The sequence below is a fragment of the Haemaphysalis longicornis genome, unplaced genomic scaffold (genome assembly GCF_048455015.1).
Source record: "Haemaphysalis longicornis isolate Haplotype H1 unplaced genomic scaffold, Haemaphysalis longicornis Haplotype H1 scaffold_1, whole genome shotgun sequence".
NCBI lineage: Eukaryota > Metazoa > Arthropoda > Arachnida > Ixodida > Ixodidae > Haemaphysalis > Haemaphysalis longicornis.
In genome coordinates this window covers 168,588,050-168,660,138 of record NW_027526203.1, presented here as the reverse complement: position 1 = coordinate 168,660,138, position 72,089 = coordinate 168,588,050, and the positions used below count along the sequence as shown (strand labels likewise).

Below are 72,089 nucleotides of genomic sequence, written 5' to 3'. Positions count from 1 at the left end.
CTTTCGCCTCTGCCTCTTTCGCAAAATTTACTACCATAATTCTCACCTATGCAATCAGTTAATTACTGCTCCTTCCTATATTTCTTCTCGTATTGACCACCGACACAAAGTAGGAATTAATATCTTGTAACACCAACGCTTTCTTTCAGTCATTTATTCCTCGTACGTCACAACACTGGAACCGCCCTCCCGGACTGACCGCCGCAATCGATTACAACCATCAGTTTCGTGCAGCCCTAGCTAACATTGTATGATTAGGGCCCATCTAAGTTTGTACTTATCTGCCTTCTACTTTTGTTGCTGCTTACTAGTCTTATGCATAACATTGTAACCCACTCCCCTCTTGAATGCCTCTCAGCATTGAGAAATAAATAAATAAATAAATAAATAAATAAATAAATAAATGAATAAATAAATAAATAAATAAATAAATAAATAAATAAATAAATAAATAAATAAATAAATAAATAAATAAATAAATAAATAAATAAACAAACAAACAAACAAATAAACAAATAAATAAACAAATAAATAAATAAATAAATAAATAAATAAATAAATAAATAAATAAATAAATAAATAAATAAATAAATAAATAAAATCATTGCGGTGAGCAGGCTTTGTTGAAATTAAGCGTGAAAAAACTCCCCAGCATTTTAACAAGTTGTAGAAAAGCAGCCAGAGGGAATCATTCAAACTAGCGCACTCACTCTCCTGGATGCATCTCTTCATGCATTGTTCACTGTTTTTGTGAGCGACTGGGGAGCATAGGCTACGCCCTATCCCCATAGCATAGGCTACGGGGGAATCGTTCCGGCGGAAATAAATAAGTACTGACGGACGGCGGTTGCACTTCCTGCCTAGTTTCAGTAAGATATTTTCTCATGCTTCCTAGCAAAACGAAAAGTATCAAACAAGACATATAACCATGAGCTTAGCCCCGTGAGCAATAACAAGAGGCGGCTTGAAAAAACCGCCCCAGATAGGAACATTTTCTTCGTAATCATCGCATTCGGTGATTCACGCACATCGACGAGCCCCAGGGTTCAACGGCCCAAGAGTCGTAGGGGGCGCGTGCTTTGTGCGGATTATTAAAGAGAGCACAAGAAAAACATTGCTTCTAGAAGGAACTTCCGTAGATCTGGACACTGGAACAAAAGATCCCGTTCAGGCGACTAACCAGCATGTACATCTTCGCCTTTATTTAAGGTAACAAGACGGCTGCCACCACGAGACTGTTAGCATCTAAAACGCTTTGGTTGCCGCTAACCCGCTATTGGCCACTTGGACCTGCAGTCTCATTGCACTCCTGCTTCATGCTCAAACGAACGACAGGGAAGACTTACGGCCTCGTCGGTGCTAAGTGCTCTGCAGTAGCATATGCTGTCATAGAGATCCTCGGGAACCACTTCATGTGCACCCAGATTTTGAGCGAGCACACGGGGGCTATTCCCGAAGTTTGAAGAAAGCGCGAGTAACAGATCAGACAAGTGAAATGCATATAGTTCGAACAAACGGATAATTTGCAGTCCTGGTTCATTAAAGACATTTATTGTATCACTCCATGGCTCCGCCATCGTGTCAGTTCATCCGGCAATCATTTAAACCCAAGCCACCTTAAAGAGGCCCGGTTGAGACGCAATTGTGCAGTTGAGACGCGACCAATCGATGATTATATACACGACCAAACATGCGTCGGAAGCCGGAGCTTCAACATAATACTTTGGTGCAATTTACTCCATACACGTCCAATTTCAACAAAGCCTGCTCACCGCAATGTTTATATAATTATTTTTTTCTCCGTAACTTCCATTTCTCTCCGCACATTGCGGGCGTGAGCTTCTTACAAACCGCTTGAGTATGCCACCGCAATAATGCTAACAAGGCCATATTTGGCGCTTTGTAACTACAAAAGAACCAAAATAGTGCATTATATTTTTGATGTAGGTGATAAAGAGAAACCTTGGCTTGAATTTGTGAAAGTGTGAAAAAAAAAGAAAAATCGAAGATGGCCTTTTTTTTTTTAATTATCATTCAAAATACACCAAAATGCGCTACCTAGCTTGCAGTTTAGTGCTTTTTTGAAATTGAACCTTCTTGACCACATAAACTAAAATTGGCGCGAAGATTGAACAAGAATAGAGAAATAGTACTAAAAAATATGAATTACCTAGCTTGTTTAGATGCAGAGCAAAAAGGCCCAACATTTGGGCAATTTTCAAAAATTTTTCCGATTGGGGAATTTTTATTTTAAAAACTTCGCTCTGCACGCCAAACACGAATACGCTAAATCATTCGATAGTATGCAAAGTCTTCACATAAACAGAACTAGGGCGATAGCTGCAATAATTTTTGTTTTACAGTGGTAGAAGTTTCAAATGTTCCACGAGCTGCTCAACGCGCCAGTGACCCAGCCTGCTTTGGGAATTTTTTTTTGAGGAAGGAAAAATTTGTTTCCACAAAATAACGTCAGATGTGATTGCCTCTGTGCACATGGAGCTGTATATAAAATTTCCGCCGAGATTAAAGATGTTGACCGGACACGCCTGTCCCACCTCTCGTGAAAACACCTTTTCCAGACTCGCTCCGCGGCCCAGTGCGCAATGTTATGCATTTAATCTAAACAAGAAGAACACTCGGGGAAAGCGGTGGAAATCAAGGAGCTTTTATTGCAAATCTCGTTAGCGTGGTGAACGCGGGAAAATATAGCTGCTGTCGAAAAATTGGGCGAAGTAACGATATGAGCAATTGTGCTAACAACTTAACTCCTCTCACGAGGCAAACGCCGGTTTCGTTAAAATGTTGTTTTTTTGTGGTGATTTAATAAAAATACTTTTGCTCTATTATCGCCTTCGCTGCGAATGCATGGGGTATCGAAATGTTCTTCCATCATGTGGTCTTTGGAGTCGCTCAGTTACTTGGTACAGGTATTTCGGTCAGTGCTACCATCTTTAGCCCGGGGTGACCATGATTTGGGCAATGGCCCCCTGCGATGTTCTCGGGGCCTGTGTGTATACACCGCCGTGTCTGCCCCGACTATATTGCATCTCCAATTACGTATCTTACTGGGAATAAACTATATCACGTATTGCCTTGTGCCGCTAGTTGCAGGGAACGTCCCAGCCAACTTGTCCGGGTTAGAAAAGGTGATGCGTTCGTCACACTTCGTCGGAAGCACTTGGAAGGCATATGAGTTAAGCTTGTACCAATCATCTACACAGCAAAAAACAGAAATGGAGAAAGCGACGGCAAGGTGGGCAAATGATGAAAATACATTGATAAATAGTCTAATCAAAATGTTCAATGATATATCCCAGCTCTGAGAAGGACAAAAGTTCTTAACATGTCAATCTTTCTGTTTCTCGTATGGTGATATACGCTTTGATCCTGATCAAATTCATTTAAATGCTGCTGTTTTGCAAAATGCACAATTTATTTCATCTCTCCTCATGTTTAATTCTCCCTCAGTGCAAGAGGGTGGGCTCAGGTTCACACAACTTTCGCACATAAGACACGTAAAAGTGTTTGCCCATATGGCGCATAAATTGATTATCGACAGGTATATTCAACAGGTATATTTACTGAATCGTACTCAGTTTGTTGAATGTCAGTCTGTTCGATCTAATTATGTAAATGTCCTGTCCGGAGTTCCTCATGTATTCGTGCTGGGCCCCTTATTATTTTTGTTATTTATAAATGTCATTGCATATGGTATTGATGAAACCGTTATTTCTGCCATCTTTTTGTTTTTTTGTTTTTCTTCTATCATCTTGCGTAGCAAGCCAGCGCGACGGCTCGGCTAGCATCGCTGGTCTTCATTAAAGTTATTTTCTCTCTCTCTCTCTCTCTCTCTCTCTCTCTCTCTCTCTCTCTCTCTCTCTCTCTCTCTCTCTCTCTCTCTCTCTCTCTCTCTCTCTCTCTCTCTCTCTCTCTCTCTCTCTCTCTCTCTCTCTCTCTCTCTCGTTACAGTGGAGCGGTTCGCCGACGATTGTGTCAAGTTCAAGTGCAGAGCACTTTAGGGGCGCGTCTTGTCGTCGTAGCTTGTTGTCACGAGCTACGACGACAAGCGACTGCCGGAATCAGGCGGCGCAGCGAGATAACGGACCCAAGTAGAGCCCGTGAAAGAGGCTTCGAAAAACGAGTGGTTCGTATACTTATAACCGTTCGAAACTCCTGAATCACTGGCGCTTGTCATACATCTCCCGTTTTTAGCGCAAAGAAAACTGCAGGTACAGTCGCGCTCACTATGACCTACACCGCTCATTAGTATTCACAGCTTTATATAACCTTTGTCTGGCTCCCGGGGTTAAAGACCAAGTGCGCATTAGGAGAACAACGTCCTAATGAGTCAAGCCTTATCCTAACGTATATGCCCATAGTCATTGTTTTGACGATATAATCGTCTGAGCGGTGTAGGTCATAGTGAGCGCGACTGTACAGTTCAGGCAAAATCTGTTGTATAACCAGCAGCCCTCGCGTTCATTTAGTTAGAATACAGTGGCTAGAATAGTTAGGAACGCCCACTGGGTTGGTTTTTACGATAGGAAAAAGTGGCCGCCAAAAACGACGCGTTCCAAACTGCGCAGTAAGGCGCCGGCACGTGCGACATGAAAGCAAGCAAAAAGGGCCCATCTCCCCGCGAGGGGGACTCGAGTAAATGCGTCGCATAGGGGGTGGGTGTATTGCGTTAAAGTTTAGTGTTTGGGGAGTTGGTGGTAGTGAATGCGTTGTATCAGCAGCTTCTTGACGTAGTTTGAATGAGTCAAGGATATAAGGCGCGTTCGTAGCCTTTCATTCTGTGTCGGTTTTGTGGCGCAGTGGGAAGAGCACCATGTACCTCGCGTTCCGCCCACAGGTAGTGAATGCGTTGTATCGGCAGCTTCTTGACGTAGTTTGAATGAGTCAAGGATATAAGGCGCGTTCGTAGCCTTCCATTCTGTGTCGGCTTTGTGGCGCAGTGGGTAGAGCACCATGTACCTTGCGTTCCGCCCGCAGGGTCGTGGGGTCGAAGCCAGGCGCCGGTAAGTATTATTTTTTTATATAGTGTAGGGGGAGGGGTGCGGACCTGTTGTTGAGAGCGAGGAGGGTAGCGTGATGCGGGAGAGGAGGAGTGGGGGAGAGGGCGTGCCTGTGCGCTGAGCTGTTGCGGACGGACATCGGACGCTACATGTGAGTTAAAGAAATGCTCTGCATTTAAAAGAGAACAGAACTCCCGCTCGCGCTGTTCCAGGCAGGGGGCGCGCGAGTGCTGAAGGCGCGAAATTTGAATTGCATTGGACAAACCTCTGTTAAATTCACCAATCGAGCAGTGAGACAGGGAGGCGAAGAGCGTGATGGGTGGTAGCAGTGAGCGGATAGCGGCGCCACAGCCCATTATGGCGAAACACTGCTCTGCACTTCCGACAGCTTTCACGTTGTGTGGAACGGCTTTATTTTTTATTCGGTTACTTAATGTCACTTGATCACTTCATTGATTAACTGATCACTTGATTGATTGATTGGTTGACTGATCGATCGATTGATTGATCGATTGATTGATTGATTGATTGATTGATTGATTGATTGATTGATTGATTGATTGATTGATTGATTGATTGATTGATTGATTGATTGATTGATTGATTGATTGATTGTGGTGTTTAACGGGCTGAACCTACACCTCGGCTGTGAGGCGCCCGTAGTGGAGGGCTCCGAATTAATTTTAACCCCCTGGGGATCTTTAACGCGCACCGAAATCTCGACACACGGGCCTTTTCGCCTCCATCAGAAAAGCAGCCACTGCGGCCGGATCAAACCCGCGTCCTTGGGCTTAGCAGTACGTCTTAGCAGAACGCCTTAGCCACTCAGCCACTGCGGCGGGTTTAACGAGGTCTCTTGTAAGGTGGTGTTGAAGGAGAACATTTGCAAACTTGCGGATTGGTGCGATCGGGGAAAAATGTCGATCAATTTTACTAATACCGCATCTATGACTATAACAACAAAGCGAAATCATTACCTTATGCGTACAAGATTGAGAACAAATTTTTCGTGGTCGGCTGTTTCCCTTGACTGCCTTCCCGATGTCGGGCTTCTCACGCTCTCGCAATCTTAAATAGGATGCCCAAATCGAAAATGTCTGCGCTAAAGCTGTCAGGAAGATTTTTGAGTCGAAAATCGAAGGCGTCATATACGGAGGCCCAACTTGAAGGCTATCGTACCCTAATTAGGCCAGTCCTCGAGTAGGCCTCCATTGGGGCTCTTCGATTTACCGTCTCGGACTCACCGCGGATAGCCCGCGGGTAGTCCGAGGATTCCCCGAAGCCATAGGAATGCATGAGAAAATCGAATGCCGGACTGCTTCTCGGGGAGTCCGCGGTGAGTCCGAGACTGTAAATCGAAGAGCCCCATTGTTTTGGACCCTTGGTATTCTAATGCTATTGCCCGAGTTGAGCGGATACAATGATTGGCGGCAAGATTCAAAATGTATGACTACCGTTCCTCGTCATCTGTAATAAACATGTTGGAGCAGCTACAAATGGAACCGCTCCACCTGCAGGTCGACAGGCTGCGAGGCTATTTTTTTACCTTCTGTATAACAGTAAAAGCGGCTTATGTAGAGATATGCGTATACATTCCGCACCACTTAGATGAAATAACTCTGGAACTGAACGTCTTTCCTTAAGTAGAACTAAGCGTTGCCAGATGTCATATATTCCTGACACAACTGAAGAATGGAACACGTTACCGGAATTTATTTTTCAGTGTAATAATGTTAACTGTTTAGAAAATTTGTTACTAACATAACTACAATAACCCCTCTCCTGCTAGGGCAGCAGGGTTTCCTGCTGTATTTGTAAATAAATAAATAAATAAATAAATAAATAAATAAATAAATAAATAAATAAATAAATAAATAAATAAATAAATAAATAAATAAATAAATAAATAAATAAATAAATAAATAAATAAATAAATAAATAAAATGTCTCAGCATCATCTCGGTTCAGAGTGCCGGCCGATCCTTTCATGTAGGCTGTAACTCGAACTGTTCCAGGGTCCTTTAAGAGCGCACACACACAAGCAATCCCACGACCTATCCGTTGCCGACGCTTTTGTTTTCACATCTGGCCTATACAGGTGGTGTCGCGTCCCTGTCATCGATTTCGCGATGAAAGCCTGAACCTGACGCCTCTTCTACAATACATGTACAGTACGTTTGTCCTCTGTGAGACTGGCCGGCCTGCTTAACGGTCCAGTCCATCACGGGCGTGTAGGCATGGTTGCCAAGTGCTGAACGTGTGTTAACGGGTCGGCGATAACACACAACTGCTGTATAGCAGTTGTGTACAACACACAACTGCCATATGCGGACACGGCGTGTTTGCAATGCGTTTCCAGTTTTTGCAATCGAATCAAAACGAATTTTCTACTACGCAGGCGGCAATGAGAAATCTTGCGCAGCGGGCTTCCTACCAGTTGACCCCGGATGTCGAGGCTAGGCGGATGCGGCTGAGCAGTTTGGGCCGTTGCCGTCATGGTAGCAGGCCTCCCACCCGGAAAAGCCCCAGGATTCGAGCTGTACTGCGCTACGCTCGGTGGATGGCTGGAGTCCAGAGCAGTCAAGAATAGTGTCTGCTGCAATGCTAAAAAAGAAGAACGAATCAAATTAATTGTTAATTCAGCTAATAAATACTGCAGACAATCATGTGATTGCGCAAACGACGGCAGAGTTTCTTGGAAGTCTGTCGTTTTTGGTGCGAGAGAAAAAGTTGATAGACGATATGGTGGCGCCAACCACGAATATCAGGAGAACGGAGCGTACTATTATGAGCAATATGAAAGGGAACGCAGGAACGCGTGGCAAACAGCCTCGAAACAGACTCGGAGTGATACGCGGATGGCGCTGTGAAAAAAAAATTCACCATCTTGCCGTAGGGGAACCCTGAGTTGATGCAAAGCATATCGGAGGTTCCGAAACGTTCACGAGATTGGGTATCCAAATAAGGGAAAATGACGGAACTCCGGACGGCGCAGCGTGACTCAACCGAAGCAGCAACTGAGGGAGCGGCGCGCGTATCGGGTTTATTACATAAAGCTGATGAAGTGGAGAGGAGGAGACGCGCATGCGCGCTTATCGCGCAGCTGCGGTGATGAGTAGCGCTCGCGTTATCGCACAGCTGGCGTGGAGAGAGGGAGAGGAGGAGAAGCGCGCGCGCTATCGCACAGCTGGTGGAGAGAGGGGGAGAGGTGCGGACGGACGACGGACGACGGAGCCGAGAGCAAGAGATGCTTTGCATCTAAAACACAGGGGAAAAGTGGGCGCTCTTCCACTAACTGTTGTCACTCTCACCACGCTGGAATTTCTACAAAGCAGCAGCCTATGTCATTTCGCCGGTAATATGGTATCGTCCGCCAGCAGATAAGACGCACGGCGGGATGGGGACAGTTGTTAGAACGGCGTCCCCCTTTCCACTTTGTTTCCGACGGCGGCCGCTGCGTATTACTGATAGCTGGGTCTGAGGGTGTTTTTTACGGGTTCCTGTGTTCCCTTTCATGTTGCTCATAATAGTACATTCCGCTTATAGAGGGTTGTCCAACAACCCAGAGGGTATGCGCTGCTCTCCAGGTATTCAGCACTTGAGCGGCTTCGAAGTATATATATACACAGACCGGATTTTATACGGGTGCAGATTTCTTATGGTCTACCCTCCTAGTGAATTATGCTTAGTGCATAACCCAGTATATACCAAGCTTATAAAGCATTGTACAATACATTGCTACGCGTATGTCATTTTTCTATGCCAACAGCACCAACTATAGGATATGTTCCAGCTTAGGCCTAACCTTTCGTTTTGTGGTTTTATATGATCCGGTCCCCGCAGCTTGACGTACAACGATTACTTTTCTCATCGGGCACTGGTTGACGACGTTAGACATGAAAGCGTAATGTTAGGCCTAACATCCTGTGTTTACGCTTTACTTGAGGGAACGTTCAAGCACACTACGCTCATGACCACTACCATGACCACTACGGAGGGGAAACAACCCCGCCGGTAGCGTAGTGGTCATCGCACCAGACGCGTATTCTTGAGGTCGTGGGTTCGGATCCCACCCGGCGGGCATTTTTTAGATGCGAAGCAGCTTATGGTAGGGTCTGTTCCCTCTGCCATTGTGTGGGCGCCGTTGTGCGGCGTCCACACCCCCCCTGCGCATGCCTGGCCAGGCACCGCTGATTATGATTGTGGCAGGATGCCCCTAGGGATTGGCCAACCAAAGAATCCATCACGAGATAGCTTCGCGTTCAACCACCGTCGTCATCTTCCCGTAGGGGAACCCTGAGTGCCACACCCCCACTGCGCATGCCTGGCCAGGTACCGCTGATGATGATTGTGGCAGGATGCCCCTAGGGATTGGCCAACCAAAGAATCCATCACGAGATAGCTTCGCGTTCAACCACCGTCGTCATCTTCCCGTAGGGGAACCCTGAGTAGTATGCGAGGCATTCCTCCTCTCCTCTCCGACGCTCCTCTCTTCTCCGGCATTCCTCCTCTCCTCTCTGAAGCTCCTCTCCCCTCCGGGATTGCGCAGCGAATGGCAACACCTGCGGCTTCACGTGCGATAATGCGAAGAAGCTAAGGGTTAGAGACGCGACGGTAGCCGCTGCATACTCCGCTGGGGGCGCCACTGTAGCTGCGCGGTATAAATGACGCGCGCGCGCTCCGCTCCCCTCATTCTCCTCCCGCAACGCCGCGATCGAACTGAAAACTAATGGGAACTTGAGTCGACCCCACGGCTGCTTCACATACTACTCAGGGTTCCACTCCGGGAAGATGGTGAAATTTTTTCTCCACTTTGTGTTTTTCCAAAATCTTTATCTGTTTCAATGACCTGCCACATTCTCCCCTTTGCCTTCCGAGGTTTTCTTGACTGCCAACCATTATTTCTGTATGTATGTATGTATGTATGTATGTATGTATGTATGTATGTATGTATGTATGTATGTATGTATGTATGTATGTATGTATGTATGTATGTATGTATGTATGTATTGTTGCGACCGAGTGGGGGCACCCGATCCGAGCTCCGTGGCCTCCGACATACGAGTGGTAGCGTGTATGATGCCAGCGGCCAGCCGCTGTTGCAGCCGTGAAGAAGTCCAAAAGCCGTAGGCTAACGTAACTGTTTACTTCATAGCGAGAGGTGAGCCGAAGCCAAAGAAAACAATGCCCCGACGGGCGAGATTACAATACAGGACTCGAGCAGAGCGACAGCATGGATTCGCTGCTCAAACAGGAATGAGTTACAGCGTTTGGGCGGCTTCTATTTATACCCAAAAGCCGTAACGGTCAAAACGCCAACAAGCGGCAACACGCCACGAACGTCAAAGACACACACAACGCTCTTTCCAGAGTTCGTGACAGTCGGTAGCCTCGGCGCACGTTGAGTCCGAGAGAGGGGAGAGAGGAGGACTCCGCTGCTATCGACGGGGCCTCTATGCCCTTGAAACGCGTTGAGACGTGCCTCGCCGGGCCGGCAACCGTCGAAGTTTGAAACGCGTTGAAAGCGAGGCGTCTGGCCCGGCTTGTCGAAACTTGAATGAACATGCTGGCGCCTGACGGCTGAAAGGCGCACGCAGTGGCTTCGCCGCACAGCCGAGGAGTGATGCGGGAAAGTACGGCGGCGCTGGCCGATTCGTAACAGCTTCTCCGCCGGGGGTCCGAGATCCCGATGGATAAGGGTCTTCAACCGTTGTCCGGAGGGATGCTTTCGAAGTGAATTGCTCGGCAGACGCTCGACTCCAGGCCTGGGCTGCACGACACCGTGCTAGAGCTTCACAGGGCCGGTCACTGGACGAGTAGTGGTTCCCAAGAACGTCTCTGGCCTTGGTCAGGCAAGCAACACAACAACGCAAGAAGACACAACCGCATCGCCGGCAAGTGCGAAGACAAATCCACACTGAAGCTCTACCAGGCTTTTAGTTGCGATAAAATACGCTAATAACTAACAACACTAGTTATATTCTAGCCCAGCAGTACTTTAGACAAGTGAACAAACTTGAAAGGTGACATTTCGCGTGATTGGAAATGTCCCACGAAAAGAAACGTTATCGTAAAGGGCGAAACCTGCTTCAGGAAAAACAATGCAATAGAGAAAGTCAGGCGTCTACAGGCCACTTCTCGCGCAGAGAGCTGCGATTTGAGCTCTCGTCACTGCCCCGAGCTTTTCCCTTTTTTTACCGCACTTTAGGTGTGGCTGCTCTCTGAAAGCGACTGCGACCGCGTGAGAGGACACCGGCCGTTCCCTTCGAGAACAGTTGAGCGCGCGGAGGAGCGAGCGGGATTTTCCACCGTTCATACGTTTGGCGCGCACTCCTTCTCGGAGGCGGCATTCCCTTGGCGCGATGCGAGCTCACGGCTTTACCCCTTGGCGTGCCCGCACTGAAACGCGCCACAAGTACGCGCGGAAGTTTTCCCTCTACCCTTCTTACGAACGCTTTCGGCAAGCAAACGCCGGAACGCGTTTACGTTCTCTCCTCTAGGCTGGTCGGTTTTCGACTTCGGCTCAGCCACAGGCGACACCGGAACCTCAACTAGCACAGCCGATGTTGGCCTATCATCGGGAGCATCAGCTGGGAGTGAAACGGGCACGACGAGCTCCTTAGACATCTTGTAGTTCCCCACAGTCACACCTCGTCGTCCCTCGCGCTTTCATCGACAGCCTCGGCGCGCGAAGACCGAAGCGTGTTCCTGTTCTCCTTTCTCACTGCCAGAACTACACTACACCCAGGCTGCCCTGTCTCAAAAGACGGCTCAGCCGCCCGTGACACCTGAATCTCTACGAGCTCGGCTGGCCGTTGCTCGAGGTTGGTTACCTGAGCTGGTGGCAGGACGGAATCGGCTTGCTCAGTGGCGAGATCGTCATGACTCCCAACTGAACCCTGCAAACCGTTGGCCGCCTCGACTGCAGGCTTTCCCACCACGACGCTCGTTTCTGCACTACCGTCCGAAGGAACAACCTCCGTTTCAGCGGACTCGTGCGGCATCTCGGTAACCTCATGGTTTACGCACTCCAGCGAAACCTCGCTATCTCGCGAAATGTTCAAGTCTGTAGCCGTTCCCAAGGCCTCCCGCGAATTTGAACCATCCGAACACTCTGCCGAGATCTCCAAAACAAACGCCGACACATTATCGCACTCAGTGGACACGCACTGCCCTCTGCCGACAGTCTGAGCTAATGCGCCTTCGTTATCTCTCTCAGCCACCTCACCGCGCTGCTGGGCCGCAACGGTCGCCTCCGACTCGCGCTCCCGAGCGTCTGCTACTGGCAGAGCTGGCACGGTGCTTTCCTCGACAACGAGGTCTTTTTCGATCAACAATTCGAACTCAGGCTTCACTTCTTCCTGCTCGAGTTGAATTTCATGCTCTAGGTGCTTGTTCTCCCGTTGGAGTCTTTCTCTTTCGAGCTTCTTTCTTTCCCTTCGGATTCGCTCGATATCGTGGGCGTACCATCGCACCTTTTCCTCGTGTTTCAGTTCCAGATTGCGTATTCTTTCCTTGCGTTCCTGTTCTTGTTTCTGCCTTTCGAGCTCCTCTACTCGCTTTCTTTCCTCGCGTTCCTCTTCGCGCTTTCTTTCCTCGCGTTCCTGTTCTCGCTTTTTCTCCTCGCGTTCCTCACGCTGGCGCTCAGCCTCTGCAGCCTGGCGTTTAGCGGTCTCCTTGCCATTGATCAGCTAAATGCACTCAGACAGCTCGTCATCATCTGCCCCTACAGCGAGTATATCCTGTATCAGCACTGGCTTTCTCAGCGCGTCCGTAACATCCAAGCGCAACTCTTTTGCAAGCTCCAACAACTGCGGTTTTTTCAACGCCTTCAAATTCATGGCCGGTCTAGAGTACTGCTTTCCCACTGCTCCAAAAATGTTTTGCGCGAATAACCCACGTGACAAAAACACACGCCCTACCAGCTATCCTCAGAAGCCTGGTAAAACTCAGTGAAGAAAAGTCCCGCACTCACCCTTGACCTGCGAAGTCCGAAGCCGCCTTGACGTTGTGGGGTTGAATGGGGTTAAAGTAAATTGGTTTACTTTTCCCTGCAATAGCAAAACCGGCGACGAGAGAGACTAACCAGTCTTTGTCTTCTCGTTTCGCCCCGCTAGCAAGCTATCTCCCACCCCGCGGCTGCGCGCTGTGCCGCGCCAGCCGCGGCGGGCCGTGGCTCACCGGAACAAAGGAAGCGACAAGTGTTTTCGCTCATTGACATTTATTACTGAACAACAAACAAACATCCAAAGAGCATGCAGGCTAGCTGGTTGACGGCGAGGATCTAGTTCCTCGCCCGGGCAATTTAAGGGAATCGAGAGGTTCGACTCACCGCGACAACAGTCATCGCCGGGGCGCCGCCTCAGCGCGCTCGCGTTTGCCTCGCTGGGACACCGATGGCAGCCATTGTCGCCCTCCTTTTTGCCCGATCCTCGAAGGAAGGAGGTCGCTAGGCCCGTCCTCTCGCCTCGCTTCCCGAGCTCCAACTCCCCCCGCGCAGCTTGCCTCCCGCGCGTGCTCGCCGGCTTAAAGACACTCCTACGGCGAGGAGGTAGATCCCCCTCGCCGACATCTTGCCGAGCAAGTTCCCGCGAGGAGCAAGCGGTGTGGCGAAGCCGAACCAAAGGGAACGCGCTAAGGTCGCGTTCCCACATCCCTCCAACCTTAAACGTTTCCGTACGGTGGAAAGAATAGCACACGGGGACATCTAAACGCAATGTTCGTAACACTATACAGAACATGAAGGTTCGCCCCCGCGTAGTAGCTGTCCTCGCACTCGCCGTCATCAAACATGCATCGTCAGCCGCATGCACAATCTTACGCTCAGGTGTCGCAGGTAACACCGAGGTTGTTCGAACACGCATGTCATGCACAGATGCAGTCTTGTCGTCGACAGCGGTGTCCGAGGCTGCTTTCGTCAAGACCCGCTGAGAAGGCATCAACTGGCCCAATGCAACGGGGGCCGCAGAGTTCTCAGCCATAGTTTCGACGTAGCGCAGCACAGCTCAGGCCAACACGAGCATCGTTGCTCGTACTGCCGCTCTTGTCAGTCGGTGGTGATTATCAGCAGGTCCCGTCCGGCCCTGGCCGAAGACAGCAGGCCAGGGTGTGGAAGCGTAGTGCTGAAGCCAGCCCGAGCAAGTGTAGCGACGGCGCTGATAGATGACGTCCGTACAGCTGCTGCTGTCAGCCCGGACGCACCAAGGACGTATCAGCAGGTCCAGGAGCCCCGCGACCGCAAAGTGCGGCCCAGCACCGAAGTGACGCCAAGCCATGAAGCACACGACGGCGCCGCCCGCACCAACACGCCCTCCCTCATGGAGGTAAACAGCAGCCGCAGGGAGCTCCCACGGCGCCGCGTCTAGGCCGCCTCCAAGTAGCTGCCACGCCAGGGCAGCCGCCAGTGGTCCCCAGCTCTCGAACGCTCGCCGACCCGGAGCAGCAGGTGGCATCACAGACATCGCGTAGCAAGCAAGCCTGGGTGACTCAACTCGCATTGCGTATCACATCGGCATTCCCGCAAGCCATGAAGTCAGGCAAGGAAGAAATGCTATTCCTCAGCATCGGCCGCGTGGCACGACGCTAAACAATTGCGGCTGTCAAAAGACGGTTTCCGACAGCGCACAAAAACTCACTTTCTCGAGGCGAAGGAGATCTTCCCCTGCTACGTGCAGAACCACTTAAAACAAGCATTCCGACGACACGCACCCCGCCATTCAGTGGAGAAGAGGGGCCGTTTCCCGTCCGTCTGCTCCCGAGCTACGTCCTCCTCGGTCGTGCCCTCTCCCACGCGGTGCCGGCTCCGAAAAGCCTTCGGGCAATACGCATCTTTGACAACGACCGGCAACCCAGAGGCTTGCTCTACTGCCCCATTCGCACAGCCGTGAAGGAGACATCGGCTTTGTCGTCGGCCCTACCCGCTCGCTGCAACACAAACAGCTTAATGAGCGGCGGCGCCCATCGCGTCTCGCGATGTCGGAACGCCCGGTGCCGAGCCGCAATACCAGACAGCCCATACGGCACCCGTGGCCCCTGGCCACACGGCTCGAAGAGCCACGACTCCCGGAGTCGATAAAAGAGACAGCAGAGAAAAAGAAAATCGGGCCAAACAACGCAGCTTCCGTACTCGCTCACTTCGGGCTTGCAATTACAGCGCGGGCCTTATGCCCTAGCGCGTCATGGGTGCTGGACTTCAGAATTTCAGTGCCTCATCAATTTGCCGCGGCAGAAACGTCCCGCCTAAACGGCGCACTGAGAAAACTCGGCGCTCACATGTTCCAGCACAATGTAGCAACGTTCACTCCGCTCTCAAGAAAGTACGCCTGCCTCCGCTAGCGATCTGATTCACGCTAGCAGTAACACTTGACAGGTTCGGACAAAGAACTTTTCTCACACCGAACAGACATGTTCCATGTTCCGAGAGCCAGCCCCACGTTGGGCGCCAAGATATGGGATCGCCTTATTCGCTCAGCCTGATAAGCGGGCTTCGCCTAGCGGCTCCCGCGCGAAAAACTTAGCGATCCCAACCCGCGGCGCGCTTGACAGCGGCCACGGCGGGTTCGGGCGAAAACGGAGACCTGAACTCTATCAAACACATTTATTAAACTAAAAGGTACAAGAAAATATACACTGGCTAATCTTATTAGGCTAATATAAAAAGGAGAGAAAAGGTCGGTCAGGCTTACCCGGGCTGGGGGCGCTCCAATGGAGAACAAAGACCCTGGTCGACGGAGCGGGGGTGGCCTACGTCCGTTTTCTTCCGTGGTCAGGACCCGAGAGAGCGTTCCCTCGGGTTTTTTGGCGGAAAACAGAAGACGACACCACCCCCCACTTCCTCCGCTCCCTCGACAGACAGCAGCGCACCCCGCGGGCTACGCGGCGCACGGGAAAACGAAACAGCCGTGTCTCGCCTCCCGCCGCTCAGGCGCGCCGCGACACCCGTCGCGAGAGCGGGACCTCCTTGGAGGAATGCGGGAATAATTCAGCATTCCCACAACGTCCGTGGTGTTGGGTCTCGCACCGCTGGCTCCAGGTGTTAAGAAGTTGCCATCCGACCGCTGCCAACCAGTTGTTACGACCGTGTCATCTCAGCGCTGACACCAGTTGTTGCGACCGAGTGGGGGCACCGGAGTAGTAGGTAAAAAAAGGACAGGGCATTACCACAACTTCGTGATTCCTCGAACAACGACGAGAAAAATAAATCGTTCATTCAAGAACTGGCCCAAAGCATTGAAAGTGTTTTTGGTGCCCACCACAACGATAGAAAACGTACATCCGGTGTACGTCCTCGGAGAAGCAAAAAAAAAAAAAAAAAAACAAAGGCAGGAACTTCTAAAGCCTACCACAATGGCTCAATTTTCGGTTACTGCAACGGCACAGAAAACTCTGATCTCCATTTCAAGGAGACATTTCGGGAAAATGTAAAGGTTCCTGATGCATATTTTGTTAGAGCGAAAATAAGGCTAGGACGCAAAATAATGCGGATGGGACAGGCGCTACACATCGACTAATGTTTTAGAAAACAAAACAATAGAAAGCAGAAAAAAATTGGGGCAGCTTGCACTGGTGGTGTAAGGCTGGAGAAGCAGCAGTACTGGCGGCCTAGCTCTCCTTTCGTCGTACACCCGGCTGTTGCATCATCATCATCATCATCATCATCATCATCATCCACAGCAACAACAGCCCACTAGGTCCACATGCGGACGAAGGCTTCTCCATCGACCTGCAGCCGCTCCTGTCTCGCGCCTCTCAAGTCCATTCTTTGCGTCTGAATTTTCCTACTTAGTCCCTATACATTAGTAATTGGCCTTCCTCTTTTTCTAGACCTGTCTCTGGGTGTCCACTCTGTCACCTAGGTAGACCACCGATTGCCATTTCGCCTAATTACGTGGACATCCCAAGTCCATTTCTTTTCCTTTATTTGATAGTTTGTTCTCTGATCCAGGAAACTCGTTTGCTGCATCTAAGTGTTACTCCGACCACTATTCGTTCCATGGCCCATTGAGACGACCTAAGTTTGCGTTCTAGTTGTTTTGTATCCCGCAAAGTTCCTGCTCCGCATGTCATCACCTCACATTTATTTCCAAACTTGCCGCTGAAGGTTCTCCATGGCTGGCGTGCCCGGATCGGTTCGTCCGCAGGCTTTCACATCTCTCCCAAAGTGGACCGCGTTAGCACGCGCGAGAACCCGCGGCCAAGTACAAAGCCTACGCATGCGCTACGAACCCAAAGGAAATGCTGTGCCCCCGGAATGCGATGATAGCTCAACTGGATAGGCGCCGGTTTCATAACGCGAAGGACCCAGGGCCGATTCCGACAGTTAAAATCGTTTTTTTTCTTTCCAGATGGCTGCACATGTTATTGTTCCCCGCCGCTGCTAACAGCGCGCACCCTTCGGGCCTTTGGGGTGGCCCATGCAGTGATTAAGTGGCCCGTTTCACGGCGCAAAGATCCGGGTTCGATTTCCGAGACCTCCCTAATCACATTTTTTTCCCCTGAGGCTTTGGGGTTTTTTTATGCGACGGACGGATTTGTGCCGGGCTAAACAGCTTTGCTGTTAAAAAATTGCCCCCACCTCCCCGAAGGGAATCGTGAGGAAGTGCGAATGCATTTCTTGCGCCGAGAGTACACGGCGTAGTAATTCTGCCATCGCCTTGAGAGGCGCAGTACCGGCGAGGGGGAGCTGTCAGGCGAGGGGAGAGGCGCGCGCCGAGGGTGAGTGCAAACCTAACGGGGGGAGAGGCGCGCCAGCTGCAGAGCACGTGATGTCACGGCGCGAGGAGAGGGGGAGCAGACGCAAAGGCGCCAGCGCGTGGTCACGTGGGAGTGTGACGTCACGGCGCGAGGAGCGGTGCGGGAGCCCGGCCCGTTTGACCAACGCCGCCTGCATTACATTGCCTGTCGCACCGGCCGCTTTACAATGGTAGCAGTAATGGCGCCTGAGATATGTCTAGAGCTCCTGTATATCGCGTAGCGCAAGAGTTGCGCGTCTGATTGCGACATGCTGCGGGTTCCACCTTGCGGCAGCGAAGCCTTCTTTCAAAGCTGCGCGGCTGCGCACTCCATTCACCGTTTTAGTCCGTTCTGCTGAGGTGACTGGCGGCGGTTGTCGTGGCGGCGGCAACGGCGGGTCGCTCATCTAATAAGAAGCCAAATATACCAGCTGTCGTGCTCTATCGCAGCTGTCGGCACACGCATGCGCCGACTCCTTCCCCCCGCTGCCACTGGCATGGCGCCGGCTCCTATACGCGTGACGGCTGGCTTTCCCGCACGACTTTAGAACTGAAGATTGCGGATTGGGGCGCAACTCTGCTCCCCTAGGTGAGCTATATACAGAAACTCTAGATATGTCCGCTGGCGCCCGCCACACCACGGGTCAGCGGAGAAACTAGGCGCCCTACGGACCCTAAACATAGAGGCGTAGGACCGCCACCTGGGGAAGGCGAACCTTGTAAATCGTTTCTTATAATCATCGTGAAGCGGCGTTGCACGGCGGACTCATGCCGGCAGAACGCAGAAAGGCTAGCGAGCCGGGAAGGGCTGGACAGAGCAACGGGAAACAGGCTGTTTCGCCATTATCCGCCGACGCGATAGGCAATGCTGTCACAAGAGAGCGGATTCTTGTTTACACGCAAACCTTGAAGCGAATAGAAAGGTTCGCAGGCATTCTCTGGCCACCTACTTTTAGCGGTCCTTGTTCACGTTGTTGCACATTCGTGACAATCAGTCCGGCGCCATGCTGCCGGATCATGCTGCTAATGCCGCCACGCTAACTTGGGGTTGGAAGCACACTACATAAAGTCACCCGCGGTCGCCATAGTGAGTGGATGCCTAGCGTGAGCACGCATTCGCAGAGTACCGAGTGATGCGTCGGGATTAATAGGTAACGTATACCAGACTACTCGATGTCCCAGTGGACGCCTAAAAACACTGCAACTCGGCCCAGAAGTAACGTGGGGTGTTGCATTCACAGCGCACGTTCCTCCTGTCGTGATGCCACCGGCAAAACCCGATATAGAACCGGAAGGACAAGTTTTTGGAACCAGCCGGAATCGCTAGGGACATGACAACGCCCCGCTTAGCCGCCCCGACTCGTGGTTGCCGGTAGAGGGCGGAGGGAGGAGCTTTGCAAGAAGGAAGGTAGCCCCACGAGAACTGCTGTTCCAGTAGGGCGATAGCGCCAGCGACTCTGTAAAAGGGGGCGGCTCGGGCACCATGGTGCAGTTTTACTGTTGTAGCTAGCCACTCTGCTAGGTGAGCTGAGCCGATGGACTGCAGTGCTCGATGGAGGACAGAGTCAGGTTGGTCTCATAAATATACGAACCACTGCACTGTGAGCCTAATCTCCTCGTGGGCGAGACCCAAGCCGCCGGCATGTAGACCCAAAAGGAGGTTTGTTCGCCTCATAGGCACGTACGACGAACGTCAGATAAAGACCGCCCACTGTCGGTTCAACTTGTTCACTGATTTTGTGTCGGCGGAGGCGACTCGCGCCGAATATAGGGCTGCTGGATAGACGACAACATTGCGTACGTGCGCTCTCGCGACCAAGGCGATGTGGCGCGCTTTCCAGGTGTACAGCTTGGCCTCTGCAGCCGCCAGCTTGGGTCTCCATCTGGCTGCTTCCCCATTGGTTCTCAAGCGGGGGCATTTCAGGGGTCCGCGAAGCAATGCACTCCCGGAACCCTTCCACCCCACTCATTTCTTCTTCTTGTTGAACCTTGCTGGAAATGCGAAAAGATGGCTTCGCTGCAAGCTTGTACGATTAATTGCTCCGCGTAGCCTAAGTTTTAACGCCGGCTTTTTGCACGACGTGCAAGCTATGGGGAAAAGCCAGAGAACGACCTTGCTGGAGGTAAGCATTCCACCAAAGGAGCCTTAATTCCACCGGCTGGAACGCGACGCCTTCCGACAGAGAATATCCTTCCGCCGGAAGATCGCCAAATTCACGTTTTGCCATTCTGGCAAGAAGGACGCAATCCGCCAGCCATCATCCGACTCCCTGATTGGTTCCTACCGACTTCATCCTGCCGAATCAGGGCTGTCAGAAAGTTTTAGGCTAAACTACATGGCGGCGTTGCCCAAGCGAAGGGAAGCGTAGGAAAATCGCAAGGCCGAGTTGCGCCGGTTTTGTATCACGTCTCGGCAATTTTGTGACTGTTTTAATCGTGTTTGAATTCACGAAGCACTTGTTTGTGCCGACGGCAGCTTACCTGCAGGGCGCTTAGGTTGAGATATATAGTGGTGCGATATCGAGGCCAGTGCCGGTCTTAGGGGCGGGAGACCAAAGTGGACGCACAGGGCGCCGGCGAAAAGGGGGCGCCGACCTGCACTGGACGCCCTCCCCTTCCCCTCCTCTCCCTCCATGTTCTTCTCTCCACCCGGCTTTGTCTTCCGTCCATCAAAAGAAAAGAGACTTCGGCGGTGCAATTTGAAGTGAGGGAGAAAACGCGTATGTCCATAAGTCAAATAATCCCAAACTATCAAGCCTATACCGAGGAACATGGACCCACAAAGTCACACCCAAAACGAAGGCGCGAAGGTGGAATTGTCCTTGCGAGAAACCCCCTGAGGAGATTTCGGGAGGCCGTATTCACAAAACTTACTCTTGGCTTCTGCTTTATGCTGAAACAAAGCGCTGAAAAAAGAACAAAACTTCTGCTGAAAGGGCGCCTTGTCGCAAAGTTATCGGCCCGAAAAGAAACCTTTACTTAAGGCAGAAAAAAGTGACGCACGAAATTGAATAGATTTTGTTTTTAAGTAAGAACAATTTTTTAAACTGGAAATTCAGGGTGTCTGAAGAAGACGACGAATCGGTGCATGATATCGTCTCAAAGATTGGCGTTGTTGTTGTTGTAAACTTTATTAGAAAGGAAGGCCAAAGGCCAGGGGGGGGAAGTGGGGAGGTGGGGGGGGGGGGGGTGGAGGAAGGGAATCGGGAGGGCGGAGCACAGTCCTTATGACGCCGTCTTCAAGGGATCTCTTCAGAAGCCGTGCAGACCACTGCTAAATAGACCGTACTAGGCCGCTTTTTGTGGCATAAATGATGATTTCGAAGAGTGGGTCGCGTGAGAGGGATGTTGGGTCGATGTAAGTAGAGGTGTCGTGGTGTGGGGGAGTGAATGTGCGAAAGCGAGTAAACTTGGGGCAATGCAAGATGAGGTGGTGGAGATCGGTTGCGGTGGAGTGGTGGCAGTAAAAACACCGGGGGGGGGAGCGTGCTGGGGATAATGCCATTGTCGAATGGTCTCTGGTGCCATACAGGCGTTGGTCAGGAACTTGTTCAAGAAGATTTGCGCTCTCTGCGAACCCACGTCAGCGTCCGACAATGAATCATGTCACCATGTGCCGAACATCAAAGGTGATAAGGCGAACATTGTGTTACTGTGTGCATGGATATTGGAAAAAAATTTCGTACAATGGTCTGGCTACCTCGGAAAGAGAGGTTGCCCTTCCGGGGGGCGACGTTATTTTAATTCTTTCCTTACGGCACCCTAGGGTTAGGGCATCGGACACGGAGTTCCGATGACTTCAAACGTCCCGCGAAAGCTAAAAACGGCGCCTTGCGGACAACTGACGCCATCTGGCGTATGTATTGATAACTCGATTTTCGATTTTATTATATTTTGTTGACATTTAGCGTGTGGCTTTTTATTTTTTATTAAATGCCTCCTCAAGACCGTGTGTATGTCTATGAAACACGACCGTGTGTTTGTCTATGGAAGACTTTCTAGGGGCAATATAAGAGGTATTGCGTGAAAATATGAAGGCCCTATGGCCATACATTAAATACCTCTATAAAACCCCATGTATCGCTACAAAACGCTATAGTATAGTGCCTAGAATTCTAGGCACTGTAGCTATAGACCGTTCCATCGGGCGAGGGGGAAACGTACTCTCGCACGCAGCGGTCGCGGCGCGCGGCCGCCTTTCCCCCTCTCTGGAGTGTGCGCACCGATCACGGCGGGCCTGGCGCGGCTGCTCCTTTGCCTTGACTACGCTCTGTAGGCATCGCGCGTGCGGGTTTACCACTAAGTTACACATTATTTTAATGAAATGTAAATAAATGATCCAAACTAGGAGCTTTTGAGTTGCTTCTGTGCTTTAACACTCAAGATGTTTGGCAATTTTGTTCTGCTGAGCTCTTTCTGTACACCTACTTTGGAGTAGTTGCAGAAAATTCTTCTACCTTCTTTCCAAACTAAAATAGGTCACTGAAGGTTGCCTCTGCCGCAGGTGGTATTAGTTCCATCTCCACCTTTGCTGCGGTCACATTGCGGCAAACCCAGCTCCAAGTATTACGTGGGCTGGCCTTGGCGACTTTCACAGTGACTACCACCTCCCTAGGTTGTCCCTTTCCCCAGAAAATCTGAGAGGAAGGGGGAAGAGGGGCTGCTGAAGGGGATTGTACCTCTCTTCTTCCCCCATCCCCGATTCGGGCAAAATAAAGTTGTTCACTCGCTGACCCCAGCCAAGACTGCAGTCTATTACCCAAATGTGATGTCTCTTTGTCGGCAACATCAAACTAAGCAACGCAAAAGCGAACGCTTGTCTGGTTGCCCAACGGCGGACGCTTAATAAATCCTTATATGACGCTCTCCAGGAGCTGTTTTGTTTATTTTAGTAATGTTCTACATTAGTTTCACGGCTAAATTTTTCTGCAGGGCAGCTCGAAATTCTAGAGAGAGGAAGTTTTGTTTATAGTTACCGGCAGTGCTGGCTGAGGGTAAGGTGTTTATATATCGATAAGATGTAATACAAACTATGTAATGTGCCAAATATTAGCAAATTCCACCCAAAACTACCTGTATTATCCCCTGCAGGGATATTAGGCCTGAAGTCTGTTACACTGACACGCGCCTCTGCTTGTTGCCCATGGGCGCCGAGCGAATTACGGTTAGATCGTTTTAACAAACATCAGTTTTTGCAGTAAAGCGATCAAAATGCCCGCTATACGCTATCCCGGACACACACACGCAAACAAAAAAAAATAGTGACGAAGTATTGCAAACATATGTTCGACACGGCATCGTTTATCCACCGTGGACCACGCTACCTCGAGGCGAATTTCAGCTCCACCGCGGCTTAAAAATTCCCCGCATTTCCCCGAGGGGAAGAATGTGAAAGTGCGAATGCACGAGTTGAATTTGCGCGGTTCGGTAATGTTCGCGAAAGAGAGATCACACACACACACACAACTACAAAGAAAGAAAGATGCATTTATTCACAGACACCTATTTGTGTTGTCGTTGTACTTGATTGCTAGAGCGGATCTGAGCTTTGAAATTTCGTGTCAGTACTCCTTTAAGCGGGTGCATTAGCCCTTCTCACGCCCGATTCCTGGCCAATCCCCCACGTGGGTATGCTATGCGGACATCGCCGGTGGACGCAGGTTCAGGGTCGCTTAAGAAGTGCATCGCACTTAAAAGCCACCAATTTAATTAAGCCAGATCGCTTAAACTGGTCCTGCGCAACAACTTTCCTATTTAAAGTATATTACGGAAATGAACGTACAACGCGCTACAATGCAAAATTCATCGAGCCGCCGTTGGCGCCCATGCGCCGCGGAGCAAACGCCCAAGCCAGCAAATCTGCCAGCTACGAGAGGGCGCTGCGCACGCAAGATGGCGGCGCCCTTGTTGGAATGGTGCATACCCCGAGCCCCTTTAGAGTACGCTTCGCTACTACACACAAGTGCATTGCTGGGAAGACATTTTTCAGGGACATTATTGACGGTCTTGTACGAAAATATAAAAGCCCTAAGGCTATATATTATATACCCCCCATAAGACCATGTATCCCTATACGCCTCGTGCGCTGCCTGTAGGGGCCACTGAAATCCCCCTAGCGGCCCGTTTCGAAAGCAGCCGCGGGAGTCTCGGACCCGCTCCCCCCTGTCGCCGTTGCTTTTGGGACACGTTCAAGACTGCGGTTTACCGTTTGTACGCGTTCGAATTGCATATTAATGTGCCGCAGGCAATCTGTTTGCAAGTGTGGTGTGTTTACTAGACGTGTAAAAGTGCCAGGTGTGTGTCACAGGCCGGCGTCGCAAAGTCGGCATATATGCATGCAACTGATTGCAATTCCACTGCCCTGAAATTTAGTAGCAGTGTTTCCGTAAGCAGCGCTTCCTCCGATGCTCATGTTACAGCCATACACTATGCTGTAAATCGGATTTGTGCGCTCTCATAATCTAGCGAAGCACTCATACCTGGCAGCACGCCAGTTACGCTTACCAGTATTGTACCTCAAATATTGAACGCTACCATGGGCAAGTCAATGTGGCATAAATTTCAGGAACATTCTACGAAAGAAGTGCGATGGATGATGCAAAATTAATCCGGGAATCAGCACACGACAAAAAAAATTAATGCTGGGTCGTCTTGGCGTGAGGTGAGTGCTCGCAAAGATTCATCTCTTACATTTATCCTCCGCGAGCAGCGCGGAGACGTGCTTATAAAATCCACGTCCGCTACTAAACCCTTCTTGGAAACATTGTCATATGACATAGGAGCCTGCAGAATCTAGCACAAACTGAAGTCGTAGGGCTTTATCAGATACCACACTCTTCCAACGACACCTTTTATCGCTTGTAAACTGCCTACCCCGTATTTTTCAAGAAATGCGTTTGGCGAGTGATCAGCCATTCGTTGAAGGCGAAAAACAAAAGGAAAGTCAACGCGCAGATTGTGGATCTGATTACTAAAACCACGGCCGCTCGATGGAAAGAAGACCCTGTTTCCATCGAGCGGCCGTGTTATAACGTTCATTCCTTCATTTCGCTCCCCATTTTAACACAACGATAGCTAATCGCCCCCGCCCCCTCCCCATGTTTTGCGATAATAGCAGTGCATTTCGCATCTAGCGGCGGCAGGCGGCGCAGCGATCGCGAAGCTCGAGGCGTATTGAGCGCTGTTCACAGAGTTCTATTAAAGTCGGCTTCACTACAATACGAAAATGCATCGCTAGGAAAACATGTTTTCAGGGCAATATAATGAATTAGATATGAATTTGAAGCATCTTCTTATTCTGCGAAAGAGTGGCACATAAAACGTTACGGACCGACAGACGTGATTCGTCGTTGAGTCCACATAGAAATGCTCAAGCATTTAGAAACTCGTCGACTCCCCGATTTTACAGCGACGTTGTACATGTCTTACTCCTCGGTTTATCTCCGTGTCCTCTTGCGGCGGCATAATACGCTTTGAGGCAGGGCCGAATTGCTTGCGAACGCTACGTAGCTCTGAATGAAATGTATGTCTTGAAAAATTGTTGTATTGAAAAAATACTGTGCATTTGGCCGGTAAGAAGACTCGAGCATTACGTCGAGTTTTATTTACCTGTCATTATTTGTTAGTTCACCCTGGAGTTGTAAAAAAATCGGAAATTTCCAGGTGATGCCAGCCCATGGGCGTCTAGGGATTACAGAGATTACAGGGTTATATGCAGGTGTAATGGGCAACTACCGGTGGCGTTTTTATGCTAATAACCTGAAGCCGCCGCTCTAAGTACCATTGCTGCCGCATCACAAACCAGGCGTGGGACGTACAGACCCATGCTTGTATGCTAGGACAACACTGTAGTCATTCCAAGTTTCGTTAAGCCAACTATTTTAGAAGGATGCTAAATCGCAAATGAGAAACAATCGTGTGTTTTGTCTTGCACTTGTTGGCACTGCGCCTCGCTCAATACGCTCGAAACAAACTATTGCCAAACAACAGTTCAAAGTGCATTTGTCATTCATTCTGTAGTACTATTTCCACTGTTATTTTTAAAAGCTTTGCTGTCCTATTATGTATATTTTTTGCGTCATGCAACTCGGTAGCGTTTTTTTCTTTGTTACCCCTTCATTTCGAAGGCGCTATTTCCCTACATTGTTCAAACCATTTTAGTTCACATTGGGTACATACGAGACGAAGCTACACCCAGACTCTGGGGCGGGCCGCAATGGCGGCCAGAGAATAACTTAGACCGCCTGGCAAGCTTTAACGGGTTCCGAAATCTCGACACACTGGGCTTTGTTGTTCGCCTACGCCAGAAAAACAGCCGCAGTGGCCGGGAATCACACCGGCGACTTCACTCTCGTTATCGTAACGCCTTATCCAATACCCCCCCCCGCATATAAGCCATATTCAGCTTGTGTAATTTGGTTCAGTCAATGCGAATTTTCTAGTTTGAAACTGGTCGCAAATCTGCCAATTCCACGTACGGACAATGATGGGACACCAAGTATTCTGCCAAAGTTTTGATCATGCTTGGCCTAATTCTGCGCAGCGTATGCGCAGTGTCGCTCGGAGCCGATCTTTGTGGACCCTCCGCTTGTGCCGTGAATGCTTTTTGCAATCAGCGGCTGCTTTGGAATTGTAGTACTTTAGTTTCCGTGACAGCGCATAAAGATGAGAAACTTTTCCTTCATACGCGTTGCGTCCTGGTTGAGCTATTGTCCAAATACAACCTTCACGTTTCTCGAGCTGCGCTTCCACATTGTGCTGCCTGCTTGTCCTGTTATCGAGCAGCAGTGTACGATGGAGAAAGCTATCATTTCATATCGTTTGGCAGTGTTTTGCATTCCCCTAAAAAAAGTAACTAAACCACCGCAATTTTTAAACGTTAGGCTTTATGAAATGGGGATTGTTTTTAACGCGAGCCGGTTGTAATGACTGAACAATGTACGTTAATTATTTTAAATTAATTACAAGTGAACAGAAATGATTACAATGTTGATTGCTTAGGATACATTCATGTATTTCTAGCTTTTAAGAGGGTCCCGTTTTGCCGCCCTTGTCACAGCTATGTGTGTGAAAAATTTTATTTTGCGCCATCTGGTGCCATCCAAGTGCACCAGCTGACACGAGGGTTTGTCGTCGGTAAGAAGTTTTTGTGGTTTATCCACAGCGGCCATCGATGTCTCAACTCGGCGTCCATGGGTAAGCGATGCAGCATAAAGATGCAACCGTACTGCATTTTCGCCACGCCCGCATACATGCTGTTGGCGATTTTTTTTGTTTGATTGTTCTCACAACCGACGACCGCACAGTGCTACTCAAACGAAGTCAGCGCCTTGAAAGACATCGCAGCATAGGCTAAAAACAGGTTAAAGTTTCGCAAAAACTAATCGCACGGTGACAAGAACTGCACAACTAGGCAGTGGAACACACTAGGGCAAGCTTATATTAAAGAGTTACTGCTGCTTTTAATCCAATCCAATCCAATTCAATCCAATCCTCGCGCTTGCGCAGCACCATAGAGTTTCTTAGTAAGTATACTAGAGAGGAAAGTGCACTTGAGAAGCCATGTCGTCGTGGGGGGTTATGGGAAGACCCCCATTTTTGGCTTGGGCTTGGCATGACAATTAGATTCTTAAGCGGAGTTTGGGATTTCTTTCTTCCCTATGCATTAACACATTAACATATCTACACATCCTAAAGTAAGGCTTGTTCGTAAGCAACGCACAGTGCACTTAATACAGCGCCCTTCCTTCCTTCAGCCTTCCTTCCTTGCTTCCTTTTTTGGCGTTGATACGGAATTTTTTATCTTCGCAGTGAACGTGCCCCCATGAAGAAAGGAAAGTCCACGGAAGGTTTGTGGGCGTCCCTTTCAGTTCTTGCCATAACCACAGTTTTTTCGGTACGTTTAGGCACGAGACAAAGAGAACAAAAGCGTTTATCAGCACCGCTTAAGGTTCGTTTAATAGTGTAATGAGGGCATAGGCAGGGCCTCAGCAAGGGCAACACCCTTCTCTCCCGGGCACATGCGCGTGCCACACTACGAGGCACACAACACAATAAATAATCACGGTGGCCGACTACATGGCAGTCAACGATCCTGGACAGGGATTAGTGTGTTCAGAGGCTTGTAAGCGCTCCTTGGGTAAACTGAATATTTTGCAAACATATATGAGTAATGCATTGTGATCACTATGGACCAACGCCGTTGAGACCTTTTAGCGTCAACTTCATTTGTTACCAACTGTGCATTCGTGAATGATGAGTACGAAATCGCGCATCTTTTATTGTTGCATAGAAAAAACAACAAAGACTTTGACTGCTATCCGATGAACACAATGTGCCCGTAGAATTTCTATTGTCTGTATACGCCGTCCAGTTGACCACTACGATGAAGAACTTCAGCCATCTGCCACCCCCCGAGTCATGGGGGTGAACCTCCCTGCAGCAAAACACTTGCGCGCAAAGCCCACACAATAATGCATAGGTGACACAAAATGAAGGCTGGGCAGACGGTTCTGAAGAGCCAAGTGTTCACTGAAGAGAGACAAGATATTGTGGCGTTGGAAGTCGTGCTTAACGTTAGAGTGAACTCTGCAGCGCTGTAAGCTCTTTCTCGGCCAAGCAAATATTGTGGTTTTACGTACACAAACCAGCACACATTCACTAAAGGAAAAGTTTGCGAAATACAAACGAGAACACATTGCTATTTTAGTGCTCAGATTTCTACACTCTCATGGGCACCTATTGTAGGCGTTTGATATCTGGTAACCCCCTCTTGATAGCGATTGGGCAATTCCACACGAACACCGAATTTACAATCTCGGACGGCACTGGTACCGGCATTAAAGCCACATTTTAGGTAGGTACCTGTCAGAAGTCAACCTTTTCACGATATCACGATTAAAATACTTGGCATACTTATGGACCCGCACACACGCACGCGTCCCCACGCCCACCAGCACAAGCGTGCACACTCCACAGCAGTACAGGCGTGTATGCGCCTGTACTGTAAATGCGCCGATAAGAAGCATCATCTGTAAACAAGCATGCCTGGGAACGCGCCAAAAAATTAATCAGTTCCGCACGCAAATTAAGCACGCGTGCCCAGCCGTAATAATTATGAATAATTAATGCGTCCACCATTCTAAAATACCACACAGTACAATAGTAAATAAAATCATTGTCATCTTGCATACGACGAAGTAAGTGCAGTAGCAGAAATGGGTGCTTGTTTCCCACTTTTCTTGCAAGGCCTTGATGTTCGCGTTTCAAACCGTTACTGCTTTGCCCCAAGGGCAGGACGGCCCAATCACGGTGCTTCTGTGCCTTGGATATGGTATTGAGACGAACTTTGTCCTCTACCCCCGTGTACCTGTACTGTCCTTCTGGACTAACTTTTCGACGAAACCCCACAAAACCATCATCTCTTTCTACACAGAGCATTCATACAACCAACCTGGGGCTGGGCCTCCTCACCCTAAGTTGTCGCCGCGTCAGTGAAATTTATAATCATCATTGCTAACCACAGTTTGCCATGCTCCATATCCCGTTAACAATCAGTTTCATGCTGGGAAAGTAGAAAGAAGTCGTGTTTACTAAGCTGTGTTTACTTCATTTAATAGCAGAATGAAGTACTATGCGGTATCGTTTTACCTTACAAGGCAGTTCGAGGACGGGTCATATGCAGGTTTTATTTGGGTTGGTTATCATTTTGCCTCTTCCATCTCTCGCGAAAGGGCTCCGCGCCTGAGCACCCGTCCACAAGAACGAGCTGTAAAAAACAAAGCTTTAACGCTAAAGGCTTTTAAAATACTTCAGTGATCACAGATAACACATGCAATCGCTTTCGTGTTCTGTGTTCATTGTTCTGTCATGCACTGCACCATTACATAACTGTTCTAAGCACGCGGAATTCTGAGCATGTGGAGGCGGCCCACCGTCCGGTTTACTGCCGGTGAGTGTTGAAAAATGTTCACTGCTGTTCATATCTGACCCACGGGGAAAACAATTATTCCTCTAAAAGAAACCGAGAATATCTCACTTCATTTCGGGTACCTTTTTTTCTTTCATTCTGTGCACCTTTACTGACGAGAATGAGATGAATAATTTATGTCCCTCAGCTAAACAACCGCGTGTTTGTGACATGAATACCTTTGTTCAATGCGTGGCAAACTCAGTAGCACTCAGGGAAATACATGTGGATTTAATGAATGGCGATACGACACCAATAAATAGATTTGTGCCGTGCAATGAAATGCATCCAACGTGTACGTAATACTAACCCTTCCAGATAAGTCTGCCATTGTTCGATTAAGAGAGCCGCTAAAATGGCTTATCCGAGAACAAATGAACAAAATGCAAATGTCAGCAGTTACACGTTCGCTCGAAATTTAAGCCAGAATTGACCCCAATTTCATACTTTCGGAAAACGAGGAAAAACTGAGCATACGGCAACACACGACATAAGGATTGGGCTATTGCTTTAAAATTAATCTCGTCTAGTTATGCAGACTGACACGATAACCCTGTGACACCAGATTATGATTATCGACCTCAAAGACCGTTGGAGTGTACAAACGTTGCCAGTACAAGTTTGCGCACAAGCCACATCAAAAAGCCTAGACGGGCTCATTGTACTTTTGTTAGATCGATAAGAGGGCGTCGGGTCAGTGCCTACATAGTGTGCCTGTGTCACCAGCAACGAAAACGAGTTCGTTCCAACACGTGGTGACAGTGCTGAGGGCGTCCTTCGTAGAGGCCGCACAAGCTCCGCAGCTAGTTCACTGCAATGTGCGAGTGCGGGTCGTCACGGCTTCTTGTCATTGCAGTTGTCGGCCTCTGTCTTAGAAGACCCGACCACAATAGATGCGCTGTTGAAAGTTCCCGGGGCAGGTCCACGAAGCGCAGAGTCAGCGCCGAAGAACGACTGCACTCCTCGCTGATGGTAGAGCTCAAGGGCTCGTCGCAGGCCTTCCATGTTGCCAGTGGCCGCTGCGCCAGGCACCATCACAGCCTGGTAGGCTCTGCCACCTGCTCCACCACCCATGGCCTCGGCGGCAGCGGCAGCCGCTGCCGCGGCCGCGGCAGTGGCAGCGGCGTTGAAGTATCCGCCGTACGAGTACGGCCAAAAGGCCCCTGCAAGCCCGGAACCCAGGCCGCCTGCACCTGGAGGCCACAGGCCCGTAGTGGGGATGGCGCCGTGCATGGCCGGAAGCAGCTCGATGCCCACCATGGCTTGCCTTTTCCACTTTGTCCTGCGCGCACCAATTGCGCGCCTTTGTATGCGTTGCTCGTTCTTACGAATTGTTACGTTAGGATGACAATATATCTTACGCTAGGATTACAATATACCATGCAAGCGGGTTTAATGGTCAATTGAGTATTGAATTTTATTACATATGCACCCGATCTCCCCCCGCCAAGGGAGTTAGCCGGCATACAGCCACAATGAGTATCCTGATAACGGTATGCACATGGATCGCCCCAATGATCGACTAGTCTGCTTAGTGAAAAACGAAATCACGCAAAACCCGCTACTCATTTTACATTTCCAGCACACCCCCCTCTCCACATTTGTTAGTGCACGCTGTAGTATCTAGAAACGCGTTGGGTTTCCCAGTAAGTTGAACTATTATTTAATAAAAGGCAAGGATATTAATGACTGCCACCAGCGTATACAAGCTCGTATATGTTCGTTATTTTAAATAACTTGAGCGTGCAGCAATGGAAGCATTACAGATATTCTGTTTAGAAATTATGTAGATAACGAGGCCTTTGCGTGTGGAAGGAATTATATTATGCTTAGCTAAAAGCATTACACGGCGTTTAACCAGGAAGCAGTGATGTTCTTTGATGTTAGCGTAGCGGCGTTGCATTTCGCTTGTCATGAGAAGCAGGACTGCAGGGAGCGAGATGTCGAATAGTGACCGCGCTGCTCACGCAGGGATTATGATCCCGCGTGACCCTGCGCTTCTCAGGGACGGTCTCAGAACGGTGTTTCACTAATAACGGAGGCGCACATCAGAGTCACAGAGTGAAACTTGTGTCAAGTGCCCCAGTACCACCATTCAGAAAAATGAAACGGCTCAGTCGAGGCGGGAACTTGGGCACAAGGACGCCAATAATTACATTTGTACTAGGGGCGGGCGATTGATCGATTAACCCTCCGATTATTCGATTAATGTTTTAATCGTGATTAATTTTGCTAACCGGTTAATCGGTTACCGTCATGTGAGCAAAATGAAACAAGAGTTGCATCTTGAAATTAAACGCAAGCGTGTCGAGGATCATACCAAATGACCAAATTCAAATAACCAGCCTTACGTCACAACATAAAACGATGAAAGTATGCTTACAGATGACGGGGATTGAAACCGCGAACTCATAGTCAGGAAAGACGGAAAAATGGCCACTTTTGATAAAAATGTACGCGGTACAATAAACGGTGAGCGGGAACTCACACCGTTTTGCCGTTGTATAAACTAACATTGGTGTAAATAAACCACCATTAATCAGCATTCCTACAATGACGGCGAGTGCCGATGTTCCTGATTCTATAAATAGTGCGAGTGACGAACGCGGTGATACGCGTCCCACCCTCATCAGCGCCATAGTAATGATCTGCTTGCCTTATCTGGAATGTCGGTGACCACGCCGAGGAGGATATCATTACTTTTTAATATTAAATTTCTATGATTATCATTAAAATTTTATTTGTTATCTTTTTCTTCTCAAGCCAACGCCACCGATTAATCCATCAATTTGCTGATTAAAGCCGGCCGACTAACCGGGTCAAAAATTTTTAACCGACTGGGCGTCGGTTAAAAATTTTTGACTCGGTTAATTTGTACTCTGTGTTTTTATTAGGCACGGCCATGCATATATGCCAGACGGGGCTTACAGCTTGAGTGTCGCAAAGAGCTGTGGCTAAATATAATCTTGCTACAGCTCACTTCAAGGATATAGCGATTTTGATTACGTCACTAAAGGGAGAATGAGTTGTGAACAAATAAAGCGTGAATTTATTTGTCCGCGAACTCTTTTCACGCGTATTTCGGACATCTATGCCGAATTTAAGGGTTTGTTTCGAAGTGAACTACCCACAAATAATGGTTGCCTGCGATTAGGCAGTTAACCCACCAGTCATTTACAAGTGGGTCGTGGCTGCTTCTGCTTGAATTCAAGTCATGAGCCCTCCCATGTTTGGCGCCGCAGAACGGACATAACGCAGAACGTACCCCAACAATGCCTTACGTTAGATTCAGGTAATGCATACCTCGTTACTCATGCAATCAAGCGAAGGCCTCTACTTTGGAGCATTTTTTCTTAATACTCGTTTCGGTACCGTCAGTTTTCATAGTTTCACACATAAAAAACTCACCAACATTGCTACCTTCGCGTAGTAGGGTACCCTGACAACGATACTACTGCAATGGAAGCATGCACGTTGATGTAATATACCTTCTGTTCTGGTACCACGTCTTGACCTGGGTGTCGGTTAGGTTGAGCTTCGCCGCCAGCTCCATGCGGTCCTGCACGCTCAGGTACTTCTGGCGCTCGAAGCTTTTTTCCAGCGTCTGCGTGGACGTCGACAAGAAAGGGGCGTCACCCTGAGGAAAAGGGACAGTGTCTTGGTGCCAACTAGTGGACATGAAAGCTGCACCGAAACGTCCATCTGTTTAGCGCACGCTGAGGATGGCGCTGTGTGAAAACAGAATGTACGAATTTAGTAGGTTGGGCAGGTCACCGTGCCTCGGGCGCATGGGAAATGTCGATGGTTACTGATACCATGCAACGTTCATTGGATAGTTGTCAAGCTATACTTACACACACGATTTCTGCTGTTAGGATGTAGGCCCATTTATGTTGCTTTTTTTTACCTCTACCCGCCAAGGGTTCTGTCACGATCGTTGGTGTCAACAGAAAACTCCCGCGAACAAATAAAAGAAGTTACTGGCACCGCCAGGAATTGAACCTGGAACGAAATGACAACGTAGCGAGAGACTATGGTCTTACCAATTGGGCTACGAGTGCATGCGGAGACGGGGGAGACAGACGGTGCACTCACCGAGCACATCTGCGGGTTTACGCCCTGCGTTCTCGCTGAATGCCACGTGATAGCCTTACGCGACCTCTTGCGCCGCTTAGAGCTCCGCCCACGGCACATGTAGCGGCCGTGTGCGCGCCTTGCGCATGCGCTAGGAGGGAGTAACAATTAAAGGAAACTCACACCAATGCATGTCATCTAACTTCTCCGTCTCTGCCGCCGATCTCGTCACCTCCGTCGGCGGCGGCAGAGACGGAGGAGAAGTGAGATCGTAAAACATTGCGTTTGAGCTTCCTTTAATTTTATAAAACAAGAGTTTTCACTAATGTGCTTCACCAATACAACTATACCAAACACCATTCATGAATCATGCATTGATTTAACCTTAGCAAAGAACATCTCTTTGTGAGGTAATCAAGGGTGTGGTTAAGTGCATTTCACTTGTCTCTGGTTTCACTCTTTGTGAATTCAAGTAACGTCGCATGGGTAATCGTTGTGGGTGTCGTTTACAGCTTCGCTTTCCAAACACCTTCACAAGTGTATTGGCGCGCATTTTTCCCCCGCAGATGTCCGCCAGTTTCTGTACTTATTCCGAGTTATCTACTGCTAGTAATATCATATTGTCCGCGTACTTTATACCCTGAATTCGATGCTCCACCGGCTTTCCATTGCTTCGGTAAGAAAAGTCAAAGCAAAATTTACTCATCAATTCGTTTTTTTTTTTTTCATTCTTTTACCGTGAAGCGTGAGCACCGTTGCTAAACGAGAACGGGATGACTTCCATTTTCTAAGCGGTTATGTACAGTTTCTGTGCCTCTGCGCACTTCTCGAGCCATTTGTGACTTGCTATCTGTATATACTGCCTTGAGCAGCCGCACAAACTCTTCATCAATATCCTCTGCCTTCAAAATATGCCACCGAAAATGTGGGTACGTTTTCATAAGCTCCGTTGATGTCTAGAAGGGTTACCCATGTTGGTCCGTGCTGGATTGCCGAAATCTCGATACACTGGGTTAACACAGAAGTATTGTTTTCTAAGCACCGAAATGACCGAAATAGTTCTCCCAACAGTTCACTGTCCTCTACCCACTTCTACAGCTCGACTTCTCTGTGGAGCACTGATGTCACTGTAACCAGCCGAACTCGCCCGGTCCTTATCTCCTTTGCCGCTATAGAGTCATCCTGCTTTCGTGCCACTGCGTTGGTATTCTCTTTATTTCATTCCATAGCGCGTTCGATGGCGCTAATCAAGTGTGCCTTGCCCGCTGGACCAAACTGCTTGATAAGCATTGTTGGGATCTCGTCCGCTACCATCACTACGTTTTAGGGGCATTTTTCTCTGCTTTGTTCCAGTGCAAAGATTGCATGCTTAACTTTCCATCTGCGCAGATCTTCATTGCTATCTCCGTCCGATCAAGAGCAGTCACACAACATATTTTTCGAAAATTTTTCATATATTAGCCATGACTCGTTGTAGGTACACCAAAGCGCTGTCTTTCAGGAATGTGTTACCGTTATCCTGTATACGAATTTGCACCTATTGCGTTGTTGGAATTCTCAATGCCGTTAGATGATCAAGATTTTTAACAGCGAAGTAGTGTGTGGCTCTGTGCCCGAGATTTTTTTGCGCCCGTCAGCAGAATACGATTTGCGGCAAAGCCAACTTTCCGGCGGATGCCCTGTCGGATTTCAAGTAATGTATACCCTTTGTAATAATGATAGCGGAATTAAAAATCAAAACCAGCAGTATCGTTTTTACGTCTTTTTCAAAGTTACGCAAGTGCCCAGCTCACTTCAACACATGCAGTTTCACTTTCAACTGTAATTTTCCAGTTAATCGTTTTCTACATGAGAACGGCAAGACAAGTAGAGTCGCGAGGAATTATCCTGACCCAATTGTCCCAGTCACGTCTCTTCCAAAGGTGTTTCTATTAAGATGGTACGGCAGCAACACACGTTTCACCATTGCAGGTTGGTTAAATAACCCTGTGGACATCACAAGCGTGAAACTATAGTATCTGCAAGATAAATAATTACCTAAATATTGAACGTTGAATTGTTTTATTGTAGATGTATTATTACAGGTTTATGGTGCTGGCTTAGTGCTACTGTTTGCTAGTGTGCGTGTCCCTCCCGGCAGTCCTTTTCTTTTCGGGATAAAAATTATATACCTTTAAACGTGGCTGGGTTGAGCGCGGTGGCTATAGTGGGGAGTCTGGTTTTCAGGGAAGTCAAAATTTAAAATAAATATGGGGCCTTCTTAAATTATTACCATATACAATGGGCTCGATAACGTACTCTATGAGCATGCATGCGTTACCAAAAGCGTTTCCTTTAGTTTTGAGAAGGGACAAAAAGGGGGGGGGGGGCGGCAGCAAGTATGACTAGCGGCTATCCCTTATGAAAATTTCTATGTCCAGTCAAAAGACAGTCTGCGTCCCGAAGGAAACAGACTGCGTGCGTCCTGTGTGTTTCCTCTGTGTTGGAATTTCGCCACCGACTTTCTGCGTACTCCAAGTGTCCCGTGTGTTTCCGTCCTCCATGCGTCCAGTCTATCTCCCAAAGGCAACACAGACACCATACGGCCTTTGTGTGTCCCCTATATGTCTTGAAGGCAACAGACCGCATTCGTCCCTTGTGTGTCCCCTGTATTGAAATTTCGCCACCGACTTTCTGCGTCCTCCAAGAATCCTTTATGTTTCCGTCCTCTACGTATCCCACAAGCTTCCACCTTTTGAGTGCCCTTTGCATGCTGTCAAATAACAGTGCCCCACAGCCAGCTGCATGTAGAAAATGTCAGCCAGCTCCACAGTCACTGTTTCATGCTGCAGCTGTTTCTGTAAGAGCAAGCTGACGAAAATCACATGAATCACACGACTCTTGCAAACCTGACTATTTTATTCAGGTTGGATCCATACGTGCTGCTGCCGCCTGCCACACCAGGTGTCGCCTCATCTTTACCCCTCACAGGACGGGATAGCCACTGCCACGCTTGAACCTGAAATGACAAACGCATTGATCGCATATGAAGGGGTTTAAACAAACACGTCTCAAACATTTGCTGGTTATGCTTATAAATATAAAGGAGTGTTCCCATACAAAACTGAACCAAGTATCCTGAAAGAGAAGGTATAACTTCTAGGTTGCAAAATTAGCCACAAAATTTAGACCACATAAATTAACTAATGAGCTTACGAACATCAAATATGACATACTGTTACATAGGCAACACAACCCAGAACTAAGTACTGTTTAGATTCATGGCCTCCTCATGACGGGCATTTATACAGCCTCGCAAGAACATTTGAGATGAGATTATTGCAGCAGCACTGTGGGAACAAAGCAATATGGGGGGGGGGGGGGCAGGGAAGGCAACATAAAATTGCATGAACATGCTAAGACAGGCATTGATCAGTCGTCATCATGAGTAGTTGCTTGTGTCTACGCGTTCTTTGGAACCTATAAAGCCAGCAGTTTTATTGTGCATTTCGTTTACGAGACAGCACTTGCATTGTCTAGTTTGTTTGTCTGTGCTTGCTTACAAAAAGCAAAATGTACATCACCATGAACTGACCAACCTCTAGGTTGGCTCCTCACTTTTTATATTTCCTTGTGTTGATGGGTAGCAGACACGGGAACAGAAATAAAAAACAACCCTAGAAAAACGTGGTGGATAGCACACTTGCACCCATCATTGCACGCGTGCCACGTGGTCACTCATCCCAACAGATGTACAGTGCACGGAGTGACCCCCAAGCAGCGAAAGCTGGGCGTGGTCACTCTGTACTTTGTGAAAATACAAGCTACTAGAAAGATTTGACAGATAGCACAAACAGTGCAGGTGCGCCAACTTTGCACCATGGCACGAATTTTTCAACGCACAACAGAAAACGCACCGGTATGTCAGTGAAACCGTGGAGGAGAAATTCGAAGACAAACCAGGACATCAGTGACAGTGAAAGGGTTAAAGCGGTCGAATACAGCAAATTTAATTTCAGGGTTTATGCTTACCAGCAATGAGGAAAGCTACCGCAGTAACTTGAGCTGACTACTCTGTAACGTGCACTCAAATGCTAAAAACACACAAGCATTTTTGCATATGTTTGCACACAGAGCATTCATACTGTTCGGAAATAATGCAGGTTTTTCCTACTATAAACATCATAATATTGCCCCCAACCACGCCATTTGATTTGTTTACAAAATATTTTGTTACAAGCACCTGGCCACACCCTGCAATCTTATCCTTTTTTAATGGAACCGTCTTTTTCCCCTTTTTCCTTTGTATGCTGCACCAGCAGTCCTGTTTGATATGGAAAGGGTGTTGCTTTGCGATCCCTATCCTAGCTTTTCCTGTTTTTTATTGAAAATGTTCTCGATCTAAATGAATGAGTGCAAAAGAAACCCTGCAGCATTCAATTCGCCAACGCTCATCCATGCACGTCCCTTTGCTGACTCCTTCAAGGTTTGTGTTATTTTATGTTTACTGCGGAGCACAAGTTTGCTCCGATAATCTATATTTTTACAAAAACCCTGCATTATCCGTGGCTACATAACAATATTCCAAACAAAGTCTGATACACAAACCAGAACCCCCCACAGCTCTTTCTTCAATTGCTGAGTACCCTTCTACAATTGATTGATTGTAGGGTTTAACGCGCCGACGCAACGCAGGCGATGAGGTGCGCCGTAGTGGAGGGCTCCGGATTAATTTTGACCACCTGGGGATCTTTATCGTGCGCCGAAATCTCGTACACACAGGCGTTTTAGCTTTTCGCCTCCATCAGAAAAGCAGCCGCCGCGGCCGGGAATCGAACCCGCGACCTCATGCTCAGCAGCGCAACGCCTTAGCCACTGAGCCACCGCGGCGGGTACCCTTCTACAATTAGGACCATCATTATATTTGCTAGAGTAAATAGCTGTTCGGGGGGGGGGGGGGGGGGGGCTATGATGGCCAGTGAGACTCATTACACTACATGAAACACAGTGGCAAAAAGGCACGCAATACACCCTTTTCACTGCTAGGCACAAGTTGCATCTAGGGCATTGAAGTGAATTCACCTAAATTCTATTTCTGGGTGCATGGAATTGTTTCACTCATGTAATGTAATCCATAATATGACTTTTGAGTAGAAGTCTAAAGATCTAATTCATCTGTAATAGGCGGTAGAAGAAAAATCCCCACACACTGTCTGTGGGCACCACGCAACTACCACAGTGAACAAGGGTGACAAAGTCGTTATTAATTAATTCATGGAGCAAGGACGCAGCCCTGATGCGACAAAAAAAATAAGAAAGGTACCAGGAAGTTTCTCACCCTCATCGGTTCCTTATTTTTTGCCCCATCTCTGCAATGTTCTTATGTCTTAATATCACTAAGGTACCACAAGAATGCCACAATGGTTTTCTATGTTTTCATGTTCTCTCAGCCTTCAAAATCGAGATTTTCATGCATTTCACAGCCGTAATGAACTCCACTTACAGGTCGTGCAGGATAGATAGAAACAGGAGGCAGCCAATTCTTCTGGTAGCTCACAACGTACATCCTCCATGTCAAACACCTGGCCCTGTAAAAAATGGAAGTTCAAGTAGTAAACAAGCCGTAAATATGTGGTATAATGCCGTGAAATACTCGCTCTGACAGGACATGACAGAATTTGTTTTTTGTAGGTGCAAAAAAGGCACCTTCAGTTCTTTCAAGCTAAAAAATAAGTACAGTGCTCACTGATTGAAACGCAACACTGCGAGCGCGTGGCCGCCAATACATGCAGCGCCGTCCATGGACGCCGCTGTCGCTGACAGTGCACCGCTGTCGCTGCGGGGAACCACTGCCCCGCTTATTGGCAACCGGAAGCAGCAAGCTTATGGTCAAAACACTCTCATCCTCGTGGTATACCACAATGCAACACCTAGCTTCCACGGGCGTCCACTGGCGGCGCTGCATGTAGCGCAGGCCACGCGCTTGCAGTGTCGCGTTTCAATCCGTGAGCACTGTACATACATGACAATCCTTACGCTTTCAGCCATACTTTAAAGGAACAGAAGCATCCTTACACTGAATTAATGTTAAACTAAGCCTATTAAATATCCCTAGGTGGTAGAAATCTGTGGCCCCAGATTTCCACTGTGCAAGCATATTCTCTGGTCCAGAGGGTGCGAAACGTGGTTACGGCTTTTAAAGGAGCCATGAAGAGAAAACACAAGTTTGGTTCATTCAAAGGATTCTGTTGCTAGAATCACGCTGACACCATTTTTAACATAAACTCCACTCAAATAAGCTACAAATTAGGAACAAAGGAAATGGCCATGCGACCCACTAGCTCATTTCCCGCAACAGAACCTATGTCATACCAGCCAGCTCTGCAGTTAGCGGAGGGCGGCAACAGCAAACGCGAATTAGGCAGAGGCTATAAGCTTGCCGAACGAACTATTTGCGCTTAAATTTAGGGCACATTCTTTTTACAGTAGTAAGAATGGTGGGACCAACAGTAAAGGTTAGGAAAGCACACGTAAGCATAGAAGTACCGATGCGTACTGCTGATGGTACTGCGCGCACTATGCTTGGTTTAGCTGCACAGGACTGCGGGGCTTTGGGGTTGCTCGGACAACAATGGCCGATTGACACAAGCAACGGTGTCTTACGTGACCATATTTGTGGAGCGAGCACTATGTTTCACGAAACGATTATTTTCTCGCTGAACAAAAACAAGCCACGTTTAAATACGGTAAAAACAAAACAAAAGCAGAAAGCGGCTTGCCACGGTATGGTGGCACCATCTAGGTTAACTAACGGTAAAGAAGGTTTCCCAATCGGCTGCAGAGCGGTCGGTTCCTGTGATGTCATTGCAGACCCTGAAAATGCACGATTTAGCGGGAAAACCAAAATTTTAGCTTAAATTAATGAATTTCTCAGTGAATAAAGCATCGTTTGCATTTGGACAAGTGCTGGGGGCACCATACCACACGAAATCTTTCGAATAACACAAACTTGTATTTTGTCTTCATGGTGCCATTAAAATTCTCTCTGAGGCACATGGTGAACGTCTCAGCGTGCCAATACCTCCAAGGGGTAGGCAAGTTGAAATGCTGACGAAACGAAAAAACAGGATGGTGAAGGAGCACGGTGGCAAGCCCACGCTCTGTTGAATCTTTTTCGCACCGTGATTGTATCCCCATCACATGCATATTTGTAAGAATCAACACGTTTAACCCATGCTCAACATGTTACGGTCAACACAATTTATGCAAGCCAGCTACAAATAATGTCACACCACACAAGAATTTCTGTCTGATCATGACGATGCTGGATGAGCTTAGGAAGGTGGAAAAATTTCTTGCATTAAAACAGCGAAAGCTGCCCTGTGACTGCACCAGCAATGCAGACTGGAACAGCATGTTTTCAAGCTGCGACGTCTAAACAATTATCTGGTCAAATGTTCACTGCCTAAAGACCTTGTGCATGTGGTACTACTTATAAAGTTGCTAGCAATGCTTAAATGTTGAAAATTCAACGTATATGCAACTCTTACGTATTATAACTACAAATGTAATGCAGCCTCCTTGCATTTCTTTACCCGTAAACGAAAACTACACGTTAGAACAATGCTAAGCTGCCTACGTCCTGTAAAAAAAATATACTGTGGGTCAACTGCCTCCTAAAAAAAAAAAATCGGGGAGTGGGCGTTTTGTTTTACAACCATTACCGCGGTTTTCTTTTTTTTTTTTCATGCAACAAGCTTTAGCGTCGAATCCACCCAAGCCAAGCGGCGGCCGCTGGGCCGTCAGCATAATGTTTTCGTTGCCGGCAATGGCAAGGGGGTCGATCACTCACACAGCATACTGGCCGCCGCTCCTGGAAGCTCATTATGACCGCGCCGACGCAGCCGCTAATTTACAATAAAAGAAGCGCGGCGAGCCGAACACCAAGGAATATACTCAACACGTTTAACAAAACAGCACTGCGGCAACGCGTAATAAAATTTTAACATGCACCACGATAAACAATTACTTACGGCAGAACACGCAGCATTTTTCACACGTCGCGTCGACAGACTGGAACTTGCAGTAGAGACTCTTGATTCACGTAGGCACGCACAACTTGTCAGGTATTTTGTCAAATGGCGACCTCGATGTGCGTTTGCTACAGCAGCGCAGTACGGCGACGACACAGACGCTTTGCGAGCACTCACGATGTTTCAGGTGGCACAAGAGCACTAACACGTAATATTACGGCAGGAGGAGCACGTAGTAATTCACGTAACACCAGCAAATCGGAAACAAACCACCAAAACCACGCACAACGAACCAACCACGTCTTTTCTTGCGCACCTATAACAATGACTGCATATATGCTAGCCTAGACTAGACTTATTACTACAGTTGGCTACCTAGCAGTCATAGAGTTTTAGCAGTTACTTTCTTCCTTCATCATCACCCCTGAAGCAAACTAGGCAGACGCCATTATAGTATTTTGTTAAAGTTGATAATAGCAAAGATATATATAATGGCAGTATATTTTCTTGATGCGAGCAACGTCTTTTGTTGTCGTAAGTTGTTGCTACTCAAAAGCGAATAAAAATGGATTAACAAACGAAGTTATTATCATCGTCATCTACATCTAGATTGACTGTTTTGTGTTTTGTTCAGCGTCCAAGCATTCACCATTCACTGTTTGTGGGCTTTTCACAAACAGAACGGCCGGATAAAAAAATTATTCCCCGCAGACATACGCAAACACACGCGCACACGCATACGCACACACACACACACACACACACACACACACACACACACACACACACACACATGCGAGCGCGCGCGCGCGCGCGCACACACACACACACACACACACACACACACACACACACACACACACACACACACACACACACACACGCACACGCACACGCACACGCACGCACGCACGCACACAAAAGCACCGTGCGTCAAATCCACGCAGGCAAACAATTCACTCAAATGGAGGCTTAGCAAGACTATGTGAGCTCAAGTATTTACACCTAGGTTTACGACCTGATTGAATACTGTCCTGGTGGCTTGGAGGTTAAGTACTCGCCTACTGATTCAAAGGGCGGAGGTTCGAAACCCGCTTAATGACCTTTGTTTTTTTTTTTTTTTAACCGTGCTTTAATTAAAGTTTTTCTGCCTTAGGTTATATTTTGACATTGTTGTTGCTCTCGTCTGGCTGTGTCCCTTTTTTTTCTGTCGCAATATATTTCTACCGCAAGCTCTGCCCCAAAAAACAGTACACCGCTCAGCATTTAGTTGCAAGGGTAAGCCATTTTACAACGACCCTGAAGGAAAACACAGACTAGGACAATCGGAAGCCACTTTTTAGGTTGTTTTTGTTTTCATTGCTTCGTTTTCTATTCGGCTTTTTGTGTTCTTTTTACTTTTTCTGGTCTGTATATTCTTCTCCCTCCCACTTTTTTTTCGTAATGGGAGGGACGAGGCACTTCGAACAGCCTCGTTCAATATGTATCCTTCTTACGCCACTGTTTCATACAAACGTACCAGTTGGTAATATTAATTCTGCGAATTTATCAGACCTCACTAGCACGAAATAACGTATACAGTGCTGCAGAATTTCCACAAACCATCGGCATTGTTTCTTACCATCTCTAGCCAAGCCAAAAAACTTAACCTTTCGAGTATAATTAAGGCTTACATGGTCGACTTTATGTTTACCTGAGGAAGCACAATCTTCAGAAAAAGAATGTAAGGCAACAAATAGTTATCCTTCCTCCCAGTGTCCTAGAGGCAACACAAAAGACATAAGTCAGTCTTTTGACTTCATTTTGCCTTCAGTACATACATAAGCAACAGCATTACGGCACACAGAAGAATTAAGACAGCAAATTCAAGTTCTATCTTACAGCCTTTGTCCTAGAGGCAACACAGGGGAAACAGGCCAAAGTCTTTTGACTTCATTTTGCCTTGAGTACACACATGGGCAATAGCATTGCGGAACTCAGAAAGAGAAGAAAGCAAGTCATTTTTAAAGTTTTATACCTCTCATCCGAAATAAAATCTTCGTATAGAAATTTAAACTTTGTCTTTACCATAGTACATATAAAGGTAAAACATCATGGCTGTTTATCCGGCAGTCTATAAAAAGTACACAGCCTGTTTATGTCCTAGAGGTAACACAAAGGAAAAGTCAAAAGAAAGGCCACACAGTCAACATGCAGGAGACACAAAGTAAACAGAAAGGAAAAGTTCATTTTCATAAGGGATAGGTTGCTGTGTATACAGGTCAGCGGTGGCACGCACGCACCTCCCTGAGCCTAGCTCGCGAGGAACGCCAGATAACGCTTTTCAGAAACAGGCCAATGTTGTTTTGAAGCGATCACAACTGCCGTGGAAGCCGTAAAAATTCAGCCCGTCCCTTTAAGTCGGACGTCAAATTGGGCGACCGGCACATAAAATGTACGGATTCCTTCATCACATAATCTTCGGAAGTACTCCGCAATAGCATGCAGACGCCGTGTTTGATGGTTTCTAGATGGATTCCTGCGACTTGTAGTGTTTTACGAGTGATCAGCGCGTACGCCGGCTGGAAAAAGCGATTCTCTCGTGCCGCGGCGACGGGAATTAACCTTGGGCAGTATGATATCGAACTCCCCCTCCCGCGGCCGCGTCCGGTGCGGCGTCCTCTTTATTCGGGCGGCTGCTCATGGCGCGAGATCGACTCGTCTGATCTGGTTGCGCCACTTCGTACGCGCGCGCCGAAGGCCAGCGACGCATTCCTCTTCCACGAAATCGTCTTCGTTCAGACCGCCTTCATCGCACTCAAAAGAGCCGCGCACCACTCGCTCGAATAGTCACGGCGCTCTCCTTTTAACGAGGCGACATCAAACGACGGACCATTCAGACGAATGTGTACAGGAGAAGCCGCGTGTGGCGACTCGTGCTCTACGCCTTTCCATGATCCATCCAGCACACGCGCAAACCTGAGCACGATACACTTCTTCCTAAGGCTCGAGTATCTGGTACCGGAAATTCGTGTCTGTTTAAGCGTGCCATTTTCTACCGTTCATCTCTCAAGTACGCGCGGAAAATGAAAACATGGTGCGGGAACTAACACAATCTTCAACACAACCTAACTGGTGACGTTCCGGTTTTCCTGGTGCGTTAGCGGAGCCTGGAGTGAGACAAAATTGAAGGGCAATCTGTTGCAGATTAGTTACAGGGGCGTAAGAACGGATATGCTCCTGCGTCCACGACGCCGACGCGAGGACTAACGCTCGCAACGCCCCGCGGGCCACTTTGGGTTATTCTTTCGTGCATGGCGCGCCAGCACGCACGCAAATACAGATACACACACACACACACACACACACACACACACCTACACTCTGGAACCCCCGCACACACACGCACGCAACACGCGCGCACCGGCACCGGGCCGCTAAACTCACCCTTTTCCGAACTCTAAGAGAGAGAGAGAGAGAGAAAGCTCTTTATTAAAGAAGAAAGCCGAGAGGTTTGACAGAATCTCTGCACTTACATGCTATTCGGCGGGGGAATGGGTAGGGGAGGGTAGAAAAGGCCCTATAGACAACAGGGCGGAAGAACGAGGAGAAAAGAAGTAAGAAAGAAAAAAACAGACATCGCGGAGTTCGTGGGAGCAGTTCGATGAACATCACGATCTCCGTAGTATGTCAAATCAGTTCAGTGACATCGATCTCGTCCAGGTATTCGAATAACGCCACTAGTGCTTTGCGTGGAGCTGAAGGGGAGGACCATGGACCGAGGAGTACTTTTAAGCTGATTGGTCGTGGGCGTAGGTGCTCGATCTCCTGCTCCATACGGCACCTTGGACTATGTAAGCGGGGCACTCTAACAGTAGGTGTTCCACGGTTTCCGGTGATCCGCAGTTATCACAGTACGGATTCGAGGTTGCACCGAGCGGAAACGCGTACAATCTTGTGGTTCAGCTTCACCGCACTGCATTCTGTTGACAAATGCACGACGCCGACAATGAAATTTCGGAGAATGACGATGTCGAGCATATATGAGTTGGCAACTTGGCTCAAAAGTTCTGATGGCAAAACAAAAAACTCACCTCCATTTCCGGCCGTTGCGTCCCGTAAAAATTCCCCCGCATTTCCCCGAGGGGGAGAATGTGAAAGTGCGAATGCACGGTTGTCGGCCCGCTTGCGGCGCTTGCGCTCGGCCCCCGCAGCCCACCGCCTCGCCGCCTTCTCTTCCATCCCTTCCATCGGGTTTGTAGTATCACGTGTACACCACGCAGTTATCAAGCCGCTATAACGCCGCTGAGTCGCCAACGCACGCCGCTGACGACGTAGTTTGAATGCGTTAAAGATATAAGGCGCGTCACTAACACTGATATCACCGTCGCGTCCGTGGCTTGGTCGGTAGAGCGTCGCGCTGCGGCCGCAAAGTCCTCGGATCGAAACCTGGCGCCGGATGCTGTTTCTTTTTTTAAATATAGAGGAGCACTGCGGACGCCGCCGCCGCCGCCGCCGCCGGCGGTGGATGGTTTGGGGTCGCTTATAAAGTGCATTCGCACTTAAAACAGCGCAAAGAAACTGAATGGAAGACGCGAAAGAGGCAAACACGGGCGCTGTCTTCCGTTCAGTTTCTTTGCGCTGTTTTTTGCCATCAGTATGAACCAACTAGTCCGCCTTCACACTCTAGTTCAAAAGTTGTATCTGCGCAGTGGCATACCGAAATGAAATTGCGCGGTGCCACAGCGCAGATCACCCCGTTCGAGCCAATTGGTGCGCATAGCCGTTATTCGCCGTAGTTGGTTTGTTGTCGGCACAGATTGGTCACTCGAGCGCATGGTGAAGCTGAACCACGGGGTTGCCTTAGATTGCACGGCTCAGGGGCGGCTTCACCGGCTTCAGCACGATGGAAAGTTGGGCGTTGGGCGAGCTGGTGTTTATACATTCTGAAAAAAAAAAAAAAAAAGACGCGAAAAAAGACAGCGACGCCGAACAGAAAGTACGCAGGACAATGCGCTTCACCGGCTTCACTGCCGTGGCGTTTACGATTAAAAGAGGCGGACGGTTTGATGAATTTATGCTTACGCATAAAAGAAATTAAGCGCTTAACTCGTCCAAGCAAGACGTCGGCGACGCGGCGTGCCTAAAGTGTTTTAAGGTGAATTCTAGACAGCCTCGAGTTCTTTGACGTGCACCTGACCTCGTGTACGCGGGTGTCCCTTTTTAAATGCAGAGCATTTCAGTAACTCACGATGTCACCCGCGTTGGCGTCCGTAGTCCGCATCGCTCCCCCTACACTATATAAAAAAATAATGCTTACCGGCGCCAGGTTTCGAACCAACGACTCTGCGGGCGGAACACAAGGTACATGGCACTCTACCCACTGCACCACAAAGCCGACACAGAATGGAAGGTTACGAACACGCCTTATATCCTTGACTCATTCAACCGTCGGCCACAGGTGCGCCCTCTCCCCCGCGTCCTCCTCGCCTTCTCTCCGCTCGCAACGCCCTCTCTCGCCGCGTTCGGTTCGGGCGCACAACAGGTGGGGACGTGCGCAACACCCTCTCTCGCCGCGTTGGGTTCGCGCTGATCAACAGTCGGTTCGCGCGCAAGAACAGGTGGGGGCGCTCGCATCGCGCTCTCTCGCCGCGGTCGGTTCGCGCTTAAACCACATATGTCGTTCGCGCGTGCTCCTGTCGCTAACATCTGTGGCGTGATCGTGACGTCAACATCACGCGTTCGTGTGGTGGCGCGATTTTGGCGCTATAACACTCTCTCGCGAGGGGCATTGGATTGGATTCGATTGGATTGGCTTGGCTTGGCTTGGCTTGGCTCGGCTTGGCTTGGCTTGACTTGGATTGGATTGGATTGGTTTGGATTGGATTGGATTAAAGTGGATTGTGTTGGATTGTGTTGCGTCATAGCCGCGCCACGTTGCGTCATAGCCGCTCCACGTTGCGTCATAGCCGCGGCAGGGGGTTCACGGCACGTTTCACGTTTCACCAGCGATTTCATCGACAATGTCTACGCTGGAAGACAACAATTACAACAACAACCAATACGTAATCCATACGACTTGCAGGCGCGCCCCCGCGGAAATGCTCTGCATTTGATCGTGCCCCTCGCGAGGGGGATGTTTTTTGGCATGGCTACATAGACACTACACCGAGTGTGTTTGAGTGAATCAGCTGCAGACGATGCCTGCGAAGTATTAGGGAGTGCCGTTGGAAAGTTAAGTTGATAGTGATCCTCATTGGCACAGGCAGGCTGTTGAACGGCGAGAAAAGGCCGAGAAATGGAAAGGCACTGGCCTTTCAATGTTTGCAGGAGCCTCAGTGTGTGACGTGTTTTTTATGAGCAAACTCTGGTACGTTCTTCAGGTACTGCATTGTTCGCGTAAGAACGTACAGGCTCTGCGTCGTGTGTTTGCAGAGTTTATATGGGGGTCTGCGTGGGAACAAACGAGCCGCACGAACTTGTTTCGGCGGGTGCGCGTCGGGGGTCTTTCTCTCTCGCATTTGTTTTTGCGACAAGATGTCAATCGGTTTTCGTTTCTGCGTGACGTAAATGATCCTTTCTTGCGTACTGTGTGTCAGATGAGGCTAGCTAGGGCGCTACCCGATTTTTTGGCATGGCTACATAGACACTACACCGAGTGTGTTTGAGTGAATCAGCTCGCAGACGATGCCAGCGAAGTATTAGGGAGTGCCGTTGGAAAGTTAAGTTGATAGTGATCCTCATTGGCACAGGCAGGCTGTTGAACGGCGAGAAAAGGCCGAGAAATGGAAAGGCACTGGCCTTTCAATATTTGCAGGAGCCTCAGTGTGTAACGTGTTTTTTATGAGCAAACTCTGGTACGTTCTTCAGGTACTGCATTGTTCGCGTAAGAACGTACAGGCTCTGCGTCGTGTGTTTGCAGAGTTTATATGGGGGTCCGCGTGGGAACAAACGAGCCGCACGAACTTGTTTCGGCGGGTGCGCGTCGGGGGTCTTTCTCTCTCGCATTTGTTTTTGCGACAAGTTGTCAATTGGTTTTCGTTTCTGCGTGACGTAAATGATCCTTTCTTGCGTACTGTGTGTCAGATGAGGCTAGCTAGGGCGCTACCCGATTTTTTTGGCTTGGGCTTGGCATTACAATTGGATTCTTAAGCGGAGTTTGGGATTTCTTTCTTCACTATGCATTAACATCTACGAGCTACGAGGAAGCCGAAATCTTCCCTGTTCTGTGGTAGCCGTGCTCGGTGAAACAGCAGGCAGTGCGTGATAGTACCTGACGTTGGTCATGCCGGAGTGAAGGAACGTATGACTGAGCGGGTACTATACCGCCGCGAACTTGTACCTGAAGAAAGAAAAAGAAAGAAACAAAACCTACTTCGACGAAGACTTCATACGACTGATACGGACTCGTGTATCAGTCCTATCTGATCTTCGTCCGCGACTTTTAACGCCACGTTTTCTTTTTTCTTCAAATATGAACTAACTGGCTCAGTAACAAGATTTGTTAAACTGTAACTGACGGTCGGTGCACCGGTTCACCACGAAAGGCACGCTCAAAAAGCTTTCCAAACTCTTCAAACAACTTATTCTGCCTTCATAAACATTACAGTGTAATGAGCTCATGGCCTGGTCTCGAGCACGCTATTTCTCCCGTATATAGCAGTGATTGATTGATTGATTGATTGATTGATTGATTGATTGATTGATTGATTGATTGATTGATTGATTGATTGATTGATTGATTGATTGATTGATTGATTGATTGATTGATTGTAGGGTTTGACGCGCCGACGTAACGCAGGCGATGAGGCGCGCAGTAGTGGAGGGCTCCGGATCAATTTTGACCGCCTGGGGATCTTTAACGTGCGCCGAGATGTCGTACACACGGGCGTTTTTGCTTTTCGCCTCCATCGGAAAAGCGGCCGGGAATCGAACCCGCGACCTCGTACTCAGCAGCACAACGCCTTAGCCACTGAGCCACTGCGGCGGGTCGTATATAGCATTGCAGAACGCTCCATGCACTGCGTCCCAACGGCAAGAGGAAGCGTGGAGTCTGGGAAAGATAAGACATCCGCGTGCATACCCACAGCCGCATATACTTTCAAAAAAGGAGATTTCGCCGCGTAAGAGCAGACAATCTCCTGCAGTGGTGAGATCTCGGCGCCAATTCTTTTTTTAACTCTGGTCGCCCCCACTCGGTTCTTTCCTCTGCCGTTGGCACCACCTACTTGGTGCAAAAATTATGCACACGCTGGGGAACTTAATCCCGCGTGGTGATATGGAAGCGAAGCAGGGCGTGGAAAAGCCGGCTGCGAGCACGTCTGGTAGTCACACGCGCAATTAGCCGAGAAAAGTGACGTTAAGTGCACACGTCTCGAGGCGCGAAGACAAGAGCGAGCAACGAACGCCAATATATCCGCGATTCGAGTGGCCACACACCAAAGCGCGATGTCGAGACTGTGCGCAGTAAAGAGCGCGCTGATTCTCGTTACTGAAGCGTGGCAGCGCAGCAGCGGACGTGAGCGTGGGCATCGCTCGCGTTATTGTACGACCCGTGGGTGACCGTATTTTAAAGTAGGGCCGCAATTTGACCGTTTGTTTAGACGGCTCGCGTATTCAACTTGTCTGCTTCAACGTCTGCGTTTCGTATGCGTAAGCGGTAGCTGCCTCCTGACCCGAATCACGGCGCTATGTTGCCAATGCGCGCACGCGAGCATGGGATTTTGGCGTGCCCAATTCCACTGAAATGCGCGCGAAAATCCCCCGAAATCCGGCTTTTCGTACTTAGCCTGTCATTGTAATACAGTCGAACCTCGTTATAACGAACACTGATATAGCGAATTATCGGCCATAGCGAAATGAATACGAACTTTGGATGGACACGCTTTATTTCAGTAACCTTCTTTTTCTAACGAAGCCGAAACCGCAAGAGCGGTACGATATCGGCTATAACGAAGAAATATTTGGTTCGCGCGAGGCTCTAAACTCGACATATATACCTTAAAAAGCAACGTAAAAAGTTAGAAGACAACAGTTTGTAGAACTACAAAAGTAGAAAAGGCCCTTTTGTGCGCGGACATTGTGGAAAACTTCATCTTGCAGTGCTGTTATTAAAAGCCGCAAGACGAGAATCCCATCCTTCTTCAAATAAATAAGAAAGCAGGCATCTTTTGTCAAAAAAAATTTGTCCGGCTGTAATTTCACGTTGTCATGTTCCGGTTCATTTAGTTCGAAATGCCACGAGGAGACAGCTAAGGATTACCTCGTTTATAGCGGGCTCGAAGCCTAGAATAATGCGCATTAGTATCTACGGTTTTTACACGAGCCACATTGCCAATATGTTAGGGCCGATTTTTACCTCTACTGTTACAAGGAATATCAGATATAACGAACTAATTTACCGCCCCGATACTGCTTCGTTAAAGCGAGTTTCGACTGGACATCCAAACAAAGTTATATTTACGCATGCATGCTTGCGAACAACTGCACGTTTTGTGCGTGCGTCCGTGCGTGCGCGCGCCACGGGCGATCAGTGGCGTTCAGTGGCACTGGTTTGCGCCTATATAGATTAATACCTTTCATATTCCAAATAACCGCTCACTATTATATCAATTTTGCCCGTAACGATTGATACACGTTACGCACATGACTTTGTTCAACGGAAGTGATGGAACCGACGGTTCGCCTTCGAGGTAACTGTTTTAGAAAGCGCGAGAAATGCGCGAGTTAAACCGAAAAGGCGAATGCATCGTTTCCACCAGCAGGCGTTCCGGTGTCCGCCCCTATATAGGCGTGGCAAGCTTGCGCCTGCTGGTGGATTTTCCTTTCTCATTTCCTCAATAAATACTTACATAGTTTCATACATTCACTTCCGACATAGGAATGTGGTGCTGTTGCAGACAGATGGCCTACTTATGGCGTCCAAGGAAGCATAGCGTATACCGGCTCGTATGAGTGCGGATAATTATTGTTCTCTCGCTCTAATGCTCCGCCCCCAGTAATAACTAACGACTCGGTCAACGTTTCATTACGCTTACCGTTTGAAACTTATACCCATGCGGTTTGAAAACAAAACGGTTAGTGTATTGTGGTGCACGTCAATGCGCCCTGGATGAACTATATAGCTCTTACAAACAAGCGGGGCACTGGGGGCTCTCGCAAAGATAAACTGCTAGTCATGCCGATATAAACCATTGCGAGGAGTTGTGTATGCAAAAGAATTTATATCCAAATGAATGGCGCTGACTGCTCCTTCGGGTGGGTATGTTATACAGGAGACAAATGGAATTGATGCATTAGCCATGAGTCCCAGGCGGCTGCTGTAATCGTCAATGGGCAGTCCATATGAATCGGTGTATCCGTCATAATGCCCATGCTCTGCCTCATCATGTGGTTATACCTTAACGTCGAGCCTAACGACGTGCAACGTCATACCCATAGTACGTAGAGCTACCTCAGTAGGTCGACGACGTTGTTCCAAGTCGAAAGCCGCACCGCATTCAATGTATAGCTCATCTTCAGTCTGCAAATCTTGGTGTATCCCGGCATAAAACTCTTTCGTGTTAAAATATAAAACCCTAGAAGGAACAACCCTAAGTATAACGTACTCTTTAGTCATAAAGGTAGCTTCCCCGCAAGAAGACCCTGTGTGCAGGGGTGCACCCTTTACAGGCCGCTTGCTTCGTTGTACTGGCGTCATTTTCATGACGGCTATGACGTCAATGAAATCTTTGTGTATCCAGGCATAAAACACTTTCGTGTTAAAAAAAACCGCTCACAATGCCTTGACGTGTCCAAGGAGCCGATACTCATCGCGTCATCGTTCACATAAGACCAAGCGATATAAAATGTTTGCTCATCATTCATAAACATATATTACGAAATAACTCATTGTTATAATATATGCTCTTTAAATGTTCGCGGATTTTTTTCCGCTGCGTTCGAAAAAGCAAGTTGAATGAATGACAAGGCCAGACATGCATACGGATTCCACTATGCTGTATGACGTCGCGTGATGCGGAAGGCCGCGCTTACATTGCGTTATGCTACAGCGGCGATCACATTTTTAGAGGGAAATGAATTCTGGGTTTGTCACTGGTCCACTTTGCCTTATTGTTGCCGTGATCGGTCATTGTGACAAAGGAGACGCGCGCACGGTTCGAAAAGAGCGCATGTACACAATGGAGTTTTAATTGACATGATTTCCTTAAAATTTCGGTATTTTTACATGTGATGCATTTGTGCTCGTTGAACGGAACGTCTAGCTAAACAAAACTTGGCTCCGAAAAAAAAAAAAGAGTTCGTGATTATGCACGCGGCGCCTTGCCCTGGCGTCAAGTGGGCTGATCGCACCACAACAGGGAAAAGCTGACAGTGTCCCTGTCAATCGGAAAATTTGCGTTGTAATGAGCAATTTTTCTTTGTAAATTTCGCCCCGGTTTCATACTTTGTGAAGTTGTATCATGTGAACATCTACCAATACAGCAAACTATATTGGTATAAGTGAAACCTCGTCGCACTTGTCACCATCTCAGGCAATGCGCGTCACCAGCCCCGTAGTGCGGGGTACCCGTTTTAGGGGTAATATAAAAAATATGAACATCTAAGGTTCACTAGTGAAACCGTGCGGTGTTTGTGTTGATTAAAAGAGAACATGTTCACGCCGTATAACCACCCACAATATACGGCCAACTGCTAGGACCTATAGCTCTAATCCTAGGTACCTCTGACTTTTTTCTAAAAGGAAGCAAATAGTGGCACCCTACTATTATTATGGCAGAACGTGCGGGCTTTGAATATTCCAGCCTTATTGTTTAGCTTCTCGAAAAATGGTTCGTGCAGGGTAGAAAAAAGGAGGAAATCGAAGGTTTTCTCCCCCGGACCAGCGAGATTCTCCCTTTAGCTAATTACACGTAGCGCCCTCTGTACGGCCTCTACGAAACACCGAAACGGGGGAGGAAATATTCTCCCCTGTCGTCTGCAATCTGCTGTCGGCGCCGACGCCGAAAACGAAACCGTTCATCGTTGCACTGTGGCTTTCGCCGATCGGGCGCATGCGACGACTATGAGCAACATCTCCCCTATGGTGTGCTGCTTGCTTGTTTTCTCGCTGTCTTTCTTTTTATTTTTACCATGTGCCCGCCACGCTAACGCACGGCTCGCCAGCCGTGTGTTTGAAGCACATTCTGTGGGCACCGCTGCATGCTTGCTGTGTGCGACTCGTCTGCGCCCTGTTCAACGTTACTACTGCATTTGTGGACGTTTTATACTGACACCCAAGAGTAAAAGAGGTCAGCGATGATAGCAAACTGCCCATTTTTTCGTCCACGAGCACGGACCGCAGCATATTGAAGCATCAGTTACCAACAACAAGAGGCCCCCATTCAGCAACATCTTGGCTGAATGGTTGCCAGACCAGCGGTGCGCTCTACGGTAAAATAGCGAAGGCGAGGCAAGAAGTATCATTACCCAAACATACCTGCCGCACTGTTTCGTGAAACGTTTTTTTTTCTTTGAGCTATTTTACAAGAAGTATCATTACCCAAACATACCTGCCGCACTGTTTCGTGAAACGTTTTTTCTTCTTTGAGCTATTTTACTACTTCTTACAAAACCTCAAATTAATAAAAGTTTGCAATTGCACGGGTTACATTTGATGAAATAACAAAACCCACCTAAGGCTTACGCACTGCCGTGGGGTATCGAAACAAGCAACGATCTCACTGTTCCTATTCATTCTCGGCGATCAGGGTTATAAATACTTTGTCGCCGTTTCAATGTTTAGTTGTGGCTTGTGGTCATGCGGACATGTCAAAAGTGTACTATATGTTGTGGTGTATTATGCTTGCGATGTTGTGTGTTGCGTGTATTGTGCGTTGACAGTGCCTTTAATGAAGTGTATGTCGCTGTGTTGTGCTATGTTTCTTCCCAATATGTGCCCGCCCACATGCGGCCTCTGTGATGTTGGCTATAATAATACACGTTATCCCTAAAGGAAACCAAGGCCACTGATGGTGATGCTTAGTAGCTGCCCTAGGGCCCCCAACCCTACTTTTTTTTTGCATTATCTATCGGTCATTTTAAAACGTTTACGGTTGCTTTACTTCGAGCATGCCAGGGGGCGAGCATTGTCATCTCCTCGCTCGGACGGTTGCGATGGTTGCGACAGCGACGGATACGTTTTTCGTGTTGCCTGCATTGCCTTTGCGCTGAGATTGCAGACGATCCGCGTTTTGATGCATCGGTTGTAGCAAGGTAAGTCGACTAACAACAACTGGTTGTTCTCAAACGGCCGCACTGGATGCTTGTGATCTCGAGTGCGGTGAACGGCGGGGTTACGAGCCTTTCGGAAATAAAGGCGGCATTTTGGAAGCAATCGGTATGACTTCTACTTTGTTTACGGCGGCGCGTTCGCTCTGAACGCGTAGGCGGGGCGCGCAGCGAGACGAATGCAAGAAGTCGCGCATATACGATTGGCGACATCGCTCGCTAACCGCAGTTCTGGTGCTCGGTAGGTAATTTCTTTGTTATTTTAGCGCATTTTAAGCGCACACAACCACGGTAACCTACGTATTTGTACTTCCTCGATCCTCAAACCGATCAGCTCGCTAGGCCTTTCTCGCATGACAAGCCTTGCTTGGGTGACGCTGCCAGGGGAGGAACACTCCTCCATTAGTTCACGAAAGGGGGAAATCTTCCTCCACTCCTAGGGGTAGAAACGCGCTCCTCCCTCTTAAAGGCAGAATCTTTCTACCTCTTAGGGAGAAATATATGATACATTCCTGTTCCACCCTTAAGGGAGAAACTACCACACCCTTTTTGCTTAGAGTGTGTCTGCACCTTCACTTACATTTTCACAATACTTTGGGCCCGTTATAGCAACAATAATCTACCAACTTTCCCAAACCACCAGTGTGATCAGCTGCGAGTCTCTAATGCATATATAGCTCTGACGCTTCGATATATCTAGAAGCATCAGCTTCATAAGTACTTGCTGCACATTGAACGAGGAGTGGGTGCATAGGTCATTTGTAAATTTAAGTGAGAAGGCAGCAAGCAAAGTTCCGAAACATCCGCTCTAAACATGCCTTTTCGGGAGTCGGAAAATGAGATTAGGCGACGAAGCTCCCAACTTTACCTACGCAGGCAACGATCACCGTTACGCACGACGACCTGAACAGCTCTCTTTTCCTAATCTCCTTTCATTTCAGGTAAATTTGTTCGGAATGACTTTGAAATGACCAGCTCCGTAGTTGCTATATGCGCGCAGATGGAAGGAGACCAAGTATTATTAGCACCCTTCGCAACTGCACTGTATTCACGATGTTCCGAAGCTCTATTTATTCAACATTAATTGGCGGCAATGGTACTCTGGGCAAGGATTATTAAAAAAAAAAAAAAAAAACACTACCCGCCACCTACTCCGATATCTTAGCGCACTATCGCCACACCCGCCGAGAATACCCCCCTCCACACCCTGCACTCACCAACGAAGAATCCCGCATCTGGCGACGTCTCCAAACAAATACATTCTACAACGGCACCATCCTGTCTCATATCTCCCCCAGCCGTTTCACCTGCAACTGCCCTGACTGCCACACCTCAGCCTCAACCCCCCACCTCGCATTCTTCTGCCCACACCACCCCTCCCCACTCCCCTCACCTACTCCCGAGCAGTGGGAATGCGCGCTGACCAGCTCGGACCTGCAGGACCAGCAAAACCTGATCCAGCGGGCCACCCGAGCAGCGACAGCACGCGGCTACCTGGACCAAGGCGGCCGCCCATCTGCTCTAAATATGTAAAATAAACGTTTGTTCCTCCTCCTCCTCAATGTATACAACGCAAAATCTGTATAATAGACACTATGTGGGGACCACACTTCTTGCCTTTAGTAGTTTATTGTTAAACACTTACAAGTTTGTTGTAGTTGCAAACGCACTCCAATTTTAGTTCGATGAAAAGCTGGAAACCAAAGACACTTGTGTACAAAAATTGACAAAAAAGCTGCGAGCAAGTGTTACTGAAATGAATTTTGTGAAGTATAACATATAGAGCTGTTCGCTGCTTCTGAGTTAAGGTATTTACAATGCCCCCATCTACGTGAAGTTTTGCATGGTTCTTTAGATTATTACCATTGGGTATATTTGATATATTCCTTTAGGATAGGTGTATGAAATTCTGCTTAAGGCTGTTGACGGCAGGCACATTGAGCCATTGAACCAACTGCGTCGAAGCATTTTCGAGAGCTTTTTTAAGGCACAAATGAAAGCATTGCTAACATTACACCTTGATGACATTTGGCATGTTCGTGGACTTTTTGGGGCACTTGAAAGTTTCCAATTTCGCCAAAGGAGAAGGGTGCATTGGATTCGAAGTTTCCTGGGTTGCTTTATATCAAAGAGGCTGTCGTCAGCGCGGACGCAGAAGTGACGAAATCCTCCGTAAGCACCTAACTCGTACTGAGGAAATTTGACGCAAGCCCAAAAGCGTTGGCACGTCAGACAACCTTAAGTACAAAAAGTAAAAAAAAAGCTAACAAAATTTATTCACGAATTAAAAACATGATATGACTACTATTATCTCAGAACAAGAAATGTAATTGAATTTGAAATTGTTTATTGCGAAGCTTTCACAGCTACAGAATACAAAATAACAGCGTCTGGCTCCTTCGGCTAGTTTTACGTCAGCAGCTGTTCTTAGGTGAGCCCTAGGTATGTTTGGCAGGTTTGTGTTCCGTCGATTTCGTATAGGGGTGTGTTTAGGTACTTTTATGACTTGTGTAGGAATAAATAGTGCCTTTGGAATGGTGACGTAAGAATTTTTGTGACGATAGTTGCTAACGCTACCCACCCACCGTCAGCAAACCCCGCCTAGTGCAATTCAATAAACACTGCTGCCTTCTCCCGCCATTCCGGAATCCCTTCAAGCCGTTTATACTGCGCGAACTTTTCATTTGTCCTCATCCGGTCTCGTTTCGTCTTGGTTATCCGTTCCGCACCGCCACCTCGGCCGCGCCGGGTGCTTGCGGAGCAGCCTTCACGCAAGCGCAGTCGGCAGTTGACTACGCTCCACAAATTGCCCTCCCATTTCGTGCGCTTTTCGCCCCGGTTCTTGGAAGCGGCATCCCGTGCGGGCGAGCACATACGCGGCCGCAACAACGCACTCAAGCGCTCTCGGCCGACGTCCGTTTCCCCCACACAATTTTGCACAGCTCGGCCACTCTCTAATCACTTGGCCGAGAAGGAAGTTCGAATGCCGCTTCACTGCGCGGGCTTCTGACTCTATTGCCACGCAATTTTCACTAAAAGGATGGCACCAGGCATAAACAATGAGATTTAAAAAAAAAAACAATAAATTCGCTACTTTGTGTTCGCTTCGGGCCCCTTCTATCATCAAGCTTCTCGCAGTAATAACCAAATGGTTCTACAACTGCGCACAGTATGAAGAAGGGATACCGCACGTCGTGTGTACACTGAAAGGACGCTGCAAGTGTAATTTCCAACCCTCACTGCACTCCGTTTTGCCGACCTCTTCGCCACCTCACGTGAAGCTTGAAGTGCACTTCTCCATACAGTGCGCCCATTCGCGCTTGGTCCTCCCCTGTTATGCTCAAGGAGGCGTGGCAGATTGACCACGTTTCCACTCTTTCTGTGCACCCTTTCTCGGCGGCAAGATATATTCATCAGCTTGGCATGACATCGCCAATAGTGGCCCAGAAAGGCGGAACTCCCATTTGGCGAGAAACAAGCGCTTTTCGAGCGGAAGGCGGAGCTTTTCGCGTCGTACGCTGAGTTCACGTTACTTCGGTTGTTGTGCACTGAATCGGGGAAGGACTTCCGGGTTTTATTGCGGCTGAATTGTTTGCGTTGCGCGGAACATGCGGTGGACTTGCAGATGGGGAGAGATGCAGAGAAATAAGATGCGGTGCCGTCAGTGAGCGCTCTAAACGAAAAAAAAAAGGGCAGGCAGGAACGTAGAAAAGACGCGGATGTCGGCGATTTTCGTAAACAGGCGTGAAGATAAGGGGACGGTTTATTGCAGTGCGGCGGAGTCGCAAACTGAGCGCTGCTGCCACCTGTATTTCCTGTCTACTTCCACTGAAAATGCCCGTAGTGCGACGGTGAGTGATGTTGAGCGCACGGCGTACACGACCCTCGGAAAGCAAAGTGCCAAGCGCAGGACTGGCACAGTATAACAGAAAAAGGAAAACGGGAGAAAAACGAAACGTGATAGCGAAAAGACCTGGGCTTGGCGGAACTGAGCGTTCGGCGAGATTTGGACAGGCGGGGGTGATGTTCAGCGCTTCGCAAGGCTGTATACAGTGCTTGTTCCGAGCACGAACAACAGTTTAGCGAATTTTTTTTTCGGTACGTACATACGAACGTTTGCCCCTGAGTCTGTGCACCTCAACCTTGTCCTCAAGGTTGATTGATTTGATTGACAATCAAATCAATCGACCTTGTCCGCTCCGGCCAAGGCGTAGCGAACAAGACCAAAAATCAGTGTTAGACTGTGGAGGACGAGATAGGCTACTGCCCAAGGTTTTGGTGAATTTCACTTACGCCACTGGCATGTACTTTCCTGGGAAGAAAAAAATTATGTTCGAATGGTGACGTATGCCTGGTCCAAGTAAAAATATCTCCCCGCCCATTGGTGAGTTGACAGTGGAGAGGCGCTCAAACAACCGTGCACCATCACCTCATGCCTTACTTGGTTTACAAAGACTGCGTGGGCATGACGCAGACCCACTTAGAAGTCACAACCTGCGCTGTTGCAGGTGGCTGCCGTGTGGCACTCATGGAGATAGTCATACAGACCGCTTCTCTGCATGCAGATTCTAGGAGGATAACAAAAATAAGCTGCGATTTTTAGTCTCGGAGCTCAACCGTGTACGCTATGAGCAGCGCGTCCAATATCTTTGGCTGAACATCGGATATTTACTTGCGCATTTCACGCTTCGATCCAAAGGGCCGCTGGTTTTATAACTCGAACCATAAACGCTGGCTTGCTGTTTTCACACGCTCGAAGCAGTGTAACAGCTCACCCGTCCCCCAGGGGCCAAACGTGTGCGCCACTAGCCCACAGAGAGGGCACAGAAAATACAGCCTCAGTATTGTATGGACTGCGTTTGCTTTTCCGCGCGGAGCAAAATGGTGTAGAGTTTTGACAGTCGCGGTAGACCGGACAGGTTAGGGAACCGACCTTAAAAAAAAAAAATCAAAGCTCCTTTTTTAAGAGAAAGATGGTGAAAGCGAGACGCTTTTTCGCATGCAACCCGAGTCAAAGTCAAAGTCCATGCTCCAAACTGCTTCGACTGTTTCGGAATGGCGCAATCGGACAGACGTCGGCTTCATAACGCGAGGCCCCCAGGTTCGATTCCGGCCTCGGGAAGTGTTTTTTTTCTTGAGGCGCATGATGTGCTTTTGCGGAAACCCATTGTTTAAGTTGGCTTTTCTGCAGTGCGTTTTGGCGTCACGGTGGACGGTACAAGGAAGGCATAGAAAGCTTCGCTTTAAAAGCAATTGTGCATTGTACGAACTCGTACATAATCGGCATGAGGTTAAGGGGTCCTGCAACACTGCCGATAAAACCTTTCCTTTTTGCCTACGTGCCTGGAATCAATGCGAAGGCTATAGTTATCGCCAGCACAGATCGGCACTGCGTGTTTGCTCACCGCAGTAGATACGCCTTCCAGTTTCTGCTTTGCCTTTCTTGGGATTTCTTTTAAAGGGGCAATGAAGTGATCTGTAAACATTGCGGGATTACTAGCGCAAATTTTAGTCTGGAGTCTTTGTGGGCCATGTTTCGACCATCCTCGCTGCGTTTGCGCGACTACTCTGTGGAGAAATCAATTCGAAAATGCTGTCCTCCTCTCTGCATCCTCCTTTCCGATTTCATATGACGTTTCGTATGACACTCAAACTAGGTGGCTTGGCTTGACTGCGCTACTGCACGGCTCGCCGACGCTCCGACAGAATAAGTCGGCCCAGCGTCTAGTCGGCCGGCCGCCGGTGGGTCGTCGCGATTTGTTCGCTCAGTTGAAACTAGTCACGACACATTTGTGCCTGGAAGAAGGTGCCTTTAGTTTGTTAGTTTGTAGACTATCAAGCTATAAGCCTAAGTAGCTCCACACAAGCGCTCATGAGACGCTTCGCTGACTGCTACGCTGGTAGAAAAATCTAAGGCCAATTAAAGGCGGGAGAAGAGTTAGTGAAGCTAGCATAGGTAGTAGGAAATTAAAATCAACCTAAACTTTTATGTATAGCGTAAAACCAAGGTGTGGTAGGCACGTTTCGCGCTGGGTGAACTAGCATAGCGGCCAGCAGCAGAGCCACACATTTGCGATCGCTTTCCTGCCGGAATGCAGTCGCTGGAGATGAGATATTTGGGGAAATTTGGGGGACGCTTACTGCATGAGCGTTATTCAAGAGATAGTTATAGAAGGTGCTTGGAATGCCAAAACTAAATAAAAATGTAAACATGCTATATACTTTATATTTAGGTTTGTTCGTTTTCGGGTAAAACCCGATTTTTACGCCCCGAACGTGTTTCAGGAGAATCAGGAGAGATTTTTCCCCAAATGGACCGTTTCAAAGTATCGATCTGCACAATTGTGGGCTGACGGTTTGCCGTTCTCGATCACCGCTTGCTGGAAGCAATCCCCACAAACACAGCTTCCGAACTCATTGAGTATCGGCATGACTCTATCGCTCGCTACCCGAGGCTGGCAAATGCTGCACTGATATTGCTGTGCCTAGCTAGCAGAAGCTGTGATGTCGAGAGAACTTTCTCCCGGCTGAGCTACGTTCAAAGATTGGACAGGTCTCCAACGGATACCGACATGTTGGGATTGCAGATGATAATGTATGTAAACAAGGATGCGTAAAAAATCGATGACCAACTTTTCGTGAATATTTTTTTTTTTTCATTTCTTAGAAGTTATCTATACTCTTTACTGTCATCATTACTATTCAGTTCCAAACAAACGCCAAATTTCGGAGAGTATTTGCTAGAAAAAACCCTGATGTCCCCTCGATTACCAGCTCGAAACAAACACCAATTCTAACGCATGAGAGAGAAGCTAGTGACACCTTCTGATCAAATAAACTTAGGGTATTACATAGCACATCTGCAAGTTTAACCCCAAAAGGTATGAGTTTCGGAATCATTTCACAAAAAAAACCCTATTTCTCCGGGATCATAAGTTCGAGAAATAACACCAGATTTTTACCCCCGATTTAAAAAAAAAAACAATACAAGACCCGAAAACCAACAACCTTAAAATAGTTTCCATTCATGCCAGCGCTAGATAATGGCTGAGTGGTCTGGAGCAGTAGGTCCGTTGTTTTGCAATTCGTAAGTTAGAATCCCCGATAGCGCAGGCACAGTCCCGAATCAGCCGACCATTGGCCTGGTGCGAACATCGCCTCTTACGATACAGGCACGATCCAGCCAAGCTCCGATTGGGAGAGGGGGGGGGGGGGGGGGGGGGGGAAGCGCACGGAATTTAATCGTCTCCGGTGATGCGGAAGGCGTTCATTCCCTGAGTACGCTTCGGCTAGTGATTGTTACGATTCCGAGGCATGCTGGTAGGCTTATCTGACGCATTTTACAGCCGACAACACGGCAGAAGCACGGTATATATGCCGATTACTGAGAAATCGAGAATGCCCAGCCAACGATAACATCGAATGCCAAGCATACTGTTTCACAGAACCGAAACCGCAACTGGTTTGAATTCTAATCTTGGACATCTGCCAATCACAGTATAGCGCCTCGTATGGGCGTCACTGCATTAGTTGGTGCGGCCGCCGCAGACCACGCATGGTAGTTTTTCTTCGTTCAGGCTTTACAAAGTAAATATCAACTTATAGAACGAATAAACGATGAAAAGGGTGTTTATTTGGGCCAGTCTACGCAATGCAAGCAAAAACAGAAGCTTGACAAATTCACTTCAGTGTCCCTTTAAAGTGGCCATCGCATGCGTTCACTGCTGCAACTGAAGGGAAGCGGGTCAATAGCTGGTGACGCCACTCGAGCGCACAAACAATTACCAAACTGAAAAAGAGAGGGCAATGTTTTGAGCAAGTTTCTAGCTTATCTTATGGGTGCAGAGCAGTAACATATTTGGCTGCGGTACTTTTGGCCCCCTGATCTCAGCACTGGATGCACTGGTTGACGCGTTCAGTACTTCAAATTTTGGAAAAAGTTGAAAAAGAGTTAATCCGCCAGATTTAGGGGAAATCCCCACGGTGGAGTAAGTTTCTGCGAAGGGAAGTTTGACATCCACCTCAATGCAGCTGTATGGCTGCATTGAGGTGGATGTCTAACTGCCCTAGATAGGTGGTGGTCCCGGGTTCAAATCCTGGATCAGGACGATTTTTTCTTCAACTGCAAAGTTTTTGAGAAAGCTGTACAGCTTTACTTCGCAGCCGTACGGATGCATTAAGGGGGATGTCAAATTTTCCTTCGTTGAAAAAAATGTTCCAGGGTCGATTCCTTTAAGTATTGATCTTTCAGCAGCCGATAGAGGGTGTGGAGGCAGAAAAACAGCACTTCTTCGGATTCAAGAATTCGTAGAAGAGAGTATTTTCGCAGGTCCGGAGGACGCAAACGACGGGCCCACCATCAGGAAATTGGCAGTAATGTGAGAGCAATGAAACCCAACGACGCGGGTTCGATTCCCGGCCGCTTTTCTGATGGAGGCGAAAAGCAAAAAACGCCCGCGTGTTCTGGATTTCGGCGCACGTTAAAGATTCCCACGTGGTCAAAATTAAGCCTGAGCCCTCCACTACGGCGCACCTCATCGCCTGCGTTGCGGGCGCGTTAAACCCCCCAATCAATCGAGAGTAGTGAGAAGTGTTGCAGGCTCTGTGGCAAATTTCCAAACGCGCTTTGTTGTACGCTCACCCTTCGCATAATGCTGGTCATTGATAAATGTCTATAGCAGCCAGCTTGCCACTTGCATATGCACAGGACTCAGCTCTTCCTTCTGAATGCGAACGAGTGGGCTAAGTTTCTCACCTATAGTACGAAATAAAAAGCGGCGTTGTGCAGCGTTTCACCACGAGGTTCGAGCTTTGTTGAGGAGTTCATTCACTATGGAGAAGAAAAAAACATCTCTTTTCTCCTTTCTTTCGCCCGCACATGTTTCCACTCCCCGCAGGTTTGAGCGCCCTCGTTATAGCGCCCTTCGGCGCACAGACAAAGTCGCGTCCAGGAGGAGCATGCTCGGCTGTGCGCGTAATTGGCTCGACCATCTGCAAGGCTCCATAGTGTTATTCCGGGAGCAACGTAGTTCACTAGGATGAAGCCGTTACAGCCATTAGAACACTTGGATATGACTATAAAATAAAATAAAATAGCCTGAAATATAAGACTGTTCCGGCGGAATTTTAACAGTAGCGATTAATAGAGGACCAGTGAAAGGCTAGCGCTTCTTTTGAAACCTCCGCTTAGATTGTGGAGGCCAAGCGTGCTTTTGGTGATTTTTTTAGATTAAAAAAGTTTTAGAGCCTGCATAGTGTTGTAGCTTGAGTGAATTAGCGTGCGTTCTTGTTGATGCAAATACCCGTTAATAACCTCCGACACGTGACTGATCAGAGCAAGTTCCGGCAGCCATGCGAATATAGCCTCGATTTTATTTGAAACGTGCGAATGGAGGCGAAGAGCAATAACACCCGCGTGTACGACATTTCGGCGCACATTAAAGATCCCCAGGTGGTCAAAATTAATCCGGAGCCCTCCACTACGGTGCGCCTCATCGCCTGCGTTGCGTCGGCGCGTTAAACCCTACAATCAATCAATTTGAATCGTGCGCGCACTCAGAAGTTATGGGCTGTCGGTTACTTCAAGGGTCTACGCCGCTCCGTTTGAGCGCGATGTGGGAGCGCATCATTTGTTTGGAGGGAAGCTCGCAGGGGCCTTGCGCACACACATCGCATCGTATCGAAGCGTTTTTCTTCAAGCATAACCGATATGAAACGAACAGAGCAATTACACGGCAAGGCTTGCGTTACTAAATTTCAGAGGGCGCAGCCCGGATGAATTGCTCTGTTATCACGGTGGATGAGCGTCCCAGGAAGCTGGTGCTGCCAGATACGTATGTATATGCCATCAAATTCCTTTTTATACGTGTTGAAGATCTTCAAAAATGAATCAACAGAAAAGCGCGGCTCATTCTGTTACGAGAGCACCCCAACTGGCCGCAAAACTAGTCCTTCAAGTTCAATGTCAAGGCGACGTTGCCTTTCTCTCGTCTTTCCCCCGAGTTCCCGTGAAAGTTGCCGCCTCATTGTGTCCGCAGAGGTATACACGCACAAACACGAGCTCGTGGCCGTGATCCTCGGCGTACGCTCTTCAGCGCTCGTGCGCTCTTATTCAGGGCCAACCATCCTTGCACGCGAAACTTGGCTCCAAAGCACACAATGGGGCACAAGTAGGGCCACGTCGAATGTCCCATCTGCACAGTCGAGATACGTGTGCGGTGTACCTCTTCAAAGACGTGTCGAAGCGGGCGGTCACAAGGCGCGCGTGTACTGTCTAACGCCCCATTAATGAGCCCGGCCGTCTGACGTCCAGGGGACGAGCCGCGCGCAAGAGTCAAGCGCCGGCGACAATGGACGCCTCCTCCCGAACCATCCAGGCACAAACTAGCGTGCTCCTCGCCGCGTGATCCCCACCGGGTCCCGGTGAATCACAATAAGGATGCGTGCGGACTTAGAGGTCTTCATTTCCATAACCATGGCTGGTGCTACTCCGAATTCGCGAGCGCATGCGTAACCTCTGCTGCCCTGTTACCCACTTTGCCAGGGTCACGCTGCATTTGGAAGCGAGAGGCTGAGGGAAACCGGGGAGAGGGGAGAAGACCTCGACTGATTGAAATGAAGTTTTCACGCTCTGTGTTCGCGTTCATTGAGATGACTGCGTAGAAAGACGACTGAAAGAAAAAAAGAGAGAAAAAGTGGCGCGGAACTGCAAAGGCGTAACAAAGACGAAACACTTCCGACGCATTCTTGGCTCCCCCCTGCAGTCAGTGCGCAAGGTCGTTTTGGGAAGCGTGGCACACTTAGAACTAAATTAGCATGCGCTCTTGCTGCGTTCAGACTTTGTATGCCCGAATGGGGGAATAGCAGCGGAAAAGTACTCACTGCGCACTTCCCTCCCGCGGTGAGAGCCGCTGTTATTATCTCGGCGAGTTATAGAATCGCATCCCAGGCGTTGCGGCGCTCTTAATAAGCGTGCGGGTCGAATGCCGCGCGGCTCGTGTGAATGAATTGGCTATTTGCGTTGGTCTCTGTCCCTCCACAAAAGTGGAAGGAAAACGAGGCCCGATTGTATAATGAGGCGGCAAACGCCGTTGTCCGCTTCGTCTGCACCCTCCCCCCCCCCTCACTCCCCCCCCCCCCGAGAAAAAAAAACCTCGCTATGTTGTAAACGACTGCTTTCTTCACCTATTCTCCCGCTTTTCTTTCTTTTCTTGTTTGCAGCCGATGTGGGATGCCGCTCGTTCGTTGAGCCCGTGCATTCACACACATCGGCGCGAGAATAAGTATGAACGCACAGACACGGCTTCCGAATTTTATTCGAACGCTTGGAATATTTTTGAACGCATCCCAGGAACTAGCCAGTTCGTTCCCGGACCAGGCCTCTGTACTTCTCGATTTCATTAAAACATTATTTTTGCAGCGAAGCTGTTTAGCAAATCGTAATTCTGCCTGTCCGCAGTTAAAACACCAAGATAATGTCGAGCGCGCGCACGTGAGCGCGTGCCTCGCGGCGGCCGCCCGGCTGTTAAAAAAAACCAAGAAAATGCCGAGCGCTGATCAGTGCGTGCCTCGTGGCGACCGCCCAGCGTCGCCACGCACGTTTTTCAAGCCAAGCATACCCACTTAGGGAGATGAGCCAAATTGGCAAAAAAAAAAAAAAGAAAGAAAGAAAAGAAAACACTCCAGAGTTCACCGTAATCATGGCCACACTTGCTCGGAACGATAAAGACACGTCATAGCGTACACCCCTCCAAGGTGATGTCCAATGGTTATCACTTCCAACAACGAAAAGAAAGAAGGAAGCTCACACTTATAGCAACAAGGATGGAGTAAAGGACTGCGGCAGCGAAGAAGCACATAGGCTGCAATCATAGTCGTGAAGGTTGCGTACAGATTCGCTACCTTCAAGTCTTACGCGTTAGGGTGAACTTCTTTTTTAAGTGCGAATGCACTTTATAAGCGACCCCGAGCCTTCCGCCGTCCGCATAGCAACAGCTGAGGGTGCGCGCGCTCTTCGTCTTCCTTAGCAACGGGGGGAGATGGGCGCGCGCTGCCTGGCCGCTGACATGGCACATACCCACGTGGGAGATTGGACAGGAATAAGTGCGAATACACTTCTTAAGCGAGCCTGAATCGTCGCGCTCGCACAGCGCCTCCTCTCCCCCCTCGCCTACTCTCCTAAAGCCCCTTTACTACTCTCCAGCTCGCAACACCCTCTCTCGGCGCGCCAGCCAGGCCACTACACTATATAAAAAAAAAAAACAGCATCCGGCGCAAGGTTTCGATCTGCGGACTTTGCGGCCGCAGCGCGACGCTCTACCGACTAAGCCACGAACGCTGCGTTGATATCAGTGTTAGTAACGCGCCTTATATCTTCAACGCATTCAAACTACGTCGTCAGCGGCGTGCGTTGGCGACTCAGCGGCGTTATAGCGGCCTGATAACTGCGTGGCGTACACGTGATACTACAAACCCGCTAGTTCTGCATTCTCTCACGTGACTGCGCCTCCTCTCCCTTCACTCCGGTCGGCGCTTCGCAGCTGCGGTGCGCTGCGGTGCGGTGCGCTCCTCCTCTCGAACATACACGTTAATTCACCAAGATTTCCGCAGAGGGACAAACGAGGCGTGTTAAGCCGAACGTGATCACGAGGGGGTGTTAATGTAACTAACGGGCAAAATGCCACCAAACTTCAACAAACTCCCCCTCATAGCATCACCCCGTGCTTCGCACTTCCTCATACTCCCCTTCGGGGAAATGCGGGGGAATTTTTTTTTTTGCAACTACTGCAGCCGGTATGCATCCGCTGGTCAGCTGCTTATTTCAACGGTGAATTTTAATTTCGTCGTAACTTTTTTTCTTTATCTCGTCTTTGCGATTATAATGCTGCAGTAGGGATTGTAGGTCCTGCGAGAGAAGTGAGTGTAAGTTCTTTTTCCATCCCCCTCATCATGCCTACATGATGAGCTTCAGCAAGCTTCAGTCCTCCTGTTGTATACAGCGTAGATAATGGATCGAGTTGATTGACGTATCTCCGGAAGAAAACTGCACCAAATAACAAGGATGGACGTGGCGAAGAGCTTCGAAGGTTCAGAGCGACCCTCCATGTATCGTCTGGTATGTTATTCGCCTCTTCGTCCTTCCTTGTTTTTTTTATTGCACAATTCCGTGCACCATCCGTTTTATTTGACGCATGACGAAATAGGGTCGTGTCAGGTAAAACATGGCATTTCTGACGTCTCAACCAGAGCGATTATTACGAAAACGGCTAAAGACGATACCTTCTGGCAGCTTTGTCGCGAAGAAAATATTGAAGGCCACAAAATTGGTCTGCAGATTCATTTTACAAATGCAATCGTGACGAGAAAAAATTCGCGCTAGATAGTGATATGTCGGTCATGCACGCGCGAACATGGCCGTATCGGTTACAGGCATGATTGTTGAGGCGCTGGTCAGAAAACTGGGCGTTGCTTTAAGGTTAGTTTTTGCTTTAAAGTTGGCTCCACTGCAAAGCGCTGACAATAAAACTCAGGTTAGGGGCATGCGAACATGACATTGGGTAAAGTTGGCTATGATTATGGTGAGCTTTTAGTTTTAAAGTTAACTTTGCTGCAAAACACACTGTGTTTATGAACACAACCCCAAAAATGCCGACGGAAGTGCCATTGAGCACTTTCACTGAGAAAAGCGCTGAATCAGGCTTAAAATACGATACATTGTAACAAGATTGGACGTAACCCACGACATAAGCCAAAACTGCGCAGCAGTGTTGCGTTAGATGGCCTACAAACGGTGAACAACATCCTTTAAATTTAAGTGATGGCCTACGAAAACTAGCTTAGATGTGTGTTCTGCCTGTGCACGATTGTACCAAAGTCCCAAGAGCACAGACATCAAAGAAAATTAGCAGACGTATATGCCACCATGTGAACCAACATCCCATTGAAGTCATCATAAATTACAGATTTGAAGGGGCTTTCAGTAGAAACGTGGCGAAGGAGACCACTTGCCTCGAATATCTGTTCCGATGGCGCAGGCTTAAAGGCACGGTTTTCGTGGTGTTGCCCCTTATTAAATGACTATTACCTGTACTTGATAGGTCTTGGGTCTTAAAAGGTGCACGCTTAAAATAAAAAAAAAACTGTGGTTGATTCCTCTGTCATAGGAATCGGTTAAACCCGAAAGTGAAATGTGCAGCGAAATCTGCATCTGAGCATGATTTGCGGGTCGGCGGCTTTCGTGTGGGTGTGCTTGGCGAGCGACGTCCTGCTGGCGGGTTGTTCGGCAAAGGTATACTGGAGTCATTTCCGTGACCGATATGACGTCACTGAAATCTTGGTGTATCCCGGCATAAAACACTTTCGTGTTAAAATATAAAACCCGAAAACGAACAACCATAAGTATGACGTACTCTTTAGTACTAAAGGTTGCTTCTGCGCAAGAAGACCATGTGTCCCAGGGTGCACCCTTTACAGGCTGCTTGCTTCGTTGTACTGGTGCCATTTCCGGGACGGATATGACGTCAGTGAAATCTTGGTGCATCCCGGAATAAAACACTTTAGTCTTAAAAATGCGCCCACGCACTCCGTGTCGATGGGTAGTCGGTGAAGCTGTAACGTTCGGCACCGCCCGCACCGCCGCCTCTCCTTCTCGCCGTTGCTGCTTGTGCTGTGCTTCACGTATCTCGCTGTGCGCGCGCTCCGCTGCGAGAGAAATTCCTTTCCGCTTCTCCGATGCGTCGTACCCCTTACCAGTGTCTGTAGACGTGAGAGTGTAGCCACGTCGTCTATAAACCAAGCAAATCTGTCTCCATCACTTCTAACTCCTTTTTTTCTGTGGAGTTTTCTGCGTACACGGGCCGTCGGAGTTTCCTTCGCCAATTTATATGAAGCTACGCTTTAATAAAGATCGGCGCGTTTGCTTCACCACAACACACCTCAATGGCCAATCACAGTGATCAGGAGGACGAAGTAGGCCGATGACGAGGCTCGGCATACGATTCGTTCTCAAAAATGTTGTCTGGGCTGATAATTACGCAGAGAAATCATCATGCGGTGCTGTACGATATCAGAGATATGGGTTTGAAATCATATACGATGTGCCTTTTCAAATCTGTTTTTCGGATACCCATACCGACATTGGTCATTTAAGTGCACTGTGGGGAAGCAGACCCATAGACGTTTTTTTGGCGTGTAAATATACGGCTTATCACTATTTTGTTGTTTACAAAAAGGCAAACCTGAACTAATCAAAGAAGTACACATAGTATTTGTCCCTCACGCGCCGCGGTGGCTCAGTGGTCAAGGCGTTCTGCTGTGAGCCAAGGACGTGGGTTTAATCCCGGCCGCGGTGGCTGCTTTTCTGATGGAGGCGAAAAGCGAAAACTCTCGTTAGTCGAGATTTCGGCGCACGTGAAATATCCTCAGGGGATCAAAATTATTCCGGAGCTCTCCAGTACGGCGCACCTCATAGCCCAAGTGTAGCTTCGGCACGTTAAACACACAATCAATCAATCAATCAATCAATCAATCAATCAATCAATCAATCAATAAATCAATCAATCAATCAATCAATCAATCAATCAATCAATCAATCAATCAATCAATCAATCAATCAATCAATCAATAATATGTTCCCGGTTCGGCGACTTGAAAATGAAGCGAGGTTTTCACCCTCTTAAACTGAGAAGCTGTGAAGCCCTAATAAAACACCCAATGCGGACGTAGAAAAAGTGGTTTTGTCTTGACTATCGTTGCAAAGCTATGAATATTTATGCCTATATTCACTAAAAAAATGTTATAATTCGCGTGCACTAGAAGCCCCTTAATTTGGTGCTACGACTCAAACGGTTCCTACTAAATTTTTCAGTTTGGTTATTTCAATCCGTTCAAGAATACCCAAATAATGGATAATAATTGATAATTCGGGTATTCTTTCGCCGTCCCGTGGGGCCAAATTTCAGGAGAACGACCCGTACCAATATGTGTGCATATATGAATACCTATACACACTGCCCTGCCTAAATACAAAATGGAAGGCACAGCGTCAGATTTTTGCACAGCGTCAGATTTTTGCAAATAATCTTTGACGCAAAGTAAGCATGCACTTTCGTATAGTTGTACTGTTTAAATATTGCTACAAGGGATGGTTGGGGTATGGCCCAACATTTGGTATAAAACCGTCAAACAATTCCGAAAACATCTTCTCACACTATCGTGTAGTACAATGAGCATAAAATCTAATGTTGTCGTTCAAAGCTGTACAGTCCTTGTTACAACAAAGCGGCCCGTTGGAAATAAAATTTCCTATTTCTGCATCGGGTTCATTCATCGATGCTTCTGTATACAAGCCTTCGTATAATATAACCAATTCAGGGCGAAATTTTAGTTCACCCTGTTGAGATAGTATGAAACCGTGATAATTTGAATTACCTTGAGCTGCTGTTCGGTGAACGCCGTCCGCGCTTTCCGTGGTTTCTTGGAACATCGCAGCGACAGGGACGGCATGGAATCCTCGTCTGCGCAGAGAGAGCATGTACGTGGCTGTCAAAATGGGGGATGCTTGGCTCGGTGCTTAATAAACAATACTATGATAAAAACATCAGTATCTCAATACAGACGAGCATGTAATCAGTTATCAGCCCCACGGGGCGCAAAGAGAAAAACTCCGCCGACAAATCGGGAAGTGACCGCATTGTGCACAAGCATGGACGTACAAGCGAACTCGACGCTTCCTCCTGCTGAGTGACTCTTCATGGTGTGAGCTGTATGCTTTCATGGCCTTCGGAAGTACGGAGTAGTAGTCTAACCACACGCCTTTCCACGCGAATAAATTTTGCTGTATTTAAAGGTTCATTACTATATCGCTGCTAAACAACGTCGTGAGCTCTTAGGCACAGCCAGATTACAGTGCACACTGCAGTCTTATGGCTGCAGTGCCTAAACAGTGGCCTCTCGTACGTCGAAGATGATGATTCGTCCTAATCTCTTTGCTCTATAAACGTTTCCTGGAATTTTGTGTGCCCTTTGTTCCCTTGGTTTA

At 48.3% G+C, this 72,089-nt stretch overlaps 1 protein-coding gene, 1 long non-coding RNA gene and 1 other non-coding gene across 3 annotated transcripts; 1 reads left to right on the top strand and 2 right to left on the bottom strand.

Annotated features, from left to right (window-relative positions):
• Positions 1–9,026: 9,026 nt before the first annotated feature.
• Trnat-cgu (transfer RNA threonine (anticodon CGU)) lies at positions 9,027–9,099 on the top strand. Its single transcript has one exon. It is a non-coding gene; the product is annotated as a tRNA-Thr (tRNA).
• An 18,623-nt stretch (positions 9,100–27,722) lies between these two features.
• On the bottom strand, positions 27,723–71,563 carry LOC144139242 (uncharacterized). Its single transcript, XM_077671659.1, has 3 exons — positions 71,480–71,563; positions 33,206–33,321; positions 27,723–30,999 (listed from the first exon to the last, which is right to left on the bottom strand). The coding sequence occupies exons 1-3, from the start codon at positions 71,552–71,554 to the stop codon at positions 30,552–30,554; spliced, it is 639 nt and encodes a 212-aa protein (XP_077527785.1). The 5' UTR covers positions 71,555–71,563; the 3' UTR covers positions 27,723–30,551.
• On the bottom strand, positions 36,670–42,114 carry LOC144139223 (uncharacterized). The gene is made up of 3 exons (XR_013316104.1): positions 41,804–42,114; positions 39,274–39,358; positions 36,670–36,789 (listed from the first exon to the last, which is right to left on the bottom strand). It is a non-coding gene; the product is annotated as an uncharacterized LOC144139223 (long non-coding RNA).
• Positions 71,564–72,089: the final 526 nt, after the last annotated feature.

Coding starts and splice junctions, on each gene's coding strand:
- LOC144139242 (XM_077671659.1), bottom strand. CDS start 71,554: ATGCCGTCCCTGTCGCTGCGATGTTCCAAGAAACCACGGAAAGCGCGG. Junction 33,322..71,479: donor TCACCGAACAGCAGCTCAAG/GTAATTCAAATT, acceptor ACGTCCACGCAG/ACGCTGGAAAAAAGCTTCGA. Junction 31,000..33,205: donor ACGTGGTACCAGAACAGAAG/GTATATTACATC, acceptor TGGTGCGCGCAG/GACAAAGTGGAAAAGGCAAG.